The 71,928-nt window shown below is 40.6% G+C and overlaps 3 protein-coding genes across 4 annotated transcripts; 1 reads left to right on the forward strand and 2 right to left on the reverse strand.

Annotated features, from left to right (window-relative positions):
- Nucleotides 1-785: 785 nt before the first annotated feature.
- CALHM4 (calcium homeostasis modulator family member 4) lies at nt 786-14,884 on the reverse strand. Of its 2 annotated transcripts, XM_021693324.2 has the most exons (3): nt 14,826-14,884; nt 4,851-4,917; nt 786-1,257 (listed from the first exon to the last, which is right to left on the reverse strand). In XM_021693324.2, exons 1-3 carry the CDS (start codon nt 14,882-14,884, stop codon nt 871-873), a joined length of 513 nt encoding a protein of 170 aa, XP_021548999.1. In that variant the 3' UTR covers nt 786-870. The 2 variants fall into 2 exon arrangements, with proteins under 2 accessions (XP_021548999.1, XP_044773322.1); XM_044917387.1 differs by lacking the exon at nt 14,826-14,884 and having other exon boundaries at nt 4,851-5,408.
- Nucleotides 12,025-48,400, forward strand: TRAPPC3L (trafficking protein particle complex subunit 3L). Its single transcript, XM_021693323.1, has 5 exons — nt 12,025-12,066; nt 15,296-15,393; nt 17,730-17,829; nt 43,754-43,939; nt 48,281-48,400. Exons 1-5 carry the CDS (start codon nt 12,025-12,027, stop codon nt 48,398-48,400), a joined length of 546 nt encoding a protein of 181 aa, XP_021548998.1.
- On the reverse strand, nt 38,086-42,752 carry CALHM5 (calcium homeostasis modulator family member 5). Its single transcript, XM_021693326.1, has 2 exons — nt 42,173-42,752; nt 38,086-38,628 (listed from the first exon to the last, which is right to left on the reverse strand). Exons 1-2 carry the CDS (start codon nt 42,710-42,712, stop codon nt 38,239-38,241), a joined length of 930 nt encoding a protein of 309 aa, XP_021549001.1. The 5' UTR covers nt 42,713-42,752; the 3' UTR covers nt 38,086-38,238.
- Nucleotides 48,401-71,928: the final 23,528 nt, after the last annotated feature.

The following is a 71,928-nucleotide window of genomic DNA, read 5'->3' on the forward strand; positions in this document are numbered from 1 at the left end:
GCAGATGTCAGTCTTCGTTCCCCCAATGGATTTTGAGTGCAAGGGTGCAAACTGATCATGAAAAGGCACAGTGTCTCTGTAGTAGAGCACAGAAGGGAAGCTTTCTAGGATAAACTTTATATGTTGTGGCTATAAAAATGCTCCTAGTGTGGAGGGGCTACAAATAACATTTATGGTACTAATGATGGTAGAATAATGCATCATCCCCTGGTTATGGCAGAATGACTCAAGACCTTGCATGGGCTTCTCCCTTACATGTTAACCAGTTTAGAAAGGGCTTTTTATTTTAGTCCCCAAAAGGTCAGATATTTAAGATCAAAAGAAGGGACAGAAGCAAGTGAAAAGTTCCCGGATATTATAAAGAGGTAGAAATAAAGAAAACCAGGAATTAGAGACAGGGGAATAGTGATGGGAGACATGGAACACAAAGAGAAAGGGAGAGAGTAGTGTGTGTTGGCACGTATTTTAGGAAAGGCACTGTGCTGAGCACTTTGCTTATATTATCACCTTTAATCCTCACAACAGCTCTATGAAGGAACCATCATGTGCAGATAACAAGATAGCGCTCAAAAATATTAGTTTTCACACAGATAACTGAGTAGCAGAACCAAGATTCCCATTCTGATAGGACTTCAAAGTCCATATTGTTTTAATTAAACCAATATAGGCATTACCTGACCACCAAGGAAATTTCAAAAACAGAGATTGTCACAATGATCAGATAAACCGCTTTTGGAAATGGCATCTTGAACGGACTTGTTTAAACAAATATCAGAAGAGACAGAAAAAGGTGAAGAGATTACATTGAAACTCCATCATCATAAAAATAAAGTATCTGTTAGGCAACCTGAACTGTGAGAGCTACTACAATCAAGGTTTTAATTCAATACCTTCGGATTTGCTTTCCTCATTATTCTCATCCACCCTGTCTCTAAGGAAGCTATAGTGACCTTGCAAGTCCTCACCCATGCAGAGAAGATTGGGTGCTGAAATATCTCTCCAGTCCTGACACGAAGGAATACGGATGTGTCTGACATCTTCCTTTCCAGGAATGAAGCCAAAGAGTTTCTTTATGCGCTGCATGATGAGGAGCCGTGAGTGCTGCTTGGCAGCTTGTTCAAAGAGCTCCCTCTCGTTGTGGAGGTGGTTGGTCCAGTAGCACTGCTGCAGAGAGGTGAGGGGAGAGCAGCACCTCGCCACGCAGTGGGAGACCAGGGCAGCGATGGTTGCCAAGGTGATCAAAATCCAGCCCAGCATCTTGACAAAATTATTTAAAAGAAAAGCAGAAAACATCAATATAGTGAATATCAAAGGAACAGACACAGTAAGAGGGATTCCTATGAAACTGAGAAGTAAACTGGAAAAAAAAAAGTAAACTGTGGGTAAGAAATTTGTTTTTATGGGGAGACTGCGTGGTTCAGTTCGTTAAGCGTCTGCCTTTGGCTCAGGTCATGATCCCGGGGTCCTGGGATCAAGCCCCACGCCGGGCTCTCTCCTTAGCAGGGAGCCTGCGTCTCCTCCCTCTGCCTGCAGCTTCCCCTGCTTGTCCTCTCTCTCTATATCAAATAAATAAATAAAATCTTTTAAAAAAAGAAATGTGTTTTTCTAGTCTTCGAAATAATAGCAAGGTGCTGATCACTTGATATGGATATAGGCATGATGGAGAGAATAAGCCCAACCATTTCAATTTGGTTTGGGGGCTACAAAGGATATTAACCAGTTAACTTGGAATGGATTCCAAGTACTGTCCTTGAAGTGGCAGTTGCTACAACCCACCAGTTACTCTTGTGTAGGGTACCTAAACTATATTCTTTGGTTTTAGCTCAACTTTCCTCCCCAACCATTAGGTACAGGTCAAGTATCTTTTGGGTGCTTAATAACTATTTGATAATCATGGTGATGAAAATGATGATGTGATAGATAATGGTAGCTTCTTAAGTGCCTTCTTAATAATGTGCTAACAGATATTCATTGATATTTCTTCCTGAGTTGCTTTCCTTTTATTTTTTGTGACCAAAGAAGACCCTTATGTCCCTAAATGGAAAGCACCTTATTATTTTCCTTTTCATTTCCCTCTTCCCTCAAATAGTTATTTGCTACCAGTTTTATGATTCATTTTTGAAATATGCTTTGAAAGGGAAATTAGCTATATTTTACTTGCGATTATTTAGTTCCCTCTTTAAAAGACTGACATAAATGACTGTTTTCCAGTCTTAGAACTATTCTTTTAATTATTCTTTTTTCAATAGTGAGTGATTATTATGTAAAGTGAGAGAGGCAACGTTCACACATATAAGGAAACCAGCCATCAGCAGCCACAGTCTGGGAGGTGAAGGTCTCTCCCACAGCTTGTGATTCACCAGCAGGCCTGGAATTACCGGTGTGAGCACAACAGGACAGATGCCCTCAGTGGAGGCTGAAACCTACAAAGTGACACAGCAATTTAATTTAAGAGAGGCAAGCACAGTGGAGGAAAGGCCATCTGAGATGTCTATTAATTCATCAGCCATCATTTACTGAGTCCCCATTTGACCTCCTGCCATGTTCTATACATGGTGGTTGGTTATGGAGACTTAGATGGGAATAATTTAAGATACATTCACTCTTTTCTACAGTCTTTAAGCCTAAAGAGGGAAACAAAATAGCAAGCCAAGAAATATGGTAAAATGTGATAGTTTTTTTATATCAGTAAGCACAACAGGAGAGAAACGAACTCACTTAAGAAAGAGGCATATCAGGGAGTACTTCCCAGAGGAGATGATCTTCAGTTAAATATTAAGGAGTAGTTCGCCAGATGCAAGAAACTGAGGAGAGTTCCGATAAGAGAAGAAGAAAAGAGCATGAAGATTTGGGAGGACCTCAAGAAGCTTGTACTCACAGGGCCATAGGAGTCATGTAGAAAAGTGGTCAGGAGCCGGACACTGAAGGACCTTGTAAGCCGTGAGAAGAATTTGGATTTGGGATTGGGCTGGTAGAAAATCATCAAAGAACTTTATATGGGAATGGCGGGGGGGAGGGTGCTCATCATTCAATTTGCATTTAGAAAGATAATTTTGGCATGGCTGTGGAAGGTTGATTGAAATTGGATAAAACTAATGTCAGGAAGCTATTTTAGAATGAGGTATGGGCAGAGAAAGGGTTTGAACTTAATATGATCTTGTGGACAACTCAGAAAAATCAAACAGAAAGACAGTGTATATTCCTCAAATGACATTGAAGTTCAAGGTGGTTGTGAAAGGCGGCCTGGTGAAATGGAAAGAGTATGACTTTTGAATATGTCAATCAGCCATTTATTACCTCTGTGAACTTATAAGAGTTACATAAACTCTTTGAGCTTTGGTTTCCTCATCTGTAAAATGGGGTTGATTATTACTTCTCTCCTAAAGAGTCTGAGGATTAGAATTAAATGTGAAATATTTATACAGTAAGTGATAAACATATTTTTTTAGATTTTATTTATTTATTTGACAGAGACACAGTGAGAGAGGGAACACAAGCAGGGGGAGTGGGAGAGAGAGAAGCAGGCTTCCCGCTGAGCAGGGAGCCCAATGTGGTGCTCGATCCCAGGACCCTGGGATCATGACCTGAGCCGAAGGCAGACGCTTAACGACTGAGCCACCCAGGCGCCCCTGATAAACATCTTAATAAATATTAGTTTTGTGGTCCCTGATCCAAAAACATCCACTGGCTGATGGCACTCTGAACCATAAAACTGTCTTTTCACAGAAGTCTGTGTACGCATTAAATAAGACATTTTATTTTCACTTTAAGAAAATCTTACCAGTGTGTATATCATCTTAGGTTTTTTTGAGCAAGAACATTTGAAAGTTAAAATTGCCCCATTGATTATTTTTCACCTATCTTCACATAACTCCTCTGCCTGAGCTTTAGGGCTAGTGTAAAAGGTTGAGACGGAGCCTACCTTAATGGGATTTCTAACTTTGCTTAAATCGGGCCATATGCAACACTTGAGTATTCTGTGTGTTGATAGTAATTTTTTTTCCAACAAAATAGCACTAGCACTTCTAAATTTTAAAAGCTAAAAAGTGATGGGTCAAAAAAAATGTGCATGCCTTTGCAATAAATAGTTTTTAAAATAATGTATTTTTATTGTATTGCAGTGGTTTGCAACTGTGCTTTTTACCCCAAATCCTTCAGAGAAAGTGATGAATGTCAATGACTCTTTCTGTATTGACAAAATGCACTTTTACACTTCTTAAATTTAACCTGTAAGTGCAGTAGACACAGGCCTTTTCCCTGCCTCATCTCACCCCCTCACATAAACTAGTCTAAGGATATTAAATTTAGAGCCATCCCTGGAATTTACTTTAATCATAATTAAGCTTCCTCTAATTTTAGATAAACTTTTAATACACAAGAATGGATATTTCAGAATATGCAAGATGGAATGAAGTAATACCCTATGTGGCAATAATAATTTTAATAACAATATCTAAAATTTATTGTTTTTAATATGGATTGTGGACATGATGCTGAGCTCTTTGATGTATTAGCTCATTTATTACTCACCCCAACCTTATGTGGTAGATCCTATTAATATCTGCATTTTACGGCGGAGAAAAGTGAAGCATGGATAAGTTCTATAACTTGCTCAAGGTTTTGCAGGTTAATAAATGGCAAAGCAAGATTCAAACACAGGTCTGCTGACTCCGAAGCCCAACATCCTAACCGTATCTATATAGCCGCTCAGTGGAAATCACTCTGATGAATGGCATCAAGTTTGTGTTCTATATTCAGATAATATGAGAAGCGGTAGGAATGTGAAATGTTTCCAATGGCTGCCATTAAGATGGGATAGCATAGCAAGAAAAAAAAAATCAGGAACTTACTTGTGACTGGTATCTGTGCAGAAGACCTACTTCATCTCTTACCAGGATCATGTCGGATGGAACCGATTTGCCACATGGAAACCCAGCTAGGACCTCTTTCCGTTTGCTGGCGCTGATGTTGTCAAACACTGGGTAACGGTCCACAGATGCGAATTCACTTGCCGCACATTCATAGTAGGTACCTGTCAGCAGGGTTACGGCCAGCCATGTTAATGGGGCAATGAGTGCCCTCCCGGTGATGCTGAAGAACCGAAGACAAGCGAGCTTGCGCTCCAGGGGGCTGATTCTCCGCTGTGGAGGGCCACAGCTGCAGCAGTATTCACTGCTCATGGTCCACATCTGGCTTCTCAGAGCATAGCCAGCAACCAGAAGGATCAAGGCTGGAATGACTAGAAAAGCAGAACCATAGCAGAAATTTTTTCCAGCCTGACAGGGACATCTGAATGTGAAAGAAGAGCAAAGCTGTTGCCCACCAGTGGTCAAAGCAGCAATTAAAAAATTGATAAATGTTCCACTTCTCTGCAGGGAAGATATGATATTGTTGAGAGTCGGGCTCATCGTTGGGAAGCTCTGACACAAATGGCCCTTTCTGATCATTAGACTCCACCAGCTGTAACCATTTTATGGGACCTTACTGGTTTAACTGGCTGGGTCAAGCGATCCAACATCCTCATATGTTTAAAGGATTCTAGCATCTTTCCTCGTGTACTTTGTGAACGCTGAGCTAATAAATGCACTTCAGATTCCAGCTGGAAGAAGCTAGAGGAGAGATTCATCTGGTACGGGTGACAGGAGAAACAGCCGCCGCGTATCTTCCCACTGAAAAGAGAATGGTCTGCTTGCAAAGCAAAACTGCTGTCATTTTTCCATATGCTGCTTTGTGTGGCATGACACCAGCAAATAGAGCATTGGGAGCAAAACAGAACATTCTTAACCCTGTGCTAGACCAGGATTTAGGTACATAAAATTATGATATAAGGCATAACAGAAATTATGAAATAATAGAGCAATCCAAACTTTAGGGCTGTCTGGAACATCCATAACCTAAGAGTTCTGCCAGAAGATCCCAAAAGCTTTCCCCAAAAGAAGAACAAGACTTGGGCACCCCCTAAAGCCAAATCACAACAAAAACATTCCAACTTTGCATAAAAATGCACTTGAATTGACAGAATGTGATATAATAACGTGTTGCTTTATAAGTTAAGTTGCAAATTTGTTTATATGCTATCTTTTTGTTACATGAAAATGTGATCCTTAGGTATTGGTAAAATTATATATCTATAAAAAGAAAATGATCAAATATGTAAGGTGTTTTCTGTATTTAATCAGAAAATATTTATTATATGACTTCTATATAAAAGGGACTGGACTAGCCTTGGTTGGGCTAATAAAAAGTGAATAAGATATAAATTTCTCTTCTCAAACTCTCAACTGGGTGTGGTTAAATACATAATTAGTGAATTGAAACATAATGCTGAGGAATTCACCCAAAGTACAGTATAAGTATTACAGTATAAAATATTTTAAAAACTAATTCAAGGAAATAGAAGACAGATTAAGCAACTCCATAATAGGAGTTCCAGAAGGAAAAAAAAAAAAAGAAGGGATAGGCAGAGAAACAATATTTGAAGAGAAGTAACTGAGAATTTGGCAGAATCAAAGAAAGTTCTCACATCAGAAGAGTGTTAGATGTTCTGAGCAGTGTAAATAAAGATAAATCCACATATAAACACACCATAGTAAAACTGCAGAGTGTGAAACATGAAGAAGAAATGTTATTAAAAGCTACCAGAAAGAAGAGACACATAAGCTACAAAAGAATGACCTTAGACCGAGGAGAGAGTTCTCATTAGCAACACTAGAGACCAGAGGCAATATCTTCAGAATGCTTAGTGCCAGATAGGATATCACTCAAGGCAGAACAAAGTAAAGATACATATGTTAATTTTAAAAAGAGATACATAAAGGCTAGGAGAATTTACCACTCAAAGGGTCTCATAAAGAGCATTATTAAAGGATATATTTCAACAAGGAGAAAATTGAACTCTAAGGAAAGATATAAGACAAAAAATAATAATGATACAAATATGGTATTTTTAAGTTATTTTCTTTACTTATTAGCTGTAGAATTACTTTTTTACTTTAAGAGACAGAACTTAGGTAATACATGGTTATAATAAGATATTACTGTGCAAATGGCTAAAATTAAGAAGACTGACCATACCAAATATTGGTGAAGCTTGCAGAGTAACTGGAACTCTCTCTCTCTCTCTCTCTCTTTTTTTTTTTTTTTTTAAGATTTATTTATTTATTTTAGGGCACCTAACTCAGTCGGTTAAGTGTCTGCCCTCGGTTCAGGTCATGATCTCAGAGTCCTGGGATGGAGCCTGCTTCTCCCTCTCCCTCCGCCCCCCTGCCTGCTTGTGTTAATTATATTGATTAATTTGATGGCTTCGGGGGTGTATACATAAGCCCAAACTCATCAAATTGTAAATCAATTCATATTTCATTAAAGCAGTAAAATTTTTTTTCATTTTTTTTTATTATTCTTATGTTAATAAAGCAGTAAAATTTTAAGTATGATTATTAAAATAATTAAAATTTGGTGTATAGATGATTCAAAAGCAGGAAAGAAAAAGGGAATATTAACTGGAAAAGAGATTGTAAGCAAAGGGAAAATGATGGTAAAAAGAAAACACAAAATAATGGTAAAAATGAGACCAAACACACCAATAATCACACACACACAATTTTAAATACCTAACAATTACCGTGTGCTTACAACATGCCAGGCACTGTTCTAAGAACTATGATGAGGTACTAATATTATCCTCAACTTGTTTACAGATGAGAAAACTGAGGCGTGAAGAGATTGAGGAAATTGCACAGGGTCATGCAGAGATGATGGAAGAATCAGGGTTAGGAGCCGGTGGTCTGGTACACACATTTCACCACCATACCAAAGTGGGAGTAAACTTACCTCTAGAGTGATTAAAAAACAGAGTCATACTGCTTACAAGGGACACACCTAAAACTAGACCACACACAAAGCTTGAAAAATAAAGGTATTGGAATATATTTAACTGGGAATAATAATATTAAAATAAGGCAAAACTGACTAAAGGCAAAAAGTGTCAAAAGGCTAATTTGGAACACTCCATTATAATAAAAGGAAAAATCCATTATGAAGATAAAACAATTGTCAACTTGTATGTCTGTGACTGCATAACTTTAAAATACATAAAGCAAAAGCTGATCAAAGTATAAGGAGACTTCTCATAATCAGAGATTTTAACCATATCTTTATCAGAAATGATTAAGTTAACATTAGGATCTAAAGGATGTGAACAACAAGCAAGCTTTATCTAAGGTGTATGTAGTATTCCATCACAGTATTTCCATTCCATTTCATTAGTAACGTCCAATAACAAAGAAACAGATGAATAAACCACAGAAATAGAATGCTATAGACTAGGGGTGAACCATATAGGGCTCATAGACTAAACTGGCCCACTGCCTGTTTTCTATGGCTTGTGAGCTAAGAATGGTTTTTACATCTTAACACAGTTGGGAAAAAAAAATTGTTCAGTATTTTATAACATGTGAAATTACATGAAACTCAAATCTCCATGTTTACAGATAAAATTTTATTGGCACATAGGCACACCTCTTCCTGAATTGTCTATGGCTGCTTTCCCACCACAATAGCAGAGTTGAGGGGTTGTGACAGAGTTCATATGTCCATAAAATTTAAAATATCTACTCTCTGGCCCTTTACAGAAGAAGTCTGCTGACCTCAGCTATAGAGGCTGTGAAAATAAACTAGCTAGAGCGACAGCTGTAGATACGGATAAATCTTAACCAATAACTGGGAAGGAAAAATGCAAGCTGTAGGATATGCACAGTATGACGAATTAGGTAAAGTTTTGAAACAAAATGATATTACATATTCTTTGTGGTTACCAACATATGTAGAATTTAAAAACATGAATAGGAATGATAAATACCAAGTTCTGCGTAGCGGTGACCCCTGAGGAGGGCAGCGTAGAATTCAGGAGGGTGCTGGCTATTTCAACTCTATCGGTACTGCGTCATTGCTTACAACAGAGCCTGAAGTGTATCTAGCAGCTCGTTCAGTAGAGCTTGGTAGTAAGAACCACATCTTCCTTATGTTTGTAATTTCCAATTTTAAAAGTTCATTCCGTGGAACATACGGGAAGTGAGGAAGCAGAGAAGGAAAATGTAGACCACTCTTTCAGGGAAGAATGCAGGAAAGGATGGAGCATTCACTGATGAGAAATCACTGTTGAGGCATCAATGTCTTGCCGTAAAGGAGTTTGTTGATAACAAATTCTTAAGTTTTTATTGTTGTTCACAGTCAAAAGAACTAATGACTTCCTCAGGGGTACCTGTGTGTAACTTGTCCATGATTGTGAAGGATTACATCCATGACTGATCAATTTCCTTTGGGCCTTTGTAACCAAATGGTCTTTATGCTAAAGAGAGCTTGCTGTCAGCTGTCTATCCAACATATAAAATGTCTATCCGTCAGTGGAGACCCGGCAGCTCATTCACTGAGGACGTGCTGACACACCGACAGGGAGATCAGATCTGACAGCTAGAGCAGTCCTGGGGGGAGGGGGGCTGCTGAGCATATCATCACTCATTTTACATAAAGAAGTTTGGTTAAAATAAACACAAAAAGCAGCCTTAAATAGAAAAAGAAGTTGCAAAAAGATAACAAGCTCCCAATGCAGATGTGACGGCCGTGCCTGATAGTTTGTGGGGGATCTCAGATGATGATAACATGCTGACGGATCGGTGCTGCCCTCTGTTAGCACCTCCCCGGTCTCTACCCAGCTGCTCAGGTACCTCCCAGGGGACCACTCTCAGGGAGTGACCCAGTTCATCATCTCCTTGCACTGGTTGCTTTGCAGTCCACTATGATGACACTGAGGATCGTATCATTCTCCCAACGCCAGCTCCGAATTCTGGCCTAGGCTTCCAAAAGAACTCTTAATAAAAGAGCAAAAACTTTTCCTCTGCATTATTTTGCAATGATTCCTCTTTCTAGTTTGCTGCCAGAACAGATATTCTCGATCAGCTCCCTGTTTGAAACATACCCTCCCTCTGCACTTTCTTCTCTTTAGGTGAAGAAAGTGGAGAAAAGACAGAGCCTGGGGCACAGCAGGCTTCCTGGGATCCCAAGAGCTGCTGAAGGCTGGTGGGTTTCACAGTCTGAACATCAGCAAACCAGTGTCCAGCGCCCTGGCCGCAGCTGTGTTTGTGCTGGCTGTGCTCTTGAGAGGGAATGCCAGACAGGGACTCCTTCCTTAAGCGCCGTGCTCCTGGACGAAGGGGCAGGAGAGAGGGGGAGGCTGTCAGCCCAGCAGAGGATCTGGCTCCTAGGGTACCTGAGATGTCCTAAATCCTCATGGTGGCCCTGATGTCTCCATAGCACAGCCATTGTGGTTTAGTGAAATTGATTTCAGTATCACCACTCCCCACCCACCAAGCACACAGGCCTGTCTCTGTTTTTCTCAGAACCCAGCATCGCCCCCACACTACGCTCAGCAATGGGCTCTCTACCATACCTTAGTAGCTATTGGGAGTCTACCTGTGAAATATTTTGCTCTAACATGGATTGTGTACAATAGAAAAAAATGTTTGATTTGGGATCAGCAACTTGAGCCAAAATCCCTCTTTGTTGCCGACTACCCAGCAACTTTGAACAAATTTCTCAACGTGACTTTTAGATTCTCATTCTAGAAAATGGTAATGATTACAGTACTCTTTCACAGATGGTAGTCAAATTAACATGAGATAAAGTGAAAACCGTGCTGTAAATTGTAAACTTGACATAAATATAAGGTGTTGTTACTCTACCAGTGAAAAGCACCCCCCCACACACACCACCCCCCAGCCAAACTGACTTTTCCTGGGAAGAGAGTCATGGAACACAGGCACTAATATTGTAGAACCCCATTCGATATACTCACCTACGAGAAAAATCTACAGTAATTAGTGTTTCTATAGTGCATTATAACGTGTTTTATAGCACATATTACCTCTTTGATACTCACAATTATTCTGTGAAGTGGGTTTTATTATTCCCAGTTTGCAAATGTGGAAACTGAGCCATAGAACAATAAAATGGCTTGTCCAAAGTCACACAGCCAGTAAATGGTAGAACTGCAGCTCAGCCTGAGACTTCCAAATTCTCCTAGTCTGTCACTTTATAGCAAGAATTTTCTAGAACACACAGGGCTAATTGACTCAGATGGTAAGAAGTAGGAAGTGACTTTCTTAAATTGAGTCTTAGGCTTCTATTTCTGGAAGTGTTTTGGTCCTCCACGCCCTGCATGGAGTGGTCAAGATGGGGGAGTTTCTCGTGTTAACTTTAAATGTCTATACTCCTACATAAATAGAGGTTTCAATAGCTAACATCTCAGGGACTGTCAAAAGAAAGCTAAGGGCTTGCTTTCTCTGCCAGAATCATTATACATTACTAAACTGTAGAACACCCATTTTGAGCAGCAGTTTTAAGGAATGATGGATTTGGGGTGTTGGTATTTTTTCCTTAAAACTGTTGCTTATGAAAACAAAAGTATCAGATATATTTGAATTCTGTAATCATGCAAGATGGGGGTCTGTGATACCCATTAGAGTTGTTCATTAGGTTTGAACCCAAGATGTAGTACCTACAGATTGCTGATCCTGTCTCAAATTCACACAACAATCAATACAAAGACTGAATAATGCTAACATTTAGATCTATCTTGGATTGTGAAGGTTTCTGTTTGTGATTTTTAGAACAATGCCTTGGCATGAGAGCAAAACACCACTCTTATACTCCCTTGGGCTAAAGAATTTTCAGTAGCTGGTGCCTCTGATCAGACTTCCCACTATCAGCTTTCATGCCTCTAGGTTACAACTTGTACTCCCAAGTGAAGCAGTATTTGATCGGTGGCAAGGTACGTGCTCATAAGCCCGTCCTGCTCATGATTGTTTTCCTCTTCAGCTCAGCAAAGAACAGCAGGAGAGTGCAGAAGTGGCACTCTTGTCTCCAAGGAAGAAGGAACGTGCAAAAACAGGACGACAGGGATGGATACACCTCTAACATAAAAGCCGACGAAAAGAAATCGAAGATCGCATTCTTCATCTCTCAAGCACCATGTCTCGCCCTGCACACAGAAGACCAGAATACCATAAAATCGTAAGATCTTTTTATAAACATATTCTCAAAGAGGCCTTTCTTCTACTTCAAAGAAAATGTTTTCTTGAGTGATTTCTGATTTATTTCAAAAGGTGACACTACCCATAGACTTTTTTTCAGTGGAGCAAGGAAGTGTTTAGTGGAGTGGATCATAAATCACACCTCTGGGAATAGTACAATGCTCTCTAACACACTGTAACAGAATAATTGAGTCTTTATACAGATTTTAGGGTTTTCTTTTGTGACTAATTAGATCTATAACGTGTCAAATTTATCTCTTGTGCCTGACAGAAAATACGGAAAGATAAAGCAATTCTTTGTATTTCATACTTCGTGAACTAGGAAATGAAATGTATATAAAATATATAAAAAATAGTGATTATGTGTTAAATTAATGGGAACAGATCAGCAAAAAACTCAGCATTAAAAGATTGCCTTTAGAAATGTATTTCCTTGTCTTAAATGTAAGTATCTATTATTATAATTTGGTATGTGCTATTATCCTTTCTATATATTCCAAGCTCAGAGTTATTTTTCAAAACTTAATTACTTGTATATTAGCTTTGGATAAACTTCTTCTTTAATCCTCTCAGAAGTTACAGATGTGAAAATTTATCGTTATGTTTAAAGCTCTTTTAATTATTTCAGGAAACTGATGAGCACTGAAGAAAATTAAGTAATTTCAGTTATGGGAACTTGGAATTGTATGATTAACTGTCACACCCCAGTTGGGAATGCCTCCAGATGGCCCCTCTGGCATTCTGGGATCTTGATTTATTTTATGTGGGGTTCTGAAATACTAAAAGATATTGCAGAGTGCACCTAAATCACTTCATTTACGTGTCAGTTAAAACACACTTTTATCCTAATGTATCCAAAGTCTCAAATAACTAATGGTGTTCTGTTTTTCATATGTGAAAATGACTGTTTTTATTGTTTTATAAACTGTGAAGATAAATTTTATGTTGACATTTTCTGTGACCGGGTGTATGGATTTGAGACCTACTGGACATGTAGCTCAAGGTACAGCCTTTTACGAGGACACAGAATGGAAAAACTGGCCCTCGTGGGTATTGAACTTGAAACTTAGCTACAAGTAAACTGTAGATAGTATTCACCCATCAGAATAAGAGAGAAAGAGGAAGAAGAAAATGCCATGATTTCAGTTTGGTCGTATTATAAATGGGCACAATGCTGATGCTCTGGCATGTAAGTAGGGTATAATTTCATTTCCTTTTATCTCTTTTTCAAATTCTGCTTTTGTTGCTAGTGGCAATAACTACATTATTCTTTCTGTCTCTCTCCTTCAACCGTTGCTTATTTTTATGCTGTGCTCTTACCACATAGCAGTAATTTATCTTCTGTGGTGGCTCCGTATATGTTGAGAAGATATTTCATATATAATTTACAGACATTTCTTATAGTGTATGATTAGGTTTTTTGAGTTAAATAAGAACAGAATTAAAATTGAATATATCGTGACCCTTTTAGTGATTTAACAATATTTTTGTTAAAATCACTTGCTTTACATTTGTTTTCTAGTAGAAATATTAACATACTTATTATTTTCTTTTTTTTTTTTAGATTTTTTTTTTTTTTTTAATTCATGAGAGACAGAGCGAGAGAGAAAGGCAGAGGGAGAAGCAGGCTCCCAAGGAGCAGGGAGCCCGATGCGGGACTCGATCCCAGGGCCCTGGGATCACGACCTGAGCCGAAGGCAGACGCCCAACCATCTGAGCCACCCAGGCGCCCACTTATTATTTTCTATACCTGACTCATAGAGATTAGTCCTTAACGTAATGTCAATTAGTGTATCTAATGTATATTCTACACCCACTTACGACATTTTGATTTATATTTCTAACATAAATGATGTCCACATATGGACATAATTTTGTAACTATAATTATTTAGATTCTATCCATTTGAAACTTATTTAGTTATAACAAATATTCTATCTGCTTAAAGAAACGTATTTGTCATAGTATAAACCCATGTATAGGGAGGTGGACTCTGGTGGTAGTGGGTAAATTTAGGAAGTATTTTGATCAAAATTATATAACATTTACAGAAGTTACTTTGTTAATAATTTTATTGATTTGTTTAACCATTTCTGCCTGTGCCTTAAAAAAAAAAAGAATACATCTTATCAGGTCATATGTTACCCTCCATGTTAGGCTACCCAAGATACCTGGGTCTAGAGGTAAAAACACCTCTTCTAACCTGGAATCCACATTTAGCTTTTCATGTAAATACAAGATTATGCAAGAAGTAAGATTATTTTCCACAGTGGTTCCCCTTCATGCCTCCCTGTCCCACCCACCTCTACTTCAAATAGGCCTTCTTTTGTGCACCTCAAAGGTAATTGCTATGTCAGAGTGGAGCTTGCAGTCTCAGGCTCCACCCTGGCTCTGCCAGTTGATGGCTCGTTGGCCAAGTCACTCACTCCTCCTAGGCCTTATTCCCTCCTCTGTAGGACTAAGAGCACTGGAATAAATTATCCCTAGTATCTCCATCCCTTTCTTACATAGTATTCAATAGCAGAAGCAAAACAGAGAGACTTTGTCAAATGGATTGATTGAGATTTGTGTGTTCTGTTTCCCATACTTTCAACCTCTCTATGCTAAACCAAACCTAAACTATTCTTAGTTGTAATTTCCATATTCAGTTCACTCTGAAAATAGGCCATATTTTGGAGATCTATAAGGAAAGTACAAATTCTCCTTTTTTCACTAAGTATAAATAAAACAACATCTCACAAATTTGCTGCTACAGTTGGGTTCATCCTGATGGTCTCCTTGGCAGATCTGGAACCCATTAGGGATTGTGCAAACTCATGAGAAGTCTCAACCAATTATTCCTTCTAGCTGAAAACATGGTCAGCCGATACCAAAGGCTATTCTAGAACAACGGAAATTTATATTAGCAATTATTTTTTTAAAAACCTTGCCCCATGATAATACCTTGCAAGCTATATACTATTAGCAAATGCATAGAAAGATTTCTCCTGTTAAGAAATTTATTCCATTTCACAGCTCTTTTCTTATCAGCGATGGATCCAAATATAGGTACAGCTTGTTCTCAGCAATAATTAGTAGGAGGGTGGGAAAAAATGAGCAGATGATCTCAAAGGCTGCTTGCAATTGGAACATTTTGTTAAAAAAAAAAATAGAGTAGCACATTGTCCATAGCTTTGCCTATAAAGTAAAACTAACCCTTTTTTCTCTAGAACAAAGATCTCTTTGTCCTCACCTATGGAGCTCTGGTTGCCCAACTGTGTAAAGATTATGAAAAAGATGAAGATGTGAACAAATATTTAGATAAAATGTAAGTAGAAGTCTTTTATTCTCATGGAATGTATATTGTTAATATCCTCTGAATTTTGTCCACTTCTAATGACTTTGCCCTACTTCACGGGCTCTTCTATGATTTCAGTGAATCACGTTTTAAAGCTGAACATCATTTCTGACAATGGCCATTTGGGTTGTGTAAAGCATAAAGTAAGAGGAAGGAAACTTTTTTCTATGAAAATCAAGCATGGAACATATTCTTTTTAGTTCAAAATCATTTCTTTGCTAGTCACCTGTAAGCAAAAGTATGGTAAAACATTGTTTTTTTAACAATGTTATGGATCATCAAATTTGATTCTTTTCAGCAGTCTTTTGTTCTAAGATAACTCCTTCTAATATAAACATATGTTTATGTAAGTATAGACCATCTTTGGAGGGATATGCCAAAAATTGCTAATGGCAGTTGCCTGAGAGAACTTGGAGACAGGGGATTACCCATAGAAGAGAGATTTACTTTTTTCTATGTAGTGTTTTTATTGTTTGAATGCTTTTACCATTGCTATGCTTTACTTAAAAATATATTAAAGGGAGAAACCCACCCTTTCCTTTTTTTTTATTATATTATGTTCATCACCATACATTACATCATTAGTTTTTGATGTACTGTTCAATGATTCATTATTCGCATATAGCACCCAGTGCTCCATGCAGAATGTGCCCTCCTCAATACCCACCACCAGGCTAACCCATCCTCCCACCCCCCTCCCCTCTAGAACCCTCAGTTTGTTTCTCAGAGTCCATAGTCTCTCATGGTTCATCTCCCCCTCCGATTTCCCCCCTTCATTCTTCCCCTCCTGCTATCTTCTTCTTTTTTTTTTTTAAACATATAATGTATTATTTGTTTCAGAGGTACAGATCTGTGATTCAACAGTCTTGCACAATTCACAGTGCCCACCCTTTCCTTTTAAAACATAGTTCATTCTCCTTGTCTTTATTAATGGAGATTCCCTCTGCACAAATTCAACCTTTAATTTTCTCAGAATAATTATATGATCATCAGATTATTGCTCAATAATAAAATATCTGTCAACATTTTTTGAGCCTCTTAATTATGGATCCTGAAAAGGACTCTCTAACTGGGCAATGACTAGAAAGCTTGTACTAATTAGAAGATTTAGTTAGAAAGGTTGAAAGGGAAATTTAGCCTAGTTGAGCATTGTAGGGCTTTTAAAAAGGGTTGATTGTGTTTTTAGTTGGAAAACAGAAAAAAGACAATATAAAGGAAAGCTTGAAAGGTTTTTTGTGAACCCTAGTTTCCTCCCTTTCTAAGCTTATTCTTTTCCTACTAGAAAGTTCTTTTTCATTGTCCTCTGTTTATTTTGGTTCATATAACTTTTTTTTTTCATTTCCTCTTCATTAGTCAGGAGTACTTCCTAAGATAAAATGTCTGTAATAGTGAGGGCTGCTTAACCTATTTTACCTTAGGTCATACTTAAACATGTGATACAGCATTTCCAGAATATACATCATTTTATGTAGCTTATGTTAAATTTTTTCTTTTTATTTCCACCACTAAGGTCATATTTGCTAAACTAGATTGAAAGTTCTTAGGTCTGTCTTGTCGAAAGCGTCTGCTCAAGCATCTCAGCCACATACTCGGCTGTATTATGACATCTCAGTAAGATGCCTTCAACACTGTACTTCAGGTACTACTCAGTCCGTTTGTGGTAGGGTGAAGCTAACGGATAATACAAATACTTTCTCCCAAGTCCCATAGATTCAGTTCCCCTAGAATGAAAAATGAATTTTCTGAATGTCGCTTTTTTTTCTTTTCGCTAAACTTCAGAGTTTTAACTGCAGAAACCTACACTGACAACAAAAATTGATTTTTCTTTTCCCTTCTTCCTCTCCTTCTGGAGCCCATCCTGGCCATGTCTGTACTTTTACCATGATAACTATGCTAAGAGAAGAATGAGCATCCAAGTACCACACCTATAGTAGACAAGCTAGCTAGATCCTCATTCTGTTTCCATCAACAGCTACTGATGACAAAGTTAGTTGCCAATAAGATACATTAGGCTATGAACACCAACCTCCCTTAGCTTTAATATACACTGTCAAATTTGGGCCAGCCTTACCTCCTCAGGCTTTTCTGCTCATAGGAAACTAGTTAATATTTCCCAGATAAATGCTCTCTGTTTCTGTATCTGTAAGACAAATAAAGAGCCTACTGCCAAATAGCCATTAGACTCGTCAAATTTGCTTTACTTTGTTATCCATGCAAAGTGCTAAACAGAGGACTCCATTCTTAAACACTGCTAGAGTTCACTACTCAAATATTATTTTCAGACCATACTCTTTCCTTCATCACAGGGGATATGGCATTGGAACACGGCTGGTGGAAGACTTTTTGGCTCGATCTTGTGTAAGAAGATGCCATAGTTATTCAGAAATTACAGACGTAATTGCCCAGGTAAATGCGTTTTTAGCTCTTTCAAGATGTTTTGAAAATCTCTGATTTGTCCTCAGTTCTGTGGCTTTCTGCTCTGATTGGGTAGGTTTTAGCTGTATTCATTATTAGGTGCTAAGAGATTCTGATTGAAAAGCATTTTATTTCAGCACAGGATTAAAGCTACTGTGAACCAAGATAAGTGCTTTTAGGCACTTAAGCATCTATAGATTTTTCTGACCACACAGTGTGTGTGGAGTGTGTGCCCCACACGGGAAAATGTTTTGAGGTGGTAAACAGAAAGGGAGTGTAATAAGGGCAACCTCATAACATGATGTCCCAAACCGGTTTCTTTGTACAATCACTTTAGCACACGGAGGAAGTGGTCTTTGGCTGTCTCAGAGAATATTGTTGTGGCCATTTGATTCCCAGAGCAATGTTTCCCCAAGAGAAAAATAAAGCTTCCTGTAAAAGCATGTGCTCTAAGAACTTTCACAGCTCTGATATACCAGAGACAACTTGGAATCTCCTGAGACCAGCTCAGATAACTCAGGTAGAAGATGAGATCGGGAAATGCCTCCTTAGCCAGAATCCCTCTAATCTGCTGGTCTACGGTTATTAACCCAGTGTCGTTCATTTGGGGGAGACCCGGCAAGTATGCATGGGTATCAGATATTTATAAGGTTCAGGTATACTGCCTCCAGATTCTCACAACAGACCTATTAAGTTGGTCTCATTCTTCTTTTCTCTCCTAATCCTTAATATTATTATTTCCAAACTGACTCTTCACATGAGTGGCAATAATTGTTCTACATAGTGCTTTGTGACTCCAAATGCAGTTTTACATATTCTTTGTCTTTTACCCTTACGGTATCCCTGTGAAGTAAGCAGAGTAGGAGTTGTTCCCATTTTCCAGATAAGAAAACTGAGTCCCAGAAAGAATATGATAAAAATTGAGTACTAGTATATATCAAAAAAGTATGCATTCAAAAACACAATCCAAATGAAAGATTTTCCCAATTCTTGTTACCATTACTCTCATTATTTCATTTCATTTCTCATTATTTCATTATTTCATGAATAATGTGGTTGAAATTGAAATCCAGGTCTTCTAGTCTCAGTGTAGTGAGTTTACCACACAACTAAACAGGTTAAAAAATTCTCTTTCCCTATTTGCAGAATATAACTAAAATAATGAAGCAGTAGTTTGAAAAATAAAATAATTTTTCACTAAGCCAAGTTATGTGCAATGCTAGAAAAATACTAGGTGTTTTAACGGGAAATATTTGAAATATATAAATGTAGATGGTTGTGTTCTGTTTCTGTAAAAATGCCATTGGGGTTTTGATGAAGATTGATTGCATTGAGTTAGTAGATCACTTTGGGTAACATGGACATTTTAACAATATTTAATCTTCCAATCTATGAACATTGAATGTCATTCCATTTGTTTGTGTTCTGTTTAATTTCTTTCATCAATGTTTTGTAGTTTTCAGATACAAGTCTTTCACCTTCTTGTTTAAGTTTATTCCTCGGTATTTTTATCCTTTTTCACTCCTATTGTGAATAGGATTGTTTTCTTAATTTCCTTTCTGGATAGTGTGTTGTTAGTAAATAGAAACACCACTGATTTTGTATGCTGCAACTTTCCTGAAATCACTTCTTAGTTCTAACAGGTTTTTTTGTGTGGAGTATTTAGGGGTTTCCCACATATAAGATTGTATCATCTGTAAAAGAGAAATAATTTTACTTTTTTTCTTTCCAATTTATATGCCTTTTATTTCTTTTTCTTGACTAACTACTCTAGCTAAGACTTCTAGTACCATGTTGAGTAGAAACAGTGAGAGGAAAGAGGAAGCATCCTTCTTGTTCTTGATCTTAGAGAAAAAGTTTTCCATTTTTTACCATTGAGCATGGCAATGGGGAAAGGATTGTCTTTTCAATAAATGGTGCTGGGAAAACTGGTTATCCACATACAAAAGGAATAGAATTAGACCTTTACACCATACACAAAAATGAACTCAAATGGATTAAAATGTAAACATAAGACCCAAAACTGTAAAATTCACAGAACAGGGGCACCTGGGTGGCTCAGTTAGTGAAGCATCCGACTCTTGGTTTCAGCTCAGGTCATAATCTTGGGGACACATACACACGTTTTGGTGAAGATGTGGAGAGACTAGAACCCTTGCACACTGTTGGTAGGAATTCAAAATGGTACATCCACTATGGAAAACGGTTTGAAAGTTCATCAAAAAATTAAAAATAGAATTACCATAGGATCTACCAATCCTACTTCTGGGTATTTATCCAAAAAAATTGAAATCAGGATCTTGAAGAGATATTAACACACTATATTCATTGTAGCACTATGCACAATAGCCAAGATGTGGAAACAACCTAAAAGGCAAATGAAAGATGAATAAAGAAAATGTAGTATATACATACAGTGACATACTTTAAAAAAAGGGGGACATTCTGTAATGTGAAACAACATGGTTGAACCCAGACACAGAAAGATAAATACTGCATGATTCCACCTAGATGAGGTATCTAAAATGATTAAATTCATAGAATCAAAGCGGGGACGGATGGCTTCGGGTGGAGGAAATGGGCAGTTATTAACCAATGAGCATAAAGTTCCAGTCAAACAAGATGAATGAGCTTTAGAGGTCTGTGGTACAACATAGTACCAGTCGTCACCAATAACATATTATACACCTGTAAATGTGTTAAAAGGGTAGATCTCATGTTAAGTGTTCTGATTCCAATTTTTAAAAAATTTTAAAAGAAACAGGTCTGTTTGATGTGAAACTAAGAACATTCGCTTTCCAAATATCTCTCCTCTAAACTTTTTACATCTTTTTTTATTTTTCTCATGTCATGGAAATTCTGATCTGCTCCTCCTGTCCTCAACAAACTGGGAAAAAATCCACTTCTACTCCTTTGCAAGATTCCTTCTTGCAATGAAGAGAATATTTTGTCACTCTTACCCTTCTCTTGTGCAGAGGGGTTGTCTCCTGGTCTTTGCACTTCCCTTCAAAGTCCAGATTTCCTCCCTCTTAATCATTTTCCCTTCTCGAGCAAAATGTTCTTTTACATGTGGGAATGATGTCACCCAACTCAGAAGCATTTTAACACAGGGGAAGGGGCAGACCTTAGTTACATATTCACCCACTGATGTTTTGCTTATAATTGGCAGTTTTCATTAGAAGGTCCGGCCTTCAGCAGCATTATCTCATTCATCCTTGTAAACTCTCCTGAGAGGAGGCAGGTGTCAAATGTTAGAGTCAATTTTAGGGGGGCATGGAGCAAGGTCAGAGGAAATTCACCGTTCTCACATGCTGCCCATGGAACATGGTAGGGTCAAGAATAGAACCCAAACCTTGTGACTTTTGTTTGGCTGCCGCCTCAGACCGTGCCCTCATACAGAACACAGTCATCATCCTTGTGTAGCTGCACTTCGAACAGCTTTGGACCTCAGATTGCGCCATCTAGTGGTAAAGAGAAATCCCATGACAGAGACCAAATCTGCTCAAAAAAAGTCTGTAATCAGGCCTTATATTTCATATACAAAAGAGATGACAGGCTAATTCTAAAGTCATATTCCTGCAACATTAAAATATATCCATTTTTAAAATATAATTTTATCATATACAAGTCTACTTTTGTGTTGATTGCCTCAAAGTACTTCAAATTTTAAATAAGATGTATAATTTATAAAGATTGTCAGCAGCATTATAACATGATGTTAAAAAACTATTAGGAATACAGCGCCTTTCTTTAGGAAAGCTCAAAGTAATTGCCACCTATTAATTTTTTCCCTTGTGAAGTAAAAACGATAGCCATCATTAGCCTCATTTTACTGATGACATAATTGAGTCTTAAGATGATGTCACCACAGTTACATAGTCAAAAAAGCCATCTGAGAATTTAATTTTTCTGATCGTATTCCACTGTTTTTCCCAAAAGTAATTGTTTCTTTAAAATGTACCTGTGGGGGCGCCTGGGTGGCTCAGTCGGTTAAGCGACTGCTTTCTGATCAGGTCGTGATCCTGGGGTTCTGGGGTCGAGCCCCACATCAAGTTCCCTGTTCATCGGGGAGCCTCCTTCTCCCTCTGCTGTTCCCCCTACTTGTGTGCTCTCTCTCTGTCAAATAAATAAATAAGATCTTAAAAAGGAGATATTAAAATTTATCTTTGAGGATTTTCTCCTGTTATGACTACTGTTCTGAGAAAACTGAAAATGTGGAATTTGCAGTGGAGTCAACATAGCTGCTTTTAGTTGTAGTAATGAAACACTGGAGAGTTTAACTATAATCTAACAGGCATAGATCCTTCAGTTTATTATAAAAGCAAGTTGAAAATACCTCACTCTGGTCTCAGGTCTAAAACCCACTTCCTTAGTTACACAAAAATATATTTATGGTTTCCAAACACATCCATGACAAACGTTTTATTATTAAGAGAAGCTAATTAGAGATAAACTTAATCCTTTAAAGTCAAGATGATCATAAAGGGTAGGCTTGACAAGAGATATTATAACATCGCCTTTTAAAAGCAATTTAAACACAAGAAGCTCTGATCCTCATCCGTTGCAAAGTGATAATCTAACCAAATCCAGTGTAGTCGAGATTAAGGCAAGAGTCCACATCCTACTCAGCCACATTCCCAATGCGTGACCCTGAGCAAGTCATGCAGCCTGTCGGAACCTCAGCTTCCCTATCTGTCAGGGGGGACCTCCTTCAGCTGCAGTTTTTCTGATTTTCAGGCTTTGCTTTCCCTAGGCAAAATCTGGACATGGAACTATAATCATAAAGAGCTGAGTGTGATGGGTGTAGTTTCCAAAGCCTCCCTCAGAGCATCCATACCGTCTAGTTATTGGTGCTGTTTACAGCTGCTTGGCTTAGCACAAATTCTGTCATCAAAGCTGGGAAAGGTTTTTACTATCAGGTCAATGTCATCATGGTGTCATTATAAGGGTTAGAAGGAATGTGTAATTTTTCAGTATAAACATCACATCGGGGTGTTGCCACAGTAAGATGAAATTTTTAGAGAAAAATATATGATATATAAAAAATATAAAAAGACTTGTGAAACTCAAAATTCTGATCTTTAGGTTAAAAAAATTGGACCCCAATATATTATCCCTGGAAATTCTGAAAAGCAAAAATTCAATCTTTTCCTTTTAATAGTATAAACTGAAATTTTATCTTAATTATATAATGAGAGCAATGATTTTTTTTTTTTGGTGAGTGATATAAAATCAATGAAATAATTGAAAGGTATTCTTAGGAGGCAATATAAGTAAGGATGCCTAAAGCAGGGAGGAAATCTAAATGGTGAATGTCAGAAGCATAAACTCGAGGGCAGAAGATTTAGGAATATAATCCAGAGAGGAACTTGAATGGCAGAGGGGTTATTTTTTAACTGGATGACCATTTTTATTTCAGTAAATTGGTCCATTTAAGATTAGAGTTGAGGCTACACAGAAGGATTCCAGCAAATCATACTGGTCTTATTTCTTTTATCTTGCTTCTGATCTGAATGCACAAAACTACCATGGCTGGATTGATACAAGTAATTCACATATTTTGAAGCCTAAAACTCCTGAGTCATTTCAGAATGGTGGCAGCTGCACAGCCATAGAATTACAATCTCTGATACAGATTTGTACTCAGAAGCACTGACTTCATGCTTCTACAAGGACATCCGAATCTGACTTTATTAGACATTTTCAGAGGGGTGTGCCATGGCTTGGAAGGTTGATCAGTGAGGACCCCATTAAGGGACAGAAACCACACAATCATTCCAATCAAGAAGGTTTAATAGAAAGCATTATTAACTATTTATATGGACTAGCTACTAAGAAAGGGAGAAAAGTGCTAAGGAATATCCTAGTGCTGAGAGAAAATACCCAAAGAAGAACCACAGTTTGAAGAGGGACCCTCTTTCCACGGCTGGGGTTCAAACGTCTTTGGAGACATGTGATTGCAGCCCATGGATGCTGGAAAAGTTCTCTGGGTTGTCAGGCTGAGATAGGTGGGTACGGAATTATGGATCCAAACTGGTAAACAGCAACCCCCCACAGGGGTATAAGTGGGCTAAGGCTGGTAGTGAGGGAACCACGGGAAGGGAGCCAGAACTCAGAAGGGAGTGACGCTGGGTGCCCCATGCCCGGCCAGTCACCATTTCCAGCAGGAGTAAGCAAAGAAAAGGCACCCCAGGGCCAGGAAGAGAAGTCTGTCCTCCTGCTGTAACCACAGAACCTTCTACTGCCAAAGGAGAAATGTTTGCAAGATCTACATCCAGCCTCGCAAGTAAGGCAATGAAGAGTAAGTAGGTTTGGAGCTGAGAGGCCATCATCGGACAACCAGCACAGAAGGCCTGAGTCGGTGTGATCGTCCCATACATGTCCATGGCCATTTTTTGACTTCGGTGGTCTCGTGTTTGACCCTATCCAAACTGCTGGCCCACACAGGAACTATTCTCACCTCTCAGGTAGCTCAAGCTGGCTGGGGAAGGGCGATGAGATGAAGGAAGCTGCATTCTTCTCTTAGCAGGGTGGCGTCAACTTCCTGCAAATGAAGATGCCAAACAGGCCAAAGAGCACACTTTTTTAATCTGCAAACTTCTGAAATAAAAACTTTTTTTTTTAAATTTGATGGAGAGAGACACAGTGAGAGAGGGAACACAAGCAGGGGGAGTGGGAGAGGGAGAAGCAGGCTTCCCGCGGAGCAGGGAGCCCGATGCAGGGCTCGATCCCAGGACCCTGGGATCGTGACCTGAGCCGAAGGGAGTCGCTTAACGACTGAGCCACCCAGGTGCCCCTGAAATAAAAACTTTCTGTTAAACGCTGACATTTATTAAATCCAACCACCGCCTCTTTACGGATTTCTCTATAACCAAATCTGTTCTCTCTCCCCATGACTATTAAATCTCCTCTATTTTCTTACTGTTCCAAGTGCCATTCAGTGACATTAGGGGCCACGAACCTCAGAACGGGACTGGCTAATAACCTGTGCTCTCTTCCCTGGAAGTCCAAAGGAAGGCACCATGGTACGTTCGCACCTAAGTGGCCGCCCAGTGAAAGGTAGAGTGGGCTTAGATTCACCATCTGGGGGAGGGGCTCCTAAGCTTGAAATGGACCAGGTCCGTTTTCTGAAATGTGCCGAAGGGTGAAACAGTGTTCTTTGTAGCAGGCAGGAGTTGCCCTCACGATGACTAAGCAAACATGACCGAACAACTTTGGAAACATAAGGGAACCCATGATTATTACCCTTACTGAGAACATTTTTATTGTGAAAAAAAAGAGCAACGTGAGTCTGCATTTTAGCTTAATGTGTTTGTCTGTGAAATAGCATTTTACTGGAGTTTGTGCCTGCTGATCTTCCAAAAATTTGCGGTTGACCAGCTTTTTTTTTTTTTGTATATATTTCTGTTCTCCATCTAACTACAGCCAAAATATTGTACAAAGAATGGAAATAATATAGAATTTCTTGAGTTACTTTGATTTGACACCAGAGTGAATTTATCTTTTTTTCTGGGAAGTTTCATCGCCCTGTCCCGTCTGTAAGTTTTTCAAAGGGAGGGATAATTTCAAACATTCTTGGGGTTTGGCCCACAGTGCCATGGCAAACCAATACGTTGTAGGCATTCATTAAAAACTGTCGGAGTGAATTTGGAAAATATTTGTAGATCTTTTCCCTCAAGTACACACTGTTGATCCTCTTCTGTCCGGGAGAGGGCAGTGGTCCACATTCATCTCCAAATTAAAGCCTGCCTACCCCTCCCTCCCTGGCTCCCACCACCTGCAGAAGCTCTCTTATTTCAAGCAGTATTTACTACATTGGAAATCCAGTGCTCCAAAAGTATCTGGTGGCTCACAGTAGCTGATCTGCAATAACACAGTTTGAACTGAAATAGGATCCTGGACAGGAAAAGAGCTGATTCTCGTTAAATAATGGACAGTGAACTCATCTTGATAATTTTATTGAAACATTCGGGGGTTTTTTTCACCACTATTTATATGAGTGTAGAAAGTTTCAGGAGAAGAGGGAAATTTGGTCTTGCTACACTGGGGTCAATTGCGATTACAAAATGCAAGCATTAAATAGGTAATCAAGTCATTAGCTATTACATTTCACTGAACTTACTCAACAGGCCTCTATCACTTCCCGTTTATTATAAGGGCAAATAAGAAAATACAATTATACCTTTCTCTAGCCTAGGAGCCAAAAAAATCTCCTTAGTTGCACAAAAATGTATTTCATACTTTCTAAACCCATGTACAGTAAGATTTCATTATTAACAGAAGCTAATTAAAGATAAAATTGATCAATTAAATAAATCCATTTCCATTTTTTTTAGATAATATTTGAAATATTTTTTTTAGAAAATATTTAGAAAATATTTGACCCCACCCACCCACTCAAAAATTCATCATGGAGCCAAATTGTGTTGGGTAGATTCCTTTACACTGCTGGCTGGTGGGTTATGTTAGGTGATAGTGGTTGATGGTAAGGATGTTCTGGGACACAAGAGCTAGGCCTCATGGCAGAGCAGAAATCAGGAAATCCCTCAGTCTACCCTGTCATGTCAAGAGCAAGCATCTAAGGTTCCTTGCTTCAGTCCTTGTCATTTTGGTGACTCAACTATCATCTGCTTGTTTTGCTCTTGCAACTCCCTGCTGACATCTTCCTATTCTTTATCTTCTCGCCACACCCATGACTCTGCCGCCTCAGGACTTCTGCTTACTCTCCTTTACTCTCTTCTTTCTGGGTTTCTTTTGTCTTCTGTGACTCTCTGTGTCTCATATTCAAAGTCCCAAAAAAAGCCTCTAACCTGCCCAGTCAATCACTTGCCCTCTGTGGTAGAGCTTCCAAGCCACACGTCTTCTGGCCCATAGCCAAGCTGTGGACTGACTGCCCAGGCTCTCAAGTGCCCATCCTAGTCCATTATCTATGGTCAGAATGGCAGTGGAATGAGACACAGAGCCTGGCCATCACAGGGAGCCCCCCAAGAAGGGGATTTGTGTATGAAAAACATTCTGAGATCTCCCACAACGGGGCAAAGCAATTAGCAAAGACCTTGTTCTTCCTGTCCAGGAAATTATTTATGAATCTTCTTTACTTATGAATCCTCCACTCATGTTATTTGTCTTACTGATGCTGGAGTGTGTTTTCCTTTGTTCCAGAGGCTAGAATTCCTGTGGAGAAGAGTGGAGCAGGCTCCACGTAGCATGTTAAGTATAAGGTATTGAAATCAAAAGAATTGGCCTTACTATGTGTTTTGCAGGTAATAATCAAGTAAGAAAACTTAAAAAAAAAAAAAAAAATGCTTCCTCTGGGAAGCAATCCAAGCCAAACCACATTATTTGTTGGAAATAAATATTTTAGCCCACTAGCTAAGGGTGGGGCAGACATTTCTCAGAACAGTAAACTCGGAGGGATGTTTCCGTGGGAGGGAGATAGTCAGATTCTCCTGAGAAAAATTCCGTTGTGCTACAACAGACAGCACTGGGTTTTCTTTCGAATTTCTTATAAAGAAACCAATCATAAAGGTTTGTTCTGGTCCTCTAATCCCATGGGTTTTTTGCTTTTGTTTCTTTTTCGAAATCTTTTTCAATCCCTTCTCTTGGCATTCTCTGTTTTTTTCAGAGAATGTTACCAGAGATGACCTGATTTTTTTATGTGAATAGGAAAACTGCCCAGGTGAAATGAACCTGAGCCAGGCCTTTCAAGACAGAGACATCAGCATATCTTAGGTTTTTTTCTTTCTCTTAGAAACAAAACAAACAGGTTTTGTTCCTTATGTTCCTGTATTTTACTTTCCCTCCTTTCTTTTTTTAATTTTTTTAAAGATTTACTTTAGAAAGAGAGAGTGTGCATGGAGGGAGGGGGCTGCAGAGAGAGAGAGAGAATCCCAAGCAGACACCCTGCTGAGCGTGGAACTTGATGCAAGGCTCCATCTCACGACCCTGACATCGTGACCTGAGCCGAAAATCAAGAGTCAGACACTTAACAAACTGAGCCACTCAGGTGTCCCTCCTTTCTTTTTTTCTGATTATATTTTTCTTCCTTCATTTTCTAAATAATGTACATGTTTAAAAGGAATAATTTTCCTAAATGACATCATATTTCACAATTCTGCTTGTAAACTTAAGTGTAATGCGCCCAGCACAATGCACGACACTTGAATTGTGTCCACATCCTAATTCTGTGCACAAAATTGGGAGACCTTTTTCTGCCCTTTGAATATTCTTTTTTTAACCAGGATGAAAATTTAAATCTCAGTTCTAAAGTTACCTCCATGCCGACCCCCCTACCTCCCTTATTCTACCCCCACCCACCCACCCATCCACACACACACTCTCCTCCTCCTCCTTACACACAATTTATTTGAAGGGATAGACTAAGAAATGCAGCCTGAATGGCACAGAATAGAGGGAAACCTGGAACCTTTTTATCTCTAGGCAACCCCTGCTCTTTGTTAAAATCTCCCCCTGAGGGTGGAGGACTGGTCTTTGTTGATGATCCTCTCAAAAGGTGACTAATCTCATCAGGGCTGGGAGCATCTCACTGCCCCTGCCCCACCCTCGGCATCACCAGATGATAGGCCCTGGCTCAGCCTTCTGCCTTCCAGGACACAGAGGAGGCTCTGTGCTCCCCACACAGATGCTAATGGAGGGAAACTTCCACTCAGGCAATCCAGATAATTCTGGGTGAGAAGCGGGGAGAGGGTACAGGGTGGTTAACCACTTCACCTACATCAGATAGCCAACAGTTGTATCTGTTAGTTCAAAGATCCACCCCCTCCCCCGACACACACACACCACCATCCTAAAACATTTAGGTGTCTTGCCACTGTTTTGTACTAGAATAATCTGTAAATGGATGTTTGAGAATGTGGCCATTATTGTATGTGCCTCCCACCCCCACCCAGAAGATTGAAGTGGGAAATTGAGGTATTAGAACAGTAGGGTCTTCAGAGTCTAGGTGGGATTTGGGAGCCAGGCAGTCCTCACCATGTGACCTGTGTGGGGAGCTGAATGGGTGGGGAGAAAACCAGTGAAAGGCTCAGCCATTAATCCAAAGGTCTGGAGGGAAGTGGTGCGTGAATGTTCACAGGTGATGCGGTGCAACTGGAAACCAGGTCACAGACAGCTCTGCTCCCCCCTGCCCCTACCCTGCCCTGCGGTGCAGATGGGGCTGGATCCCAGGGGGAGGTCACTGTGGGGCCTCGCCCTCAATGCCCTCCTAGGATTACACTTCCTTTCTTCCCTCCCCCAACAATGGAAGCTAATCAGATTAAGCCTAGACAGTACATCTTCTTTTGCTATTAATTACTATTTTCCAAAGGCTAACTCACAATGTAGTGTTAGGGGGCCTATTGAATTGCTTTATTTTTTCTACTTTTTCCAACAGCTGATATTAAAATAAGTGAGAGCCCTTGATAAACAGGGTTGAATTCCATGGAAGTCACAGTCCAGTGCCACACAGCATTCCAGAGAAGGCTGGCCACACAGCGAGCTGAATGTCAGGCCATTTTCTGATTTAGTAACATATTTGAGCAGGGAAGAAGGGAGTGGAAAAAATTAAATGGAAAGAAAAACCTTTATAGTCATAAAGTTCTCCATATTTAAAAAATGATGAATATTAACAGCAAAAGGAACTCGTCGAGTATTTTGAGAAATCTTTCTATTGGGGCCAGAAGTATAGCAGATGGATTATTAAAAATAAGACACTTGTTTAAAGGAGTATAACCGTTTAGGCTTAATTCCCCCCTCTGAGTAGGCAAGAGTTTCCTTACATAAACACCCACACATACTTGACCTATTCCCCTTTGTACCTCTGGGAGGGGTGAGAGAAGAAAAGTGTAGGAAGATTTCTTTTGTGGAAAAGCATGTGTGCATAGCTACAAGGTCTGGGGAGTCTGTGGACTGCTTAGGCCCAAGCCAGCAGACCACATCAGTTACTCACGGCCGAGTTCCAGAATGAAAGCAAGGCACCTGCAGGAAAATTACCCATAAGCTCTTACTATGACAACACTTGTGTAATATTATTTTTCCTTTAGTCACAGAGAAGTGTCTCTTAAGGCTCAATTGGTCAGTAAATTCTGCAAGTTATAACGCCCCCCCTTACCTACAAATGTCCATCTTCCAGTTTTCTGTGTATGATCAGGTCTCACAGGACATCTGGCTTTATCTAGCATCTTATCTCCTTGGCACTCTTACCAAAGATGCCCCAGGTGAGAGTCTTCAATGTTCCAGATATGTCAGCACATGAAAATCTAGGCTGCCCTAACTTTCCGTTGGAGAGTCTCAGTTTTATTTCTGTCTCTTAACTCATTTGGATGAGATTCATGAAAGCCTGACTTATGAAACAAACCCGAGTGTGTGCATTGAAAATAGCAATAGGGTTGGGACCATTTCGTCACTGTGACTATTTACAAAGAAATTCCTTCCCAGGAGATGAAAACGGCCGAAGGAATACTCTGGGGGAACCAAACCCCAAACGCTGAAGCAAGGTCCGACTGGGCCTAAGGGTTCAGAGACACATCAGGAAGACAGCCACACTCTGGGGCCTCCCTGCTCAGTGTTCTTAGTGCATGTCAGAAGCAAGATTTTGTTCAGACTTGCCCTGACCTCTCAGTGATGCTGATGCTCCAGGGTAATGGTTCTCAATTCTTATTGCTCCACAGAATCACCTAAAGCTTTAAAAAAAAAAAAAAAAAAATCCAGATGCCCAGGCCCTACTTTTACAATTGAGTGACGGTCTCTGGAAATAAGATGCTCCCCAAATGATCTTCATGGGCCTCCTCTGCTTTAAAGCAAGAGTTTGCAAACTGTGTTCCTTGGTTGGTGTTGTAGGGTGATTGCTGGAAAGGCAGGGGGCGGTATGTGAGGGCTGCCTCTCCTCCAGATCCTCAGTCCCAATTCTTCCAGAGTGACCTCTCCTTTTATCTCTTTTACGTGTTTCAAATAAAATAAAATATCATTGGAAAGAAAGTGGATAGTCTCGATTGAAACAAAGCCCACCCCAGCAGTGGTTGCGATGACTAGCTTATCTCTTGGGAAGGAGGTAGGAAGAGAAGCTTGGTCTTCTAGGACATTCACTCCAAAGAAGATAGAAAATCATCAAACACCGGTTTGTGACTATATGTTTCTTTAACTGCTTATTTCCTGTACAGGGTCAGTGAGACCCACTCATAGTTAGCGAGGTGTTTAAGGAAGCAAACTTTTTTAAAACACTAATTACTATCCCTCATGTTTCCTTCCATGATTCAAATACCAAAAAAACCCCTGAGAGAATCTTGTTCTGTTGATACCATCAGTAATCATTATTAATGCAGACGTACATCCGTCCATGTTAAAATCTAGGAATAAAATGTTGTTATAGTGCAACTAGTAACTGTTTCATGGGTTATGTATTCTGCCCAGAGATGTATATATTTTGTGGTATCACTCTTAAACAGAATTACTCATATCACCGGAGGTCATACTTTTCTTGCTTAATCTTATTCCTGGAGATGATCTAGAGAATGTGATTAGATAAAATAATTAATTCATTTCCCCCATTTTCATCTCAGTTTTCATTATAATTTAAAACTTTTAAAGATTTTTCTCTAGCATGGGTGCGGCTGTAGGGTCAGGAAATCTGAAACTGTAAAAAGATGGCTAGTCATATGGACAGACAGAAAGATGAGCTCGAACGATGTAAAAATTAAAGTCTGGAGACTACTCCAAATCTTTTGTGAACTTCCCAGTGCTGAAGATCCCTTCTTTATCAAGTATCATTTTTATCGAAGGAAATAGTAGGAAGTTGACCTTATTGATACAGGGAACTAGCAGCATGGTTTGGGTATAGCTATCCCAAATAATTTAGAAACCCAAGGTGGAAGAGCTGTGCCGAATGGGAAAGAGGCCAGGAACCTCCGAGCTAGACATGAATTCCCAGGAGTACACCAAGAAGCCCATTGATGGAATTCAGGTGCTACTGGCTGTAAGATTTAGGATGATAGAGCTGAAATTCGGAGATGGATTAATCCAACATTCTGATTTTACCAATGAGAAAACATGCTTTTAAAGGTTAAATAATTACTTGAGAATACACCAACATGAGACAGCATTTCTGTGGTAGAAGTTAAGAGATCAGACAAATCCAGGTCCAAATTTAAGCTCTATTCTCTTACCAGTGGCTTAACCTTGACCTTTTTGAACTTCAGTGTTCTTCATAAAAATAGAAACAGTAATCCCTCCTCCCCCCTGAGTATGCTTGGGAAATTTTAAATATAAACCATATGTAAAGTATCCATCGCATAATAGGTTGTCAATAAACATTAATTCTGCCTTCCCTCCTTGGTGGAAGAACAAAATTTAGAATATGATCTCTCTTACAGCTGCACAAGTGTTCTTTTTGCGTAACTCAACCTTAACCAACTGAACAGTGGAAATATTATTTGAGGGGCGCCTGGGAGGCTCAGTCTGGTAAGTGTCTGCCTTCGACTCAGGTCATGATCTCAGGGTCCTAGGATCGAGCTCAGCACTAGTGGCTAGTCTGCTTCTCCCTCTCCCTCTGCTCCTACCCCCCACCCCCACTCGTGCTCTCTTGCACCCTTGCTCTCAAATAAATAGTAAAATTTAAAAAAAAAAGATGTGAAAATACAGGCAAAAACATGATGTTAGAAATAAATCAGGATGGCACTGGATTTTTCCTCAGTAACATCCAGCAACAAAGGAAAACAGAGTAATCACTCAAGTAGAGAAAGTGTGAACCAGCTCAGCAGTCCTTCAAGTAGAGAAGAGGCCAATCTTGTTTCATCTTGTTTCATGTGAAAATATAGGCAAAAACATCATGTTAGAAATAAATTAGGATGGCACTGGATTTTTCCTCAGTAACAACCGGTAACAAAAGAAAACAGAGTTAACACTTAAAATACGCTCAAGTAGAGAAAGTGTGAACCAGCTAAATAGTCCTTGTTTCATCTTTCAGCTACCCCCCTTTTTTTGTGCTGCAATATTTTATTTTTAAAAATATTTTTTTGGGCGCCTGGGTGGCTCAGTTGGTTAAGGGACTGCCTTCGGCTCAGGTTGTGATCCTGGAGTCCCGGAATCGAGTCCCACATCGGGCTCCCTGCTCAGCGGGTGGTCTGCTTCTCCCTCTGACCCTCTTCCCTCTCGTGCTCTCTGTCTCTCATTCTCTCTCTCTCAAATAAATAAATAAAATCTTTAAAAAAATAAATAAATAAAAAATAAATAAAAATATTTTTTTTATTTATCTGAGAGAGAGAGATCACAAGTAGGGGGGGCAAGCAGGAGGGGCAAAGGGAGAAGCAGACTTCCCGCTGAGCAGAAGCCTGACGCGGGGCTCAATCCCAGGACCCTGAGATCATGACCTGAGCCTCAGGCAGCCACTTAACTGACTCAGCCACCCAGCTGAGCTGAGTTTTCAGCTGAGCTGAATTTTAAAGAAAATTCTTTTTTTTTTTTAAAGATTTTATTTATTTATTTATTAGAGAGAGAGAGAGAGATTGAGAGAACGAGTGGGAGGAGGAGCAGAGGGAGAAGCAGACTCCCTGCAGAGCAGGGAGCCCAGCATGGGACTTGATCCTGGGACCCTGAGATCATGACCTGAGCCGAAGGCAGACACCTAACCAACTGAGCCACCCAGGTGCCCTTAAAGAAAATCCTAAAAGTTATGTTAACTTGTACAGAGACATTTCAATATGCATCTGTAACTGGTAAGGACTTTTTAAAAAATATAAAACCATCATGCTATCATTATACATAACATGGTATGTATTTTACATACATGTGTTTAATCTATAATATTATTATAAATAATTCCCTGAAATCATCTACTACCCATTTAATACTCATTCATATTTCCCTAAATATCGCAAAGATATCCTGTTATAGTTGGCTGTTTGAAACAGGTTACAGATACAGCTCATATGTTTCTTCTGGCTGTAATGTCTCTTTTTTCTCCTTTTTCCCCCTTTTTTCATGCCATTGGTCTGTAGAAACTGTGTCATGCGTCAAATAGAATGTCCTGTTTTGTCGATTTACTTGGTTGCTTCCTCATTAACTTGTTTTCTTTGGCCTGTTTTTCCTATAAAGTAGTAATTGGATCTAAATACTTGATTAGATTCAGACTAAATTTTTCAGGAAACAACATCTGACAGATGATCCTGTGGACTTACTCTTGCACCGTGCAGCACAAGGAGGCACAGAATCTCTGGCTGTCCCACTTTTAGCGATGCTAAGGAACATGAGTGGCTTCAAGTGGCATGGTCCTCATCCCACCGTGCTTTCCCCTAGGAGTTTAGAATTCATTATTTCTGGTGTAGATCCATTATGTCCTTAGGGGTAGCAAAATGGTTATTTTCTAATTCTGAAGAGCTCTACAGAGAATAAAATCATAATATGCATAAAGAAATAGCTCTTGCATGTATTCAACTAAGCACAACTTAGAAGATATCATGGGAAAAAGAAACCATTGACTACAGTAGAAAAGAAGAATGCCTAGAAATACAGGAAACTTACAAAACTTGTGTGAGGAAAACCTTAAAATATTTCTAAAGGATGAAGGGTAGCTTTGAATAAATGGAAAAGAAATGGAAAGGCATCCCATGTTCCCAGACAGGTTGATAACAACATAACCGAGGTGTCTAACTCAGTAGCTCTGGGGTGGGGCCCAAGTTGTGAATTTCTTCAAGCCTGCCTTCCCCAGCAGGGCCTGCTTTGTGCTTTACAGCAGTTCTCAAGGTGTGATCTCTGGACCAAGAGCATGAGCACCCCCTGAGAACTTGGTTACAAATGCAGATTCTCTTGCCTCACCCCACACCTACCAAATCAGACACTCTGGTCTCAGCAGTCTCCATGTTAACAAGCCCTCTGGAGGATTTTGACATGAGCTGAAAGTTTGAGAACCACTGCTCTAGTGCTTCTAAAATTTAAGTTGTGGGGGGCACCTGGGTGGCTCAGTCGTTAAGCGTCTGCCTTCGGCTCAGGTCATGATCCCGGGGTCCTGGGATCGAGCCCCGCCTTGGGCTCGGCGGGAAGCCTGCTTCTCCCTCTCCCACTCCCCCTGCTTGTGTTCCCTCTCTCGCTGTCTCTCTCTCTGTCAAATAAATAAATAAAAATCTTTAAAAAAAAAATTTAAGTTGTGAAGAAATCACCTAAGGTCCTGTCAAATTGAAGATTTGATTCAACAGGCCTGGGATGGGGTCTGATTCTGCATTGCTAATAAACTCCCTCACGATGCTGATGGTCTGAAGACAACACTTTGAGGAGCAAGACTAGAAGAATAGTCTGTTTCTAGTTTACTCAAGGCCAACCTATCTTTGTACCCTCTGCTCCCATTTTGTTCTAGGTATTAATGACAAATCATATGTTACTTCTCTCAGTACTATGTTTATATTAAACAGAATTTAACCCACAGAAATGTGTTCCTCTCAAAACAAATTTAGCCAGAAATAATTGCAAATTAATCTCAGGAGTTGGTGGAGCAGTTTTGGGGAGACACTTATTCAGCATCTATTAAATTGTGCCATTGAGGATATACTGGTAAATGGAATCTAGAGGAACAACTTAAGGAAACTTATGCATGAAGAGAATCTTTGTGTAAATCTATGTCTAAATCCAATTCGCCTCTACTTGTTCTCCCTTAATAAATTCTGATTTTCCTGTATTAGGTTTAGGCTATCTATTGCTTCATAGTCCCCCCAAATTTGGCGGTTTAAAGCAACAAACATTTATTTAAGCTCATGATTTTCTGGGTCAGGGATTTAGGCAAGATGCAGTAGGGAGTGCCCTATGATGTCTGCGGCCTCAGAAGGGGTGGCTCAAAAGTCTGGATGGCTGGGAAGTCTTCACTAGGACCATAGACCTGAGGTCTTTGTTCTGGCTGTTGGTTGGGTTCCCTGGTTCTTCTCCATGTCATGTCTGCTCAGGCTGTCTGGAATAGCTTCTTCACTAATGCGTCTGGCACCTAAGCTGGAATGACTGGGACAGCTGGGGCTGACCAGGCTCCTTTCTCTCTCTCTATCTCGCTCTCTCTCACTCTCCTGGTTAGCTTGACCTTCTTCAGAGCTTGGAGCTTTCAGGGTAATTGGACTTCTTGTCTGGTGGCTGGCTTCTGCCAGGCTGAGCATTGCCAGAGACAGGGCATAAGCTGCAACACTTACACAACCTGGCATCACTTCTGCTACGTGCTATTGGTTCATGATTGGTCCTGGTTCATGCTACTGGGGAGAAGGGTAAGACTCCATCTTTCCATTGGAGCCACTGAGCTGTATTACCATGGTTGGGTTTTATTAAAGTGAAACCCAGATGCACCAAAGATGCAGTGAAGTTGGTTTGGTTAGAATCAATATAAATGGAAAAAAAAAATGCTAGCTTTAAGAGCTTCTTTGAGAGACTGAAGAGAGCCTGTGGTTAGCATTTCTTCCTCACTGAGCCTTCAGTGATCTCACCTGGGTAACTTGAATCTGTGTCATAGAAATTGGCAAACACTTTAAATCAGGATTTTTTTAAGAGCCAGTTGTTAAATATTAATCACACACCATGTTTAAAATCCAAGTAATATATCAAATATATTGCAAATATATTGCAACTTTACATCCTCCACATTCCACTCTCCCACCTAAACACACACACACACACACACACACACACACCTGGGCCTGCTCTAAGCTCCCAAGGATATATTCCGGGTTTTAACACGTTTAGGGTCCTTTCTTCAATTGGGGATAATGTTCCATGGTCATAAAGGGCTCATTCCCCGGATTCTCCAGCTAGGGGGCCAAGACTCTTAGTGATATAAGGTGTGAGCCATGGCATAAAATATACTGCCTCTTCCTTACACACCAATTCCACTAAAAGATTTAGGGGGAACTTAAATATATACATAAACATATAAATATATACATACATATGTATGTATGTATTTAAACAAACATATATGGTAGTAAATATGTATATATATTTAAACTATATATATATGTCTATATTTAAAGTAATATGGGTATACTACATAATAGAATGCAAAATTTGCATTATTTCTAATAAACATAAAACTGCAAAACAGTTTTACACTAGCTTTGACAGTTTCCCCAAACCCGCAGTCAGGGCTGACTTACCCCTTCAGCACAGTAGGTACTATGCCTGGGGCCCGTGATACTTATAGGGGCTCACGAAAGTGTTTTTAATTTCTTTTAAAATCAGAAGAAAATAAATGAACCTTTGGGTTGAAAAAAATGTTGTTGTTGTTTTTTTTTTTTAGATTTTATCTATTTATTTGAGAGAGAGAATGAGAGACAAAGAGCACGAGAGGGAAGCGGGTCAGAGGGAGAAGCAGACCCCCCGCCGAGCAGGGAGCCCGATGCGGGACTCGATCCCGGGACTCCAGGATCATGACCTGAGCCGAAGGCAGTCGCTTAACCAACTGAGCCACCCAGGCGCCCCGAAAAAAATGTTTTAATATATAATATTAATATATTTGTCTTTATATGAATACAGTCATAAAGCGTGTATTTTTTAATGTAGAAAGGGGTCCATGAAGACAGAAGTGCCTACGGCCCCAAAAGCCATAATATAGCCCTGCCTGTAGGGACATACTTTCAGTGCACAGTGGAAACATGTGAAAAGCTCTGAATTTTAGGCATCGTATCCTTTCTATGTGTTATTCTTGAGAACTGCTGTCTTCAGATTCCAAGGAAATGAAGTCCAAATGGTAGAATTTCATACGTCCTTGAAAGGCAATAGAATAGATTTGCAAGACAAGCATTTCCTGTGACTGCACTGCAGATCCTGCTGTCTACAGCCCTCTGTTAAGAGGGCCTTGCTTACTCACAAGTCACCACTGCTGCCCCCAGATGCCTTGACCAATGTTTACATAGAGTAGCCGAACTTCTTGCATGAGTTTCACTGTCAAACCATAAAATCTTAGACCTTGAAGCCACTGGGGACGCCTGGGTGGCTCAGTCCATTAAGCATCTGCCTTCAGCTCAGGTCATGATCCTGGAATCCTGGGATCGAGCCCCGCGTCATCGTCGGGCTCCCTGCTCAGCGGAGAGTCTGCTTCTCCCTCTCCCTCTCTCCCTTTGCCCTTCTCTCCCCCCTGCTCTTTCTCTCTCTCAAATGAATACACAAAATTTATTTAAAAAAAAAAAAGAACTTGAAGCCACTGAACCCCAACCCCCATCAGTGGAAGAGCCCCTTTCTCACCATCCTTGACCACTCCCTCGGCATCAGTTTGAGCACATCCTGACACTGCCTGCCCTTGGGAGCTGCAAAGCTGCTTCCCTTTGGGTTCTTGTCTTCAAGGAAATACTGTGAGAAAACCCAGAGATAAACTGGTTGCTACGGATGCAGCCGAAATGTCAGAATGAGTGTACCCCTGAACTCCACGAGTCCGTGGTGGTGGATGCACTACACACTGTGGGCAGTACCCACAAGTACCATTGTGGTCTCATCATCCTCGGGGCTCAGTTCCAGACCGTCCTCCACCACCTTATGCAGGGTGCTGTAATGTTGCTTGCTTTGGTGAAAAGAATGGAGCTCGGAAGCCGCCTCCCAGGCTGCAAAGGTGGGCATGGGGAAGACTTCTGGCCTCTTGTTTTCAAAAAAGCATTTCAGGTTTCTCTCACTCAGCTTCTTGGCATACTCCAGGAATGTATTTTCCAACTGCTCCTTCTCCTTTTGTGCGTACGTCTTCCAAAAACTCAGCTGAAGGTAGCTAACTTTAGATCGGCAGCGAGCGTAACATGTGGTGAGCAGAGAGAAGAAAGATGCTGAACAAATCAGGCACCATCCTAGAATCTTAGAAAGAAAGAAACATTGAGGACGTGCAAAAGCAAAGCCACTTCCCAGGGGGCGGAAGTGGTGTTACTGGTAAGTGTATGGCTAAATTAATACCACAGTCATTGCCATGTCTCAGTGGAAATCCTTCATGTTAATCTTTTAACAATACTTTTTTAACAGTCAAAGTAAATGTGGGTTTATCTAATCCCTATCATCCATCCCACCCACCATTGCTGGTATGCAAAGAAATAACCAGAAGGCAGACAAATGGAAAAGAGCAAAAATATAAATTATCCAAGAATCAGGTAAACCAAGCCCTCAAATAGTATTAGTTATTAAAGGAAAGAATTCCGTGCATGAGTGAATGTGATTATCAGAGCAAATGAATTTTCTCAGCCAGGAGTTTTCAGGCATTGATAAATACATATTCGTGGCTAGTGACTGATTTTTCCATGTTACGTTGTTTGCAGAGAACAACGGACCCTCTCTGAGAAAAATTCCATTACTCATCATCCATCATTAAGTGAGAGAGACATAATAGAATGGGGAAACTGAAGCTAGAAAAACTGAACGGCCGCAGAAAAGCCAAGAAAAAAAAAAATTAGAGTCATTCTAAACCTTCAGGATAATTGGTTCAGAATTTTGGTAATTAGAAAAAAAAAATTCCTTTTTGAGTACAAACTGGTTCAACTGGCATTTTTTTTTTCTGAATTTTAAAAGCAGAACTCTAAATAGCTCAAGTGACCTTCTAAACTTTCTTGTTCTTAATTATATTTGTCACAATTGGAATTAATTTCCTATTTGGGCAACTAACAGAGCCCTTTCACAGTTTCTTTTGACATTTTCATTAAATGACTCTTAGTATTTCTCAGCAAATGGGCCTATATGAAAATAGAAGCAATAATCTGCAAATGAACCCATTCAGACCGTAACAGAACTACAAACAAGCCCTGATGCTTTAAACCGGGAGTTCCCACCCTCCGGCTCAGACTATGGTGTCATTGTGAAGGCCTCGGACTCCACATGAATGCCAACTCTGGACTGGCCCTAGGTGGCTTTAAATCTCAACCTTCCCCTCCCTATGGGTGTTCTCATTTCCTATGGGTGCCTCACTTCCTCAATTGTAAAATGGGGGTTACCCACCTCAGAGGGGAATCTGGGGGGTTAAAATAAGACAATGTAGACATACATATGCCTTCAGGAAGTGTTAGCTAGTATCACATGCTGCCATTTTTCAAACGGATAGATGTTTATGTAAAAGCATTACTGAGCTCATGGTATCTTTCTGACATGATTTGTGAATGAGGCACAGCTCCTATCGTGTGAAAGTCCTCATAGTTACCTTGAGTCACTTGTGGTTGGCTACTTCAGATCTTCCTCTTCTCTTCATCGCCTCCCTTCCTCTTTCCACACAGCCGGGCCTCCTATAGGCCAGTAGGCCATCTCACCTCAGTATCATGAGCCAATTCTGCTTGAGTTACACTATTTGATCAACTACAGACACCTCCTCCCATGTCGCATCCTAGCGTCACCTTGCTCTCACCTGAGTGCTGAGCACTGAGCCCTTTTGTTCTTCCCCAATTCATAGTACCCAGAACCTAACTAGACATGGTGGATGCTCCCACCCCAGCCCTCAATATGTTCCATTGTGCATGACTCCACCCCCCCCCTCCCCAAACCCTGGCAGTTTTCTCATTAACTTAGAACACTTACTGTGCGTCAGCCCCTGTATGCCCATGTAGGTCCATCATCTCTACACCTTCCAGCAACCCCCCAAGGGAGGTGTTATTAGTCCCAACTATGAGGAAACAGGGGCTCGGAGGGGTCAAACCATGAGCTCGGGGTCACAGAGCTGGTAGGTGGTAGAATCAGGATTCAAACCCAAGGCTGGCCAACTCTAAGACCAAGCTCTGGCCACTAGTCCATGCGACTTCCTTAAGAATAGAGAGCCACCCGGCTGGATTTCTTGTTTCTTTGCCCCACCCATGGCTGGGGCACTTTTTCCACCCCCACCCACATACCCAACTATTGATCTGGACTGTTTGTTGCTCCTGAACCACTGTGGTCAGCACCTGCCACTGACACAGCTCTCCTTGTCCACATCCCACACGCATCATCCCCTAGAAATCAGCCCCAGGTCCTTCTCATTCTGCTGGAAAGTAAACAGGTGGTGTGCCCAGGCTAAGCGATGACAGGATATGCATGATTTCCTTATGCCTGTGTCTGGAGAAGAAAAGCTCACAAGTGGTAAGTGTTTGGATCTGGTGCTGACCGAATAGAGTCTGGTGCCTGAGGACATAAATCATAAATCACTCATTGTATCATAACATTCGGAATTAATACCTTCCTTCAACAAAAGGAGGAAGACAGTGGGATCCTGGCATGTTTTCATTTAGGATGTGCTTTATGCATTAAACAAAGGATTTTGTGGGGTGGGCATTTTTAAGCTCATCAGTTTATGTAAAAAGTACGGTGTGACTCTACCTCCAACCAGCTTTGGAAAGTATGATTTTACTTATTTATTTTGGGGGGGGAAGTATGATTTTAAAACCAGACTGCCCTGATGTGTTGTCAAAAAGGCAAGTCCTTGTTGAAAAGGTAAAATTATCTTCCTTTCAGTGCCTTTCTTCTGAAACCAATGGCATTCCTGACAAATTGCGGATCTGTTTATCTACTCTGATTAGCTGTTTTGGTTTGGGGATTGTGACCCTACAACTCAGTAGGAGGAATTCAATCTTTTCCTGAGGTCAGGGCTAGGCTTCACATCTGGAGTTGTGCTCAGGTTCCTGGAAGGATGACAAGCCACTTCCCTGTGTCAGTTAAGTAAAGCTACAGTTTCCTTCTGTTAAATAAAACAATGTCCCAAATCTTGAGCTGCTTAAGTAATGTAAGAACTTCTTTAGCTGTAAAGAGCACAAAGAGCAGAGGACGTAACTTCCCTAGAGAATATGGTCCCTTTTCACTAACGGCTATTTAAAGACTGGTGATGCCCACTTTACCAGGAAATTTTTCTCAATCTTGACAATATTTATACACAGAGATAACAGTGGCCAAAAATCATTTGAGGGGATCTCTACACTAATTATATTACGTGCCGCTTTGAAAAACATCCGCTCGTTTGGTTCAGCTGAATTTTAATAGATGAATGCTATCTGCGTGTGTTTTTCTGAGAAACCAGTTTGAAAATAAATAATTGATAGGAGGCAGTAATTTCTAATTACAGCTGTGCCATTAACACTCAATTATAAGTTAGTGTCATGCATTATTTACCAAGTCAACCCAGAGAGATTGTTTTAAAAGCACTTAAGTATTTACATATGCATAACCCAGAGGATATTTTCTTTTCGGAAGTGGAAAAGACAATCCAGTCAGCAATTTTACTGAGCCACCAACCTCTAAAAAAGCTTTTCCTGAGATTGTCTCCATGCTGCATCATGTTCCAATTTTCCTTTAGTTTCAAAGTGTCCTAGCAGGATGCAGACTCAGCTCTGCCTGAAAGGAGTACCCGAAAGAATCCTTCAAGCTCCTCCTGGGAGAGAAAGGAGAGTTTGTCCTTCCTTACCTGAGACTGGGCTTGAAGGGACAGCTTCACTTCTTCATTGTCCGCGGGTGTCATGCTGGTTTTGCCACAAGAGACTTTGTGAAGTTCATCCCGGCACTCTTGGGGCTTGCCCTGGCAAATCAGTCCCACGAGTCTTGAACTTTTGGTCCCGCTCATGGCACATTCGTAAAAAGTCCCATTGAGCAGAGCCACAGAAAGCCACATCATCGGAGCCACCAGTGAACTCAGAGTGATCTGACCGAGGACATAGAAAAAGCGGCAACTATGGCCTTTGGGGAAGATTTTCCTGGGATTCACACAGCAGCCTGTGAAGAGCCTCCAAGACTTGCCGTTCAGGAAGAATCCCAGGATCAGTAACACCCAAGCAGGAGCGAAGAGGAAAACCAGCCCATAGACCACATTCTCGGTGCTGCAGGGACACTTAAAAGCCACCAGGGAAAAGAGACGCTCACTCCCCACGGTCAGCAGAGCCATGAAGCTGTAGCCAATAACAGTTTTCTGGTTGAGGAAGAATTTTAAAATCCCCTGAAAAGCATCCATGCTGAAGAGACACCAAGGGAAAAGGCTTTGCCCTTATTTATTGTCAGAGCCGCTGTGGCAGTGGCCGAGGGTGGAGCTCTTTCTTCTTTAGAAACAACAGTACTCCTTCTTCGGACTGAATTCAGCCAGATAAGGAAACAATGTCATTCCCCAGGAATGAGTATTTCCCAACCATGTTCAGATAATGCCTCCTACTGGTGGATTTTGCGCCAGGGAACCGGGGCCAAAACACTGAGAATCAGAGTAAATTCAAAGTGCACCACTTCTATTTTATATTATTTTCACGCTGCTTGGTTCTCAATCATAGATAGCAATAATAGTCTAGAAATTTTCCAGCCAGAGGAATCAACGTGAGCAGAAACAGATTTCAGCCAATTCACTGGGAGCCAAATCACGTCTCCAAGCCGGGAGTCTCGTGATGGCTTTTCCCTTCCTGCTTAAGACCCGCTACTTTGGCTACTTTGCCTTAAGATCTGAAAGATTCATTTTACATCCTCTTAAACTGGCTAGTGTCAGAGACTTGAGCCAAATTTTAGGATTTGGGCTATTCAAAATTTAGATGGAAAAGTTTAGGGAACATTTGAGTTTTGAATGAAAGACAAAATGAGAAGGGTCCCTGTCGCTTCTTTCCCAGGCGATCATAGCAACCTCTCGATTAGTATCTCTGCCTTTGACCTCAAGCCCACCCCTACCCTCAACCCTAATGATGACAAATATTTTAATTTCTTACCCTCCTGAACAATATTTATTTTTGAAAACGATTTTTCGAGAAATAATGCTTAACTCTGTTTCATAAAGCATATTGTTTTCACAGAAAACTAGTCCCTTAGGATATTCCACAAAAATGAAAGGGTTTAAGACTTATACAGGTCATAGGGTCAGTACATTTCAAAGCTGAGTGTGAACCCAGACTCCCTGACTACAAACTCCACATGCTTAACCATCGTGCTACACTGACTGGAACAGACTATTTGGGTGCTCTGCTAATAGATATCTGCTCTAGACCAAGTTTTAGTAGAATTTTTTTTCCCTCTTTATTAGGTTGCCTTTAAGATGTACTTGGGGATTACACCAAGTGTGACCTGTAACAATTCAAGCAGGACTGAATTTTCCCTGATCCTAGACAAGAATCCGCTGGTGGAGTTTGTGGAAGAGCTCCCCGCCGGGCGATCCTCTCTGTGCTACTGCAATTTACTCTGTGGGATTATCAGAGGTGCCCTGGAAATGGTAAAGCACGTATTTCATTTTGCCAGGTGTATTTGTTAGCTAGGGCTGTGTAGCAAATGACCCCCCAAATACAACTGCTTAAAACAGCAAACACTTATTATCTCACACAGTTTCTAAGAATCAGAAATCAAAACAACAAATTCTTACTATCTCACACAGTTTCTAAGAGTCAGAAATCTGCGAAGAGTTTTGCTGAGAGCACTTAGCTCTTGTGACTAGGTGCCTTTCAGAGCTTAATACCGGCACAGTCCCGCCTTTGGTCAGGGCCGCCGTGGTGAAGACTTGACGCAGGCTAGAGAATCCACCTCCAGGCTTACTCACGTGACCTCAGCGCCTGGCTGGTGGCTAGAGGCTTCATGAAATTCCTTGCCACATAAGCCTCTCGATAGGTCCAGTCCCAACAGGTGCTGCCAACCCTGGTACAGAGTGGGAGGGTGCTACCTGCCGGTGTGACGAGCAGGAGGCGGAGATCATTGCGGTCTGTTTTGGAGGCTGGCTCCCACACCTGAATTATTCATTGACTTAACAAAGGCAGTGATCAGCATCTGTTAAAAGGCACTGAGCACACAAGATGAGTAAGACATAGTCACTGCCCCTTAAGAGTTTCTGTCCAGTAGAGAAGTCAGATGTGTGAAGAAGTGTGGATAATGGCTATGGGAGGAGCTGGGTTGGGTTGGGTGGTGAGGCAGGGCAGACTTCCTAGAGAAACTCTGGGCTGGCATGTGAAGGATAAATAAGAGTTAGGGGAAGCAAGGCTTTAGGGTGAGGGGAGCGGGGGAAAAGGATATTCCCGGTAAAAGCAGCATGTCCAAAGGCACAAAAAGAATGTTTCAGTAGAGGAACAAGGAACTTGAATGAGTTCAGTGTGGGTGACATGTAGACTGAGAGAAATACTGTCATGAAAAAGGAGGGTTCACTTCTTTACAGAGGCCTGATTTTTTTTTTTTTTTTTACCTATCTTAATGCAAAGACTACATTTTATCTGTCTCCCATAATGTACAGCATTGGCACATAGTAGACTGAATATATATGTTGAATAAAAGAAAGAGAATGATCTGAAAATTTTCCAGTTCTAGGGTAAGGAGAAGAGGTTTCCATAGATTGGGTACGTGGATAGCTTCCCTGTGATTCAGCCTCTTGGGGAGGAGCCCATCCTGCTTGGAAGTTTTCCAATCTCATTACAAAGGTTCTTTGTCCAGGTCATGAACTTGCCATATTTCACTTTTTGGGACCTGACTGTAAGAAAATTGGGGATACCATCTTCCAGTCTTTAACATTGCTGTCCATCAGGAAGAGAAGGAAACTAGGAAGGTGAATGATCTTCCCTGTTCCTCTAATCTGGGATACAGATACTGTGACCCCTCCTCCTAGGGAGGTTCTCCAAGTTACGGTTTAGTTTTCTGTACTGGGGAAGTCAGTGATGTCAACTCCACCAAAAGAACTTCCTGGTCCTATTTCTGAATTGAGACTTGAATGTTGTAGCACTTCAGGGTCACGACTTCTTAGAAAACTGGCTTGAGTTGTTCATAGACCTGCAAGAGTCTCCTCGGCCGGCTATCCTCTGGGCCAGCATGTTCCTCTCCCCAGCCTCCCAGAAGTAACCTTCGTTCTCAGTGATCCTTTTCGCTCTCTGGCCTTAACTTCATAGTCGCATTTCTCCCCTTGACTATTACTTGTCTCTTTTCGCTCCCCCTATTCCTCGTGGGGGGGGGGGTGCTCTTTGAGAGCTGTTATCACAGTCCTTTATAACTCCCCCCAGAGGCCTGATTTTTAAAAAGTGGCGGGGGGGGCATTCATACGACCCAAGCTTGGGAATTTAGACTTTTGTAATGAAAGCAGCAGAGACCCAGTATAGGTTGATAAACAAGGGAATGATATTTTGAAATTTGTGGTTTAGGAATTTCATTCCTTTGTCGTCAAAGTGAAAGTATACATCGTACAGGGTACGATGCTGAAGGGAAGAAGAGGGCAGTTGGGAAGCTGTGATGGTAACCTCAAGAAAAACCAGAATAGGGGCGCCTGGGTGGCTCAGTTGGTTAAGCGACTGCCTTCAGCTCTGGTCAGGATCTCAGGGTCCTGGGATCGAGTCCCACATCGGGCTCCCTGCTCAGCGGGAAGCCTGCTTCTCCCTCTCTCGCTCCCCCTGCTTGTGTTCCCTCTCTCGCTGTCTCTCTCTGTGTCAAATAAATAAATAAAGTCTTTAAAAAAAAGAAAAAGAAAAGAAAAACCAGAATAAAGCCCTCACAATAGGAGTGGAGGGGAGAAGACCGATTTGAACAACATTAAGAAGGCAGATTAGTAAGTAATTAGACTGAAGACTAGGTTATCAGTTGACTGAAAGAGACAAGATTGGGAAAAGGAGTCAGGAATTATTCAGGGTTCTGAGCAACCTGTAAGGATGGTTGCACTGTTAACCAAGAGAGTTCAAACCAAGGAGGGGTACAGTGGGGTTAGGAGAGACAACGTGAGGAGTTGGGAGGTTCTGGAGTGGAGGTGTCCACACAGGCAAGTGATGATATCCAATAAGCAGTTGTACACATGTCTGAAAGCCACAGAGAGATGTGGACCGAAGAGGCATTGGAACTGTCAAAAGATCAGTCGGAGGTGTGTAGAGGAAGAAGGAAAAGGAGTCACGGGCGGAACCCTAGGAAGCAATAACATGTACTGAGTAAGTTGAAGAGAGAATACAAAGGCTGCAAAGGATACCAAGAAGGAGGAGTCGGAGGTGGGGAAGACAGTAGGACAGAATGGAGTCAGAAACAAAGGAGGAGAATATTTCAAGAAGAGGGAGTGATTCACAAGGTCAAGGACAGCAGAGAGGCTAAGTAAAACAAGACCTGAAAAATAGTCAAAACACATAGGGACTGAGAAGTCAGGAAGGACCTTAGTAAAAGCTGGTTTGGGAAAGCGAAGGAAGAAGAAGACAATCTGTCAAAGACTGTCGAGCCAAGGGCAGCTTAGAAAAAAATAATAGTCCACAAAGTGTCATTTTTCCAGAAGCTTAGCTATTAAGAGTGCCGGGACCAGAGAGTCCCCAAAGACTAAACATGTGTCGACCTACACAATAATGAGGCATTCATGTAATTTTTGATTATTGGTGATGATTAGAGGAAGGATATAATAACAGATAATCCAGAAGAATAAAACAATCAAAATAATGTATTATTCACCCAGATCTTCCATGCTTCTATCCTACCAGTTTTTTAAAGGTTTGTCCTATCCAGAAATTAAGAAAAGGGAAGGGAAATGTTCTGGGAGCTTATAAGCAAAGGGATGAACCATAAAACAAAGGCAAAAATAGGATAAGGAGTTCTCCAGCTTTCCCGGAGAACAGTTGATTCTAGTGCTATATGACAAACAGATACCAGACCTCATGTGGCCTCAAATATATATCCAAATAGCTTCAATGTAGCTTCCTTGCTTATTTCACTTGACCTTCTGTTAAATTTTGGCAAAGACAAAAATGATCTCATGGGGGGAAATGAGGGTGAATCTAGCTTCTATATTTCAATTGCCTACTAGACCCAGGCCTTTTCACTTATTATTTGCTTTTACCAACCAAGTACTTTTGCTTAGTTATCTTATTTATCCCAATGACTTAAAATAGCTGAATGGACACTCTGTTGAGGGTAGTAGGTCAGCAGTATGCTGCTGTTATGTGAATACATTTTAATGAATAGAGAAGTAAGCCCTGTGGGATTACTTCAATGTATGGGAAGTGGGAAATGCTTTACAGTGGAAAAGAAGGGCTGGATATCAAATATTCATGTCTGTAACTTCAGTCTTTAATTTTATATTTATAATGTATTTAGCTGATACTTTTTCAAAGCTCTTAAAGCCATAAGTGATTGCTCAATGTTGTTAGGACAAGTGATTATGTTATTTAGCTGATGATAGAATGACTGAACGCAAGTCAGTTGGAAAGAAATCGTTTAAGAATCCATTTATCCTTGGAAGTTCTGCTTGACAAGGCACATTGGCTCAAGGCTATCTTTGAGTTGGGAATTTGTGTTCTTCTTGAGATGGACCCATAGTTCAGCTGTGCACTGTGAGCAAGAGTGGGCCCATATCTCTGGGCTTGCCCCACAATCATCCGGGTTGGGCCTGGCCTGGCGTACCCTTCTCTTTGCAGATTCACACCACAGAGCTGACACACAGCCAGACCATCTCTGGAGGACACACAATAAACGGCCCTTCATCCACAGAGCAAGCTCTTTTTTATCATCCCGTAAGGAAAGTCAGCCCCTTATAGGGTAAACAGAGCTGAAAACAGAGAAAAATGTAGAGAGGTTTTTTTTTAAAACCTAAATGACACAAGCCTGTTTCTTTTTCCTTTCCTAGATTCATTTGGCTGCTGATGTTACATTCTTGCAAGACAGACTGAAAGGCGACCGTGTGACAGAAATAGGAATAACATTTCTGAGAAAGCTAGATGAGAAAAAATACAGACGGAAAAAATGAAGTATTGCATGCACAATGCCACAGGGGGGCCAACTGAGGAGTTAATATTATCTAAACATACAGAGCCATAGAAATTTTGAATTGTTTAATAATAGCATGGGCTTTAAAAGGCTTATATATCAGCCAGAAATTTGAAGTGCAGGGCACTAGGATTTAAAGATTTTTTTTCTTTGCTGATAAATTACGCATTTTCAATCTTATGTCCATTAGATTTCATATACAAATAACTCCTTATAAGATAGCATACATGAATTCACATATCATAGAGCCCATCCTAACAGAGTCCACTGACTTCATTTACTTATGGTAATGGAAAAAAAAAAAAAAAGCATACAAACTACACAGTTGGTGTATCCACCCATTCTCATTGGAAAAAATAGATAAATGGTACAATATAGAGTTGACGATATAGAGACAATTTCTAGATACTGTATATTGCATTCTCTATAGAAACAGTGCCATTTATAACACCTTTCCATATTTTTGAGTAACTATGGGTATGATTTCTTTCATATATTGGCTTGGTTTGTCACTTCAGCCTCCTGAAGCTGCTCTCTCTCGATTTATAATTACCAAGGCAAGCTGTTTATTTGCATGCTAATTCTGAAATATTTTTAAGGAGCATTTAGTTTTAATTCATGTAACTTTTAGATAGTATTAACCAAATGTCTTCCTATTCTCGTGAAACATTGCTGATGGTCAGGCCAGGAAACCTCTAAAATGAGAGGTAAATAATGTTTTTTGAAAATACTTTCTTACCCCAAAGCTTATTCAGTTAGAATTTTTGCTGTCCTTTTTATCCCCTAAAAAAAACCTTACAAAGCATGCTTTGACTGTGACCAGAACATATTTAAAATTCAAAATGTACTGGATTCAATAAACAATAATCTTTACCAGACCATCAGCATACGCAGGAAGCCTCTATGCAGTCCAGAATCTGCTGGGCTCTGCAGAGAACTGAAATTCCAAGTAAGTTACAATTAGTGTGGGTCCATCAGTTAAAACTGGTGTAAATGATATCATCGTGGTAGACCTCAACTAGGACTCAGGAGCCTAAAGACACAGTACCAGGTCTGTTTCTAGTGGATTCAGCTGATCCTAACTGGTGGCTCAATCTTGGACAAGGCATGTAATCTCTCAAGTGCGCTCTCTCTCTCATGTATAAAATGGCACAATTGAAAAAAAATTAAAATTTAAAAATTTAAAAAAATTTAAAAAGGCACAACTGAACATGGTAAGTATTATAAAAGAGTTTAAATGACATCAAAAACCACTGAACTTCCACATTTTTTTATTTTGAAGACTATGAGGAAATGGTTTGTTCCCTACGCATGCAGCTGTCTCTTCAAAAGGGCATCGAGGTCAGTATTAAGGACCAAATAGGGTCACTGGGGCAGCTGCAGCAACCATGGGAGGAACTTTAAGCCAGTTCCACAGAAGACCAGGTAGAATCGGGAAAATGAATATTACCTGACATCAGAAGGGATATCACAATGCCATGTATTTTAAACTGATGCCTCCAGAAGAATGTTTGCCTGCCATCCATCCCAAAGCTTCTTTTAGGGATGTTTCCATCTTCCCTCAGCAGTCCTCATACTTGTTTATTGTCTTCTCAAAGCTCTTAGGTTCATCCAGTCATTATTAGAAGCCTGGCTCTCTTTAGCAGTTGGAATGGACTATTATGAATAAGTGGAAAGTTCCCTTTTCTCTCTGTTTATGAAAGACCAAAGTAGAAATATGGAAAACCAGATGCATGAAGTGAGACAATGACATTAAAACTCTTGTAACCAAAAAGGCCACTTTAATCAAGTTCTGCTAAATGTTAACTTTTGTAAACGTTCAAAGAGATGGTATTATTCATTGTTAAGGGTCTGTCAGTTGGGACGGTAGACTCTGAGTGGTTGTTATATTTCACAGCCTCCTCCATCAGCTATGGAGGCTAATTAATTTCTCCTCAGTAACACCAAAGTCCATGATAGGTACCGCCCCAGCCATAGAAACTTGGTAGGACGAGCATTTTCTTCTTTGAAAAGAGAGCCAAGTGGGGGGGGGGGGGGCGCTGCCTTCGGCTCAGGTCATGATCCCAGGGTCCTGGGATCTGAGCCGCGCATCGGGCTCCCTGCTCAGTGCAGAGCCTGCTTCTCCCTCTCCTTCTGCCCCTCCCCCTGCTCGTTCTCTGTCGCTCACTCTCTCTCTCAAATAAATAAATAAAATCTTTAAAAAAAAAAAAGGAGAGCAAAACTTTGTTTATCTTGCTTGGTTGCATATTAAAAAAAAAAAAAATCTGTCCAGTTGCTGTGCTTCTTCATTCTGGTAAACCTTCCAGAACTTGAGCTGGACATGACCAGTGGTTGACCAAGAGTGGTTCCGGCAAATAAGCAGACAGAAGGAAAGGGGATGAGGCAGTCTAGTGCACCAGTCTATAATCTGAGAAGGAGACACCCAGTTCTTACTCAATCCGCCGTAGTCGCCTTACAGCTGAGACCAAGGCATAGCCACAGCGATCATTAGCAAAACTGTCTTTCTCAAGTGTTTCACTAAGAAAGGAGGCGCTGAACAAAACGCATCAATGGTTGGAAATCCTTCACTAAAAACATAAGAAAGAAATGTCCTAGGACAATTCTTTTTTCCCACTCAAACTCCAACTCCGTATTTCCCAATTAAATCTTTCTTTTTTTTTTTTTTTAATTTTATTTATTTATTTGACAGAGAAAGACACAGCGAGAGAGGGAACACAAACGGGGAGTGGGAGAGGGAGAAGCAGACTCCCCGCTAAGCAGGGAGCCCGATGCGGGACTCGATCCAGGGACTCCAGGATCATGACCCGAGCCGAAGGCGGTCGCTTAACCAACTGAGCCACCCAGGCGGCCCCCAATTAAATCTTTCTTTGTTTTTCTTCCTTCAGTTTCTTTTGTCTTCCATTTTTTCTTCTAGGAGCTCTGTTGCCACTACATATGCTTCTTCTTCTTTTTCCCAAAGATTCTTCCTGCAACTCCTTTACTTCATCCTTTATTCCCTCTTCCACTTCCTTTACTTTCATTATGCTTAATGTAATGGGTATTTGCTGGCTGCCTATATCTCCACCAACAGAATGGCGTTTTTTTCTGTTCAGCTGCCCACCATTTTATTAGGCAACCCATCCTTCAGGAAAGGTCATCTCTATCCCCTGCTCCATCGCTATCCCCTGGGCACAGTGGCTCTATCCCAGTTGAAAATCACCACTTTGCCAGTCAGAGCTAAGCCAGTCAGGACATGGCATTCCCCAGACCACAATCATTGCTGCTGACATAGAGCAGAGGACAAGGATGAATGGACTGAAAGAACAAAAGTCTGCCTGTTACGTGAGCTAATAAATTTACTGCATTCTTTGAGCAAGTAGAGTTGTGTTTCTGTTATAGTAATGCAACGAAGTTCACTGCATGATAAACAGGTGAAAGGTCTAGATAATTTGCAATGTATTGGAGAATACCAAAGAGAATAAACTTTATTATTACATTTTTCGTATGGTTGAATGCTCAATGAAATAAATTTGGCTTTACAATAGCTCTCCTCCTCACAAAAAGGAAAAGGTCACAGAAGAGAGAGACTAAAAACCATGCAGGATAGTGTGCATACACCCAGCACACAAGTCCCAGAAAAGGGAGACGCCATAGGGAGAAGATATTTTGAATCAGCGAGCGGTAGCTCTTTAAAAACAAACAAAACTTGGGGCGCCTGGGTGGCTCAGTTGTTAAGCGTCTGCCTTCAGCTCAGGTCATGATCCCGGGGTCCTGGGATCGAGCCCCGCATCGGGCTCCCGGCTCAGCGGGAAGCCTGCTTCTCCCTCTCCTGCTCCCCCTGCTTGTGTTCCCTCTCTCGCTGTGTCTCTCTCTGTCAAATAAATAAATAAATAAAATCTTTAAAAACAAACAAAACTCATACATTTCAGGTACTTCAGCTATTTTTACTGGAAACTTAAATCCCATTAGGAATCACCCAGGGATTCCAAAGTCAGGACAATCCTGATTTCTGGAGCCTCCCAGTGGCCTAAATCTTCCAAGCCAGCAGACTACTTAGTGACTTGGTGTTTCCGAGCAGTGTGTGAATCACGTAGATTTTAATGGCTTAAAATAGGAAAGGCTAATTCCCTGTGGTCTGTGTATACCAAACAATAGAAGCACCTGGAAATGCTGCTTTCTTGGTTTTGGATTCAATTAAGATTTTTATCTGGTGCTAGGCACATCCATTATGTGGTGTGTCACTTAATTTTCATAACAATCTGCGAGGCATTAGGTGGGTAACAAAGACAAAGAGATGGATATGAAACTACAAAGGAGCTAAATTTACCCGTGCTTTAAGTGCATTAAGACCAGGCTGGTGAGTGGAGGGAGGGGGCAATGTTTGTCTCCTGTCTCCCTTGAGAGGCTGAGTGAGGGACCACAAGAAGAGGAGGTAGCTTGGAAAGAAGCTAATAAGCTGTGAATATTTTGAGTTTGAGGAGCCTTTGAAATATCCAAAAAACCTCAGAAGGTCAGAAGAGAGGCCTGGACTGAAGATGGGCTTTGGAGTCATCGATACATGGATAATAGTAGAAGCAGTGGATGTGGATGGCAGCATCTGTGGAGAGCATGGACTTCAGGAAATACAAGGAACAAAGAATCTTGACAAATACTACCATTCAAGAGGCAGCAGGGAAAGAAGAGCATAGGTGAGGTTGACCTTTCCATCACAGACAGAGACGGGAGAACCTGGTGACCTGAAAGCTAAGAGAGTCTCAAGGAGAACAGAGTGGTCAGAGGCATTAGATGCCACAGAAAAGCCAAGAAAGGCCAGGGAAGGGACATTGGGTTTGATAATGCAAGACATTTGAAGATACAGGAGAGAGGGAATGACTGAGGAAGCAAGGCTCTGGGGACGTAGAAGGGGTCAGGATCCAGATCAAAAAGGTTTGACTCTGAATGGCACAGATTACCCCATCCCCTGAGAAAAGAGCAAAGATGGTGAGATGGGGCATGGTTGGGGATGTGATGGGAGATGTTAGGGGAAGACCTGGACAGAGCTCATGACCTGTGGCCTCAATCTTCCCTGTGAGGCAGGGTCTTTGTGGAGATGGAGGTGGAGGGTAGGCGGATGAGGATACCTTCTACTGTAGGCCATGGCTCATGCTCTCCCACTCACACCCAGAAATAGAAAACAGCCCAGCCTTTGGGTTAAGTGATCATACACATGCCTGTGGAGAAAATATAGATCACCTTTACTTCTGGGCTCCGATGAACGATTCTCCACCCACACCCCAACACAAGGGGGATAACATCCTGACGGGAGGCGCTTACCTGAGACTCTACCTGGATCACAAACAGGATTTCCTTTGTCTCCAAAGGAAAGAGAGAGATTTGGGTGCAGGCCCTCTTAGAGAGCTCTTCCATGCAGCAAATGGATTTGTGGCTTCAAAGTTATCCCCGCTACTCCTGTGTTCTGAAACTGCTGATGGTACACACTGAGAAAAGACCCCTCAAGGAAACCACAGAAAGCCCCAAAACCGGACTACCAAGACTTGTCAGGCGATTTTCCCAAATATGTACAAGAAATGACATCGTTTCCCTTTGGGAAAGATTTTCCAAGGGTTCATAGAGGATCTTGTGAAAAGCTAGCAAATGCCACTATTGGGGGAAAGGAATAAGACCACCCCAGGGAAAGCAGCACAAAAGCTGGAGCTAATAAGTAAAAATGTCCATAGACATATTTTTTACTGCTGCAGACTCTTAAAACCAACAGGAAGAAGCAAATCTCCTCCCCCACCGTCAGTAGCTCCTGACAAGTATAACCTGTGACTGTCTTCTGGCCGCCTAGGGCATGTCTGACAGTCAGGAAAAGCTCCAGGTCTAAACAATATACTTTTCAACCTCCTTGTGAGGTGAAAAATTGGCTTTTTAAGCTTTCCTGAACACCTGCTGGATGGAGTCCCTCTTGAGGATGTGAAATCTAAATGAATGAATGGGCAGAAAGGAGGCCCAAAATCAATTGCTTGAGCTTAGACAACTCAAGAGGCAATTCTTTGCCAAGAATTCAATTGCTCCAGGCTCCATAGTTGATTAAGATGGTGTTTCTGTGCATGTACTGGGCCACCTGTCTCTTGGCAAAGATTTGTACTCCATAATCTAAAGTTAAATATAGTTGAACTAAGTCTTGATGATATGTCTGGTAGCTACCTTTTATAGGCAGAAATATTTGCAGCAGATTTGGCTTGGAGGCAGGGAGAGAGAGGTACAATAACTCAGAAAGTTCTTTTCAATTCTGGGATGGTGGACTTTATAGAAAAAGCTATAAAGATAAAAGTTTAGGACGAAACATGGTCTTGGAGATATCTGAAGTGTACTACTTTTTTACATTAATAAGGTTACTGAGACCTGAAAAGTGATAATGGTGTCACGAGAAAGACCTCAGGAAAGAGCAGATTGAATAAATAAATGCTAACATGTGGAATTGCTTATTCTGACAGACACAGGCATATTCGAGTTCCCACTACCTCATCGGGGATCTTACTCTGTCACTTATCCACATTCACCCTCCATTTGGCTCCTTTTCATAAGCCTAAAAATATACTCAAGACTCTACCGTCCTAGGGAAAAAAAAAATTTCTCTTAACACTGTTTCACTTCTTCTACTGGCAAACTTTAAGAAAATATGATGTAGTAACAAAATGTTCTGTGGCCTGAATGTTTGCCCCCCGCCCCCAGATTTCATATGGTGAACCCCTAATTCCCAACGTGATGGTTTTTGGAGGTGGGACCTTTGGGATGTGATTGGGGTTAGATTAGGTCTTGAGGATGGGGCCCTCATCATGGGATTAATGCTCTTAGAAAAAGAGAAAGAGACCCAAGATCTCTCTCTCCCTCCCTCCCTGTGAGGCTACAACAGGACAGCCACCAATAAACCAAGGAGAGGGTCCTCACCAGATGGTGAATCTGCTAGCATCTTGATCTTGAACATCCCAGCCTCCAGAACTGTGAGAGATAAATGTCTGTTGTGTAAGCCACCAGATCTGTGGAGTTTAGGTACAGCAGCCCGAATTGCCTACGAAAGAGAGCCAGCTTTGAAAGTGTCTAATTCTATGTTAAAATGCTTGCCAGTGCTTACCTTAAATTTCTCTATCCTGACTCTTCTCTTGTATTTCAGCTGGCTATTGATTATAAGTCTCTCTCATTCCTCTCCAGTTCCTCTTCCTTCCCCAAATTTTGCTATATGCAGGCTCCATGGTTGGCACTTTGCTCGAGGTAGACATTCTCCCTGGATAGCACCACCTTACACAGAAAACCTCTCCTCTCTACCCTCTTCACCCATCTGCTGCTATTCTCTACTCCACCTACCTGTCCCAGAAGCACATATTTGGTGTGTCCCAAAGCCAGCTCATCATGTCCTCTCCCTCCCTGCAAAACCTCTTTTTCTTCCAACACTCTATGTCCTAGATAATGGTCCCGTTGTTAAAGGGGACCGTCTTCTTCATGTGGCCTTCTATTGCTAAAGTCAACCTTCTAGGGAAAGGTTCTCTGAAATGCCACTGTAAAGCACATGGAATGTGTCTGTGTAATTACAGGCTCCTTTGGCCATGAGGATGCCTTGACTGATCATGCACGGAACTATAGACCCTGCTTTGCTCAAGAAGAGACAGATTAGGCAGGAGACCACAACTTCACTGCATATTTGCTCTGCCCCTGAATTTTCTGGTGTGGCCAGAGGCTCCATGAAAAATAGGGTGAATGTTCTTTATTTGACTTGTGCTTTGGCTCCTTCAAGGGTTCATTTTCCTCAAGGCACATGTTCTAAAATTAAAAACCACAGGGGCTATAATAGAATGAAAGTGCACACATTATCAAAAGAGATTTTATTCACCCTCAGAGGTAAACTGAAGTAATCTTTAAAAAGCCAAGTAAAAGTGCTCATTATATCACCAAGTATTGCTGAATAATACCCACCCTTCTCTAAACATCTCTGTTATCAAGTTCCTGTTTTCCCTACACTGCCACTGCCTTAGTTTTCATCCTTACCACCACAGCAGTGATTCTCTCGTCCTGCTCTCCCTAAAAACCCACCACTAGGGCGCCTGGGTGGCTCAGTCGTTAAGCGTCTGCCTTCGGCTCAGGTCATGATCCCAGGGTCCTGGGATCGAGTCCCACGTCGGGCTCCCTGCTCGACAGGAAGCCTGCTTCTCGCTCTCCCACTCCCCCTGCTTGTGTTCCTGCTCTCGCTATCTCTCTCTGTCAAATAAATAAATAAAATCTTTAAAAAAAAAAAAAACCACCACTATTTTCTTCATTATGTTTTGTGTGAGAGTGGTGTGGTAGTTATGTAGGATATTGTCATCTCTTTACAGATATATGTTAAACAACTTTGGAAAAAGACAACATATTTGTATTTTTCTTTCCACTAATTCACAAAAAATATTAATCAAATATGGCAAAATATTAATTGTAGATGTCTGCACAAGTTTATTCATTTGTATTAACTAAAAAATAAAACCCAAATGTCTACCTGTAGAGGGCTGATTGAATAAACCATAGTACATCCACATAATGGAGTACTATACTGCTATCAAAAAGAAATGAGCACTATCTTATTTATTATATGGCATGATGACTAGAATATATTGTCAAGTAATAAAAAGAAAAGTAGAAAAAAGTGTACATACGTATTTTTTAATGGAAGGTTAATCAAAAACATTTTTTATTTTTCAAAGATGTATTTATTTATTTATTTTAGAATGCGAGCAAGGGGAGGAGCAGAGAGGGAGGGAGGGAGGGGGTGGGGGAAAGAATTTCAAGCAGACTCCCCGCTGAGCAGGAGCCCAACTCATGACCTGAGCCAAAACCAAGAGTCAGAAGCTTAAATGACTGAGCCAACCAGGCACCCCAATCAAAAACATTTTTTAAAAAGATACCATTGAGAGAAGGAACAGTATGGAAGCAATAAGGATAAAAGCTAGATATCTCAAAATACACCTTTTTGGGTGATTTAGTTTTGTCACCATGGAATCACTTCATACAATAATTAAACATTTTAGATTAAAAGCAGTTCTTGGGGCGCCTGGGTGGCTCAGTTGGTTAAGCGACTGCCTTCGGCTCAGGTCATGATCCTGGAGTCCCTGGATCGAGTCCTGCATTGGGCTCCCTGCTCGGCAGGGAGTCTGCTTCGTCCTCTGACCCTATCCCCTCTCATGTGTTCTCTCTCTCTCATTCTCTCTCTCTCAAATAAATAAATAAAATCTTTAAAAAAAAAAAAAGCAGTTCTTAACATATGAAAGCAAAATTAAATAAATGAACCTAACTACATATTGAGTTAGTGGCATAGAAAGAACTAATTCAGGTGATTTTAAACACAGTAATTTGATTGTACAACCTTAGAAGGATATACCTTAAGGACAAAAAGGAGCAGAAAAATAATAAACATAAAAATCTTAAACTTCTGTCAGAAATCAAATTGTCTACAGTAGTGTTGGTATCATTATTTTGAGTCTTTTGGATGTGTATTTTGGTATAAAGAAATGTAGTAATCATGTGGCTATTAGGACCTGGGATTTGGGGGATGAGGAAAAAGAGACAAAAGGTCAGTTTAATAGAGTTAAATTCAATTTTTAAAAAAACCCTTTTAGGGGACGCCTGGGTGGTTCAGTAGGTTAAGCGTCTGCCTTCAGCTCAGGTCATGATCCCAGGGTCCCGGGATCAAGTTCCTCATCTCATCGGGCTCCTTGCTCAGCAGGGAGCCTGCTTCTCCCTCTGCCCGCCACTTCCCCCTGCTTGTGCTCTCTCTCTCTCTCTGACAAATAAATAAATAAAATCTTTTTTAAAAAAAGGCTTTTAGTCCAGAATTTGAGTTGGAAATTATCAATATAGTGTATCTCAATCTTAAAAAATCCAGATATGATACAAAAATACAGGCAACAAAAGAAAAAAATAGATAAATTATAGTACATCAAAATTAAAAATTCTGTGCATCAAAGGACACAACAGTGAAAAGGCCCCCTGTGAAGTGGTATAAAATATTTTCAAATAATATATCTGATAAGGGATTAACATCCAGAATATATAAAGAACTCCTACCGTTCAACAACAAAAAATAAACAACTCAATGAAAAAAAATGGGCAAATAACTTGAACATTTTTCCAAAAAAGATATACAAATGGTCACAAAAATAGACTCAAAATGGATGAAAGACCTCAATGTGAGACAGGAATCTAGCAAAAGCCCTGAGGAGAACACAGGCAGCAACCTCTTTGACCTCAGCCACAACAACTTCTTCCTAGAAACATTGCCAAAGGCAAGGGAAGCAAGGGCAAAAATGAACTGTTGGGACTTCATCAAGATAAAAAGCTTTTGCACAGCAAAGGAAACAGTCAACAAAGCCAAAAGACAACCGACAGAATGGGAGAAGATATTTGCAAATGACATGTCAGATAAAGGGCTAGTATCCAAAATCTATAAAGAACTTAATCAAACTCAACACCCAAAGAACAAATAATCCGATCAAGAAATGGGCAGAAGACATGAACTGACATTTCTGCAAAGAAGACATCCAAATGGCCAACAGACACAAGAAAAAGTGCTCCACATCACTCGGCATCAGGGAAATCCAAATCAAAACCTCAGTGAGATACCACCTCATACCAGGCAGAATGGCTAAAATTAACAAGCCAGGAAACAACAGATGTTGGCAAGGATGCGGAGAGAGGGGAACCCTCCTACACTGTTGGTGGGAATGCAAGCTGGTGCAGCCACTCTGGAAAACAGTATGGAGGTTCCTCAAAAAGTTGAAAATAGAGCTACCCTATGACCCAGCAATTGCACTAATGGGTATTTAACCCCAAGATACAAATGTAGTGATCCAAAGGAGCACCTGCACCCCAATGTTTATAGCAGCAATGTCCACAATGGCCAAACTATGGAAAGAGCCTAGATGTCCATCAACAGATGAATGGATAAAGAAGATGTGGTATATATATACAATGGAATATTATGCAGCCATGAGAAAAAGAACTTTTGCCATTTGCAATGACGTGGATGGAACTAGAGGGTATTATGCTAAGCAAAATAAGTCAATCAGAGAAAGACAAGTATCATATGATCTCACTGATATGAGGAATTTGAGAAACAAGACAGAGGATAGGGGCACCTGGGTGGCTCAGTCGTTAAGCATCTGCCTTCAGCTCAGGTCATGATCCCAGGGTCCTGGGATCAAGCCCCGCATCGGGCTCCCTGCTCGGCAGGAAGCCTGCTTCTCCCTCTCCCACTCCCCCTGCTTGTGTTTCCTCTCTCGCTGTGTATCTCTCTGTCAAAATAAATAAATAAAATCTTAAAAAAAAAAAAAAAGACAGAGGATCATAGGGGAGGGGAAAAATGAAACAAGACAAAACCAGAGTGGGAGACAAACCATAAGAGACTCTTAGTCTCAGGAAACAAACTGACAGGGTTGCTGGAGTGGAGGGAGGTAGGAGGGATGGGGTGGCTGGGTGATGGACATTGGGGAGGGTATGTACTATGGTGAGCACTGTGAATTGTGTAAGACTGATGAATCACAGACCTGTACCCCTGAAACAAATAATACATTATGTTAATAAAAAAAAAAGATATACAAATGACCACATGAAAAGATGCTCAACATCAAACCATCAGGGTAATGCAGATTAAAACCACAATGAGATAACCACCTCACACCCATTACCACCTTACACACTATTACCAAAAAATAAACAAAACAGAAATACCTTTTTTTTTTAAGATTTTTTTTTTTAATTTATTTATTTGACAGAGAGAGACACAGTGAGAGAGGGAACACAAGCAGGGGGAGTGGGAGAGGGAGAAGCAGGCTTCCTGCCGAGCAGAGAGCCTGATGTGGGACTCGATCCCAGGATCCTGGGATCATGACCTGAGCCCAAGGCAGATGCTTAACGATTGAGCCACCCAGGCGCCCCAGAAATATCTTTTTAAACAAGTATGTAGAGGATGTGGAGAAAATGGAATCCTTGTGTAGTGTTAGTGGGAATGTGAAATGGCGTAGCCTCCATGGAAAACAGTGTGGTGGTTCCTCAAAAATTTAAAAATTGAACGAAAAATATGATTCCGCAATTCCACTTCTGGGTATATACCTAAAAGAATCAAAAGCAGAGTCTCAAAGAGATGTCTGTACAGCCATGTTCATAGCAGCATTATTTACAATAACCAAAAAGTAGAAAGAGCCCAAGCATCCATCAAAGGATAAATGAATAAACAAAATGTGGTATATACTTGTAATGGCATATTATTCAGCCTTAAAAAGGAAGAAACCTGACAGAAGTTACAATGTGGATGAACCTTGAACACATGATGCTAAATGAAATAAGCCAGTCACAAAAAGATAAATACCGCATGATTCCACTTACATGAGGTACCTAGAGTAGTCAAACGTATAGAAACAAAACAGGATGGAGGTTGCCAGGGGCTGGGGGAAAAGGGGGTTTGGGAAGTCCTTGTTTAATGAGTATGGAGTTTCAGTTTTGCAAGATGCACATGGAGATGGATAGTGGTGATGGTTGCACAGCAATGTGAAATACTTAGTATTACTGAATTGTACACTTAAAAATGGTTAAGATGGTAAATTTTGTTATGTATATTTTACCACAATTAACAATTTTAAAAATAATGAATCAAATGACTACAGTAAAGAATTGATATTTTAGGGGTGCCTGGTGGCTCAGTCGGTTAAGCACCTGCCTTTGGCTCAGGTCATGATCTCAGGGACCTAGTTTGGAGCCCTGAGCTGGGCTCTCTGCACCCCCTGCTCAGCGGGGAGTCTTCTTCTCCCTCTCCCTGTGCCTGCCACTCCCCCTGCTTGTGCTCTCTCTCTGTGTCAAATAAATAAATAAAATCTTTTAAAAAACCAGAATTAATATTTTAAGAAGACATTTAAAGGACACACACATTTTGTAGTATACGGATCTTATTTGAATCCCAATTTAAACAAGTAATACCTTAGGGGCGCCTGGCTGGCTCAGTCGGAAGAGTGTGTGATTTTGATCTCAGGATCATGAGTGTGAGCCCCACATTGGGTGTAGAAATTACTAGAACATAAACAAACTTAAAAAAAAAAAATGAAGTAATACCTTTATGAGGGATGTGGGAACTTGAATATTTACTGGATATTTAATGATATTAAGGAATTATTGTTTTTTAGGTGTGATAATGGTATTGTGGACTTTGTTTGCTTTTTGGGGTGGTTTTTAATTAAGACTGTTTTTTTAGGGGCGCCTGGGTGGCTCAGTCGGTTGAGCGTCTGCCTTTGGCTCATGTCATGATCCTCGGGTCCCGAGATGGAGCACCGCACTGGGCTCCCTGCTCAGCAGGGAGTCTGCTTGTCCCTCTGCCCCTCCCCCTGCTTGTGCTCTCTCTCTCAAATAAATAAATAAAATCTTAAAAAAAAAAAAGACTGTTTTTTTTAGAGCAGTTTTAGGTTCACAGCAAAACTGAGGGGAAGGTATGGAGCTTTCCCATTCACCACCCTGCCACACGCACACACACACACACACATGCACAGCCTCCCCCGTTACTAACCTTCTCCCCCAGAGACCACTCTGGTGTTAGGCTCATGAACCTCTACTGACACATCATAATCACCCAGAGTCTGCAGTTCACGTCATCATTCACACTCAGTGGTATGCATTCTGTGAGTGTTTTAAGTACTCTTTTCTAAGATACATACTTATGTACTTACAGGTGGAATTGTATGACATTTGGGTGTGCCTCAAAACAATCTAGGAATGGAAGGAAATGTGTTGGAGTGTAGATAAGACGGGTAATGAGTTGATAATTGTTGAAACTGACTTAGGGGTACAAGAGGCTTCCTTACATTATATTCTTTACTTATGTTTATTCTTGAAACTTCCCCATAATAAACACGTTTTAAAAATGTTTATAATTCTGAAATCTATGTTTATAGCGGTTCATTATACTATTCTCTTTTTCTCTGTGTTTATAAAACTTTCATAATACCAAGTTAAAAAAAAATCCTTCACCAGAATGATCATCTATACCCAATGGTATCATCAATTTCCTTACTACCTCTCCATTGTCTACAGGGCAAAGTGTAAGTTCCCTATGCGGACAAATGAGGCCCTCTGTGACCTGCCCTCTGCTCTGCTTTCCAGCCCTTGCCTTCAGGGCAATGCTAAAGTAATTTGGCTCCTAAGTACACAGTGCGGTTTGTGCCTCTGCCTTTTCAAGTGGTCTTCTTTGTTCCTGCAATGCTCTTCCCCTGCTCGTACACCTGGCAAGCAATTCATCTTCCAAAAACCTCGTCAGGGCTCAGGCTTTCTAAAACCTTCCCCTTCTCACCTCTCTCGACTCCTTAGTGTGTATCTCGCCTCATTCCATAAATATCTGAGGCAGCTCCCCAGCAAATTATCACTCTCCTGTTTCTCTGACATGTAGAAAAATTAATCTTCACCCAAATTTCATTGCATTATAATTATTTGATTACGGGGCTGCCCCCCACCCTAGGCTATGATCAGACAATGGATGTGTGATAAATATTTATTAAATCAACCTGGCTTCTGCTTCAAAAATTTCTGAGTGACATTGCAAAGAGAAGGAAAAGCTAAAATGAGCAAAACCTAGTCAGTAACCAGAATATTGTTTTTCACACTCTAAATCAATAGAGAAAACAAAACAGTCACCAGAACTAATTAAAGAGGTCACCAAAGATTTTGGGTCATCTCAGGACACACAAGAAACATTATTCTCTAGGGGCAGATCATTATGGCTCCAGGCATAAAATTATTTTTAATCACTTCAGAAAACAGGAAGATCTTAAGTGGAAGCTAGTGTCATGTAGATATTCCTCTCTGTAGGTGTAAGAACCTTATTTGGAGGACCCCTGAAAGCGACTTTGGCATTGGTAAAGATGGAAAGCGCCAATTAGTAACATTGGTAACATCGGCAGATTCTCTCCATACATTTCAATGATCATTTTAGGAATTCTCTTGTTTCTCTTTTCTTTTTAAGTTTACTTTTTAAAAATGTATTCACACAAACAATTTAAAGTCGGATAAGAATATAAACTATTTCCTACCTCCCCTCCTGGACCTCCACCACTCTTGCCTTCTACCATTTCCTGCATCACATCAGCACCTCCTTTCTACTCCTGTCAACTGATTCTTAAGGTATCTACCTTATTTTTTTTTACATAATATTCTTATATAGCTCTTTCTTGATTTCTCAGCTGGAGACATCATTTTTTATTTCCACAGAGAAATATAAGGCTTTCTTATGCACATCCTTCATCCTAAGCACACATAGAGGCAAACTTCCTGACCCTCATCCCTCCTATTATGGTGGAATTGGACTTAGACCAATATTCAGTGGTTCCATTGTCATGACTGTGTAAACACTATAGACCACTGGACCATGTTGCATCCTAAGAGGAGATTTCCTTTCCTCCGCAACTTTTGGTTTTCCCTGGAGTTAACAATATAATATTTTCATACTTTCTTAGCTTTCTCTATTCTAATCACTAATCCTCAAATTCTTGACTTGCATACATCTTCTCTCAATATTTTCAAATCTATTACGTTTTCTATCAATTTATCTTCTTAAAGAAGTCTCAAGCCTTCTGATGTTGTCTTGCTGCTTAGCTATCACAGTCAGGAAAAACACCGACTCAAAATTTAAACTAAGATCTTGATATTGCTGAGAACCGCACATGGGAAGGATGAAGAGATGCTCACACCAGTCGGTAGCTGCCCATATGCAAATCCCATTTCCTTAACCCATCAAAATTACAGTTCTTTTTATAGATGAGTACAGTCTAAAATTCTCTCGAAAAATTGCAGAGGAAGAGGAGTCTATGACACTCAGGTGGTGGAAATGAGATGTAATGTCACTTAGCAACATTAGGGAGGACAGACCTCAGAGCCAAATTAGCAGATTTCAGTAGGCTCTGTATTAGTTACCTTTTGCTGTGGAACCAATCATCTCATAACTTAGTGGCTTATCACAACAATTTATTATCTCACTGTCTCTATGGGTCAAGAATTTAGGAACAGGGGCGCCTGGGTGGCTCAGTCAGTTAAGCGTCTGCCTTTGGCTCAGGTCATGATCCCAGGGTCCTGGGATGGAGCCCTGCATCGGGCTCCTTGCTCAGCAGGGAGCCTGCTTCTCCCTCCACCTGCCGCTCCCCCTGCTTGTGCTCTCTCTCTCTGACAAATAAATAAGTAAAATCTTAAAAAAAAAAAAAAAAAAAAAAGACTTTAGAAGCAGCTCAGCTGGGTGGTTCCTGTTTGGGGCTTCTCTCAAGGCTGCCATCAGGGTATCGGTTAAGTCTGCAGTCATTTGAAGACTTGCCAACAGCTGGAGGATTTAATTCCAAGACAGGCCTCTCACAAGGCTGTGGGTGGGGGGTTAGTTTGTCACCACATGGGCCTCTGCAGAGGCTGCTTCATCACCCTTGCAGCCTGGCAGTGAATTCCATCAAGAGAGCAGTCCGGGAGAGAGTGAGAGCAAGGAGGCTGCAGGACCTCTTCTGGTCCATGCTCTGAACATGCGTGTCATCCCTTCTGCCTTTTCCTATTCCTCAGAAGTGAGTCACTAAGTCCAGCACACAACCAAGGGAGGGAATTCATCTCTACTTCTTGAAGGAAGGTGTTTCACAGAATCTGTGGACATGCTTTAAAGCCATCACACACTATTTGAAAGAGGTTGCAGTGATTTTCCAGTAAAATATTAAAAACTCATCATTTTATTAGAATTTGTATTCTCTTCCTGTCTAACCCTTGACTAACGTCTACAGGGCTAATCTTGTTATGCAGGGCCAAATTACCACCATTTTTTTTTTTTCTAAAGATTTTATTTATTTGACAGAGAGAGACACAGCGAGAGAGGGAACACAAGCAGGGGGAGTGGGAGAGGGAGAAGCAGGCTTCCCGCCGAGCAGGGAGCCCAACGCGGGGCTCGATCCCAGGACCCTGGAATCATGACCTGAGCCGAAGGCAGACGCTTAACGGCTGAGCCACCCAGGCGCCCCAATTACCACCATTTTTTAAAAAGTCATCTCTACACCCAACATGGGGCTTGAACTCACAACCCCGAGATCAAGAATCAGCTACTCTATCAACTGAGCCAGCCAGGTGCCCCTAAATTGCCATCACTTTTGTCTTTTCCTTTTACCATCATTTTAAAAATTCCCTTCTCCTCTATCCTCTATGGGATCTCTTGTTTCTCTGATTCTATGACCATCCTTTCTTGATATACTTCCTCTTCTGGAAGAGTGTATACTCTAGTAGATTCCTAATAAAGAGTGAGTAGGAGGGGCGCCTGGGTGGCTCAGATGGTTGGGCGTCTACCTTCAGCTCAGGTCATGATTCCAGGGTCCTGGGATCGAGCCCCGCATCGGGCTTTCTGCTCAGCGGGGAGCCTGCTTCTCCCTCTCCCTCTGTCTCCCCCCTGCTCATGCTCTCTCTCTCTCCGTATCTCTGTGTCTCAAATGAATAAATAAAATCTTAAAAAAAAAAAGTGAATAGGGGATAAAGTTTGTGAAAATATAATCATCCAGCTTCTAGTTGTTTTTCAGAAGTTCAATGCCACTTGATTTTCAATTCTTGGTCTGTTATTTCTCTCTGGAAAACTTTAGGATCTTTTTCTCCCCAGTGTTCCAAAATTGCTCCATGGTGCACCTCACTGTAGACCTGTATCCTTCCACTTCCAGTTCCTTGATGGAACTCTTCATCTAGGAATCCATCTCTTTCTGGGGTGTCTGGGTGCCTCAGTCAGTTAAGTGTCTGCCTTTGGCTCAGGTCAAGATCCTGGAGTCCCGGGATGGAGCCCGATGTTGGTCTCCTTGCTCAGCGGGGAACCTGCTTCTCCTTCTGCCCTTCTCTGCTTGTGTTCTCTCTCTCTCAAATAAATAAAATCTTTAGGGAAAAAAAAAAAGAAATTCATGTCCTTCCATCTGGGGAAAACACACTGAATTATTTCTTTGATGATTTCTTATTCTATTCTACCTATTTCCTCTGTTTCTCCTGAAATCTTATTAGTAGGATGATAGATCTCCTAGACTAGTATTCTAATTTACTTTTCTCTCTTTCCCATCTCTTTATCTTAATCCTTTACTTCCTAGAAGATTTCCTCCAAGTGTATCTTCCAATCCTTTCACTAAATTTTTAATTTCTGCTATCATGCTAATCTCCAAAAACTCTTTTGTTCTCTAAATGTTTTTTAATACCATTCTATTCTCATTTCATACATATAATGTCTCCTCATATCTCCAAAATCATTATGGTGGGTTTTTTTTTTTTTAATTTTTAAAAAGTGTATAGTTTTGAGGAGCGCCTCAGTCGGTTAAGTGTCTGCCTTCGGCCCAGGTCATGATCCTGGGGTCCTGGGATTGAGCCCTGCATCGGGCTCCCTGCTGAGTGGGGAGCCTGCTTCTCCTTCTCCCTCTGCTCCTCCCTCAGCTTGTACTCTCTCTCTGAAATAAATAAATAGGGCGCCTGGGTGGCTCAGTCGGTTAAGCGACTGCCTTCGGCTCAGGTCATGATCCTGGAGTCCCGGGATCGAGTCCCGCATCGGGCTCCCTGCTCGGCAGGGAGTCTGCTTCTCCCTCTGACCCTCCTCCCTCTCATGTGCTCTCTGTCTCTCTCATTCTCTCTGTCTCAAATAAATAAATAAAATCTTTAAAAAAAAAAAAAAGAAAGAAAAGTGTAATTTCTGCTTCTTCCAAGTAGACTTTTCTCTTTCTTTTGACTTCTGTCTTTCTTACTCCTTTTAAATCTCTGGAGCTCCTTGGTTATCCACTCAAATTGGATAAAATATAAATATGAACTTTGGTAGAGTTTGTAGATTATGGACTTCAACATAGGATAATAAGTTGGGGAATTTAAATGTGAATCTCAAAATGTGTTGTTTTATGGAAATCTCTTTTCTTGGGCAGCCAGATTTGCTTGATCTGGCTTCTCTGACCTACTGCCCGGAGAATAACGGCCTGAATGCCAGCATTCTGGGAGCCAGGTTGGGTAAGAAGGCTAGGGAAATAAAAACTCGGTGTGTACATTTTAACTTAATTCCCATGTATTCGATATAGTGTCCCTGCCTTCAACTAGTCTAGTGTTCCTCAGTTCAGAAATCTTTTTGAAAAACTGTATCTAGAGATTGAAATTCCCATCTTTTCCTAGGGTACAGAGAAGGGGTTGCCCAGCCACTTGGAATGAGGACAGAGATCTAAGATTGGCTGAAAGCTGTTTTTAGCCCCACCACCAGCCCCATTTCCAGAGGTGACTGGTGCTGCTAATCCTGAGCTTTTTTTTTTTTTTAATTTTATTTATTTATTTGACAGAGAGAGACACAGCGAGAGAGGGAACACAAGCAGGGGGAGTGGGAGAGGGAGAAGCAGGCTTCCCGCGGAGCAGAGAGCCCGATGTGGGGCTCTATCCCAGAACCCTGGGATCATGACAAGAGCCAAAGGCAGACACTTAATGACTGAGCCACCCAGGCGCCCCAGTTCCTGAGCTTTTTTAAACAGTCCGATGGTACAAATCATATTTCTTATCTTTCTCCAGTTCTGGCTTGGGATTTAGATTTCTCAGTCCGTTCGGAAAATTACCAGTTACTCTCTGCTTTCCAACTTCTACAAATTGTGTCGCTTTCTCCTCTCCTGTTCTCTATTTGCTTTATGATGTGAAAAAGAGTCCTTTGCTTTGTTTTATTGTGGTTGAACAGATACTTTCAAACCAACAATTTTAACCAGAGTACCTCTTTCAGTTGTCTTTCACCGCCAGTAACCATATTTACCAACATGAATTTTAATAAGTGTAAATTATTCAATCTCAAATTGGAGTGGGAACATAGAGGATCTGGAATAAAGGTTTAGATTTTAAGAAAATAAAGACTTATAGAAAGCTTCATCATGCATCTGCAGGGAGAGGTAACCAGCTGTTAGCTGGCATGAATGTGCTTATGAGGCTGGAAAATTGTGGGATCCTGTTGGTATGAACAGTGGCAAACAGATTTAAAGTTAAAGAATGTGGACTCATTTTAAGTTAGTCTTAGATTGCATATGAATTGAATAGGAACAATCATCTCATCAAGAAATCTTGAGCAGAGCTGGGAGCTGAGAAAGGGTTTAGGATTGTTTTGATTTTTGAGAGGAAAAACATCTGTTTTTTATTTTATGCGCTGCCCTCACTCCAAGTGCTTTTAAGTATCTTTAAAGATGCCTAGACACATGATGATCTGGTCTCTGTGAAATAAAGTATGGTTTAATGAATCCAGAATGTATCCATCTACTTGTTTGCCCATCGAAATAAGTTGCCCCATAGCTTGACCATGTCTCAGACTTAAGTTTATTCAAGTTACTAGTTTTGGATAGACTGCATGATTTAAAAATATTATGAAGTAAGCCAAACAACAATTGATTTTCCATCTGCCTATGATTAACTGAGGTAATGTTTCCCAAACTGTGCCTGTGGAACATCAGAAACCCAAATTGCTGGTGGATACTCCATGAAAAAAACAAAACAAAACAACTTTTGTCTTTTAAATTTTGTTCCTTTACTCTGTGTAAGTAAAATTAAACATATTTATATAATCGCTTTTCTTATTCTATAATCTGCCTTTAAGAAATGAAGTACCATACACAAAAGACCAGCAAATGACATGAGATCACCTGATTCATGAACACATGGTTTTCAAGTCCAGGAATGATAATGTATTTATCAAAGTGCAGATTTATTATCTATGGGTATGTACCTTGTATCGTAAAATTTCAAGAAGCACTTGTCATACTTTAAATTTTTTCATCTCAATAAAATTTTAAAAATATTTAATCTTTCTCAGTTGTTTTTATCAGTTTTGTTGCTGTTTTGTGGGATTTGTAAGATAATGTTTTTTAAGTCTTCAGAAGGCATAAAACCACACTGAAAAAAGAAAACACAGTTAATATGACACAAAGAGGTACATGATCAAGTGCTACATTGAATTTGAGAGGTGCAGTCATAAGAGTTCAGAGAAAAGTTATTATGGACTGATGACGTTGGGGAATGCTTTGAGTAGGAAGTGTGATTTGAAAGGGGGCTTGAAAGACAGAAAGTATTGTGCGTGCTCTTACATGTCTCACTAGTATGACAAGAATGCAAGGCTCTGACTGCTTTTTACCCAGGTCATTTCTCAGGATGTGTTTGCAGCAAGCAACATTGAGAGATTAAATAATTTCTGTCTTGGACAAAGAGCAGGCTTGATTACTACTTGCTATAAAATGGTGGTGCCCCAATGCCTGGGTGGCTCAATCAGTTAAGCGTCCGAGTCTTGATTTTGACTCAGGTTATGATCTCCAGGTCGTGCAATCAAGCCCCACATTGGCCTCCACGCTCAGCGAGGAGTCTGCTTGAGATTCTTTTTCCTTCTCCCTTAGTCCCTCCCCTGCCTTTCTCTCTCTCTCTCTCTCTAATGTAAATAAATCTTTAAAAAAAAAAAATGGTCGTGCCCCAAAGCTCTGTGTTCTCTCAAATAACACAATCTACTCAGTGTGATGGAATTTGGAGGTGATCAGTTTATAAGGGTAGAGCCCTCGTGAATGGGGTTAGTGCCCTTATAAAAGAGATCCCAGGGAGCTCCCTTACTCTTTCTACCATGTGAGAAGATAGCTGTCTATGAACCAGGAAATGGGCACCCACCAGACACTGAACCTGATGGTGTCTTAAGCTTGGACTTCCCAGCCTCCAGAACTGTTAGAAATGTTTTTGTTGGTCGTAAGCCACCCAGTCTCTAATACTTTGTCTCCAGTGACTGAGCTGTTAATCATAGTATCATAAACACTCCCACGTTTGGTAGGTATTCTCAATATATGTTTGGATGTTTCTTGTATGACTGAAAATGAATATATTAAGAAGTTGATGTGAACATGAAAGCATCGGTTAAATGGAGCCCAAAACTTGACAAGGAGAATCATTTTAAAGTGACCTACAGAGTTTTCTTGTTTTTAATTTTTTTTCCAAGGCTTTCAAAATCAAACTTATGTAATCATTTGGATTGGAAAAAAAATTGTGTATATCAAGATAAATAAAAGCCATATTCTAAAATCTGTTGCAAAAAATCATTCCTAGAGTAAATAAATATGTTTTTAAAAATATGACAAATTCAAAACTTATTTAAACCTAAATTGAAAATTAATGAATCCAAAAATTATCACCACCATTATTATGCTGTTGGCTCTATTTTATTTTATTTTTTATTTTTTAAATTTAAATTCAAGTTATTTAACATATAGTGTAGTATTGGTTTCAGGAGTAGAATTTAGTGATTCATCACTTACATGTAACACAAGTGCCCTCCTTAATGCCCACCACCCAGTTGCCCCATCTCCCCCACCCACCTCCCCTCCAGCAACCCTCAGTTTGTCCTCTATCCTTAACAATCTCTTATGGTTTGTTTCCCTCTCTGTTTTCACCTTATTTTATTTTTCCTTCCCTTCCCCCATATTCATCTGCTTTGTTTCTTAAATTCCACATATGAATGAAATCATATGATATTTGTCTTTCTCTGACTGACTTATTCGCTTAGCATGATATACTCTAGTTTCATCCACATCACTGCAGATGGCAAGATTTCATTCTTTCTGATGGCTGAGTAGTATTCCATTGTGTGTGTGTATATATATATACACCACATCTTCTTTATCCATTCATCTGTTGATGGACATCTGGGCTCTTTATAATTTGGCTGTTGTTGATAGTGCTGCCATAAACATTGGGGTGCAGGTGCCCCTTCAAATCAGCATTTTTTTATCCTTTGGGTAAATATTTAGTGGTGCAATTGCTGGGTCATAGGGTAGTTCTATTTTTAACTTTTTGAGGAGCCTCCATACTGTTTTCCAGAGTGGCTGCACGAGTTTGCATTTCCACCAACAGTGTAAGAGGGTTCCCCTTTTTCCACATCCTCGCCAACATCTGTTGTTTCCTAAGTTGTTAACTTTTGCCATTTTGACCAGTGTGAGGTGCTATCTCATCATGGTTTTAATTTATATTTCCTTGATGATGAGTGATGTTGAGCATTTTTTCATGTGTTTGTTAGCCATTTGTATGTCTTCTTTGGAGAAACGTCTGTTCATGTCTTTTGTCCATTTCTTAACTGGATTATTTATTTTTGGGTGTTGATTTTGAGGAGTTCTTTATAGATTCTGGATACTAGCCCTTTATCAGATATGTCATTTGTAAATATCTTCTCCCATTCTGTAGGTTGCTTTTTAGTTTTGTTGATTGTTTCCTTCACTGTGCAGAAGCTTTTTATCTTGATGAGGTCCCAATAATTCACTTTTGCTTTTGTTTCCCTTGCCTCCTGAGATGTGTCTAGTAAGAAGTTGCTGCGGCCTAGGTCAAATAGGTTGCTGCCTGTTTTCTCCTCCAGGATTCTGATGGATTCCTGTCTTACATTTAGGTCTTTCATCCATTTTGAATTTACTTTTGTGTATGGTGTAAAAAAGTGGTGACCCACAGAGCTTTAAAAGCAATCTATGATTATACAAGTTCTTTTGAATATAT

Source organism: Neomonachus schauinslandi, chromosome 8, assembly GCF_002201575.2.
Source record: "Neomonachus schauinslandi chromosome 8, ASM220157v2, whole genome shotgun sequence".
Taxonomy (NCBI): domain Eukaryota; kingdom Metazoa; phylum Chordata; class Mammalia; order Carnivora; family Phocidae; genus Neomonachus; species Neomonachus schauinslandi.

Bases quoted from the DNA above. Each gene is read 5' to 3' on its own strand.
- CALHM4 (XM_044917387.1), bottom strand. From the start codon at position 5,408: ATGAGCCCGACTCTCAACAATATCATATCTTCCCTGCAGAGAAGTGGA. The intron at 1,258-4,850 runs GTAAGTTCCTGA...AATTTTGTCAAG, and splicing joins TGCACAGATACCAGTCACAA to ATGCTGGGCTGGATTTTGAT.
- TRAPPC3L (XM_021693323.1), top strand. From the start codon at position 12,025: ATGTCTCGCCCTGCACACAGAAGACCAGAATACCATAAAATC. The intron at 12,067-15,295 runs GTAAGATCTTTT...TTTTTTCTCTAG, and splicing joins GACCAGAATACCATAAAATC to AACAAAGATCTCTTTGTCCT. The intron at 43,940-48,280 runs GTAAAGCACGTA...TTCCTTTCCTAG, and splicing joins TCAGAGGTGCCCTGGAAATG to ATTCATTTGGCTGCTGATGT.
- CALHM5 (XM_021693326.1), bottom strand. From the start codon at position 42,712: ATGGATGCTTTTCAGGGGATTTTAAAATTCTTCCTCAACCAGAAAACT. The intron at 38,629-42,172 runs GTAAGGAAGGAC...TTTCTTTCTAAG, and splicing joins CCCTTCAAGCCCAGTCTCAG to ATTCTAGGATGGTGCCTGAT.